Genomic DNA, 71,415 nt, shown 5'->3' with positions numbered 1-71,415 from the left:
TGTTCTTTTGTTCATTAAATCTTACCTATTGTTCTTAAGGGGCTTGAACTTGAGTGATGCTTGACATTGGCCATTCCTATGGAGGTCAGCTGGAGCTGTGGGTGTGCAGCTGCTCTTAGCAGAGGGCCCCAAGAACAGTGCCCACCTTTCATTTTCAGTCATTTGTTTTCTCAATTACATTTTTGCTGTTGAGTTCCAATCATCTCTAACAGCAAAATCTCAAATAAAATTTACACTCAAGTCCCTTTGGGGAGGTCCTGTGCAAATCCTAACTTACAGCTATGTGTGTTCTGTATTGATAGGAACATTCTGCAGTGGAATAAACACATGGAAGCAAAGGCAGCATCTTAACACACAAAACACAGAGTAGGCTATTATTAGGGTGACCAGATGCCCAGCTTTTATAGGGACAGTCCTGGTAATATGGGGCTTTGTCTTATATAGGTACCTATTACGCCTCAACCCCTATTTTTCACACTTTTTTCACATCCCGATTTTTCACGTTTGCTCTCTGGTCACCCTATGTGAGCTGCACCTAAAGACCTTTTAAAAATTTGGCCAGTCCTATTGCTAATTTCCCCATCCGCACATGGGGAATAGTGATATGACATTGGATGTTTTTCCAACCAGAAATTAAGGGCTTGATGCAGGAATCACTGGGTGAAATTCTATGGTAAATGTTTTGTAGGAGGTTAGACTAGATGATCATGCTGGTCCCTTCTGGTTTTAAAATCTATAAACCCTTGTGCCTTTGTAAAACACTGATATCTACAAATGAAAGGCACTATATACATGCTAGGGATTATTTCTAGGTGTTCTTTTATGCTGGGTGCTTCAATGTCACATTAAATTAGTTTAGAAAAGCCAGAGAACTTCAGGACTATTCCGCTTCCTTCTTCCACGTCAGGCTATGCCACCCCTTTCCCCCTCTCACTTCATTTTAAAATCATCATTGGGACCTCCCGATGAGCAGCCAGACAAATTACAATACAAATCAATTACATTGTAATTGAAAGAGAAACTTCACCCCAAACACAGGTCTTTGGAAATGGAAAATAGAAAGCTCAGAAGCAGGTCAGGTGGTGTCCCCTTGTGACAAAACAAAGCATTCGGGGCCACAGATGTCCCTGGTGTAATTTCATTGAAGTCCCTGGAGTTACAACGGGTGAATTTAGCCCTCTGAGGAAAAATCATAACCGAGATGGCAGGTGGATTCCACTTCGATGTGTTGTTATAAGACGTTTTATTGCAAAAGTTGTTGACAAAACCAGCTGGGGCTAATTACATGTCTGCAGTTTTAAGGGGTAATCAAATGCTGGGTTTTTATAAGAGATGAGGTGTGTGCCATATTGTTCAGCGTGAGGCTTTTTACATTTCTGATACAGACACACAGACAATATGATGGTGGTAATTAGGAAGACCACACTTGCTAGGGTCAAGACAGCAAAGACGGGTTTGTAGTTGTGCTTTGTTGTAAATTGGATGCATGAGATCTCACTTGTCATCTGGCTCAATCCTGCTTTGTTAGAAGCAATCACACACACCCAGTAGGTGGTGCCTGGTGAAAGTTTGTACAGCGTGTACTGCCTCGCAGTGGGATAGATCTCACCAACCAGGATCTGGCTCTTCTCACTGCCTTTGGCGTAGTATGCAAGCTGGTAGGTATGCACGACTGAATTGGGAGCGCACCAGTGGATCTGTGCTGATATATCTGTCATTTCAGATACTTCTCTCAGCCTCGGTGGATCCGGAACAATGTCTTCTCCAGACACTCCGGGGCACAGACACGGGGACAACCTCTGAAGTACAGAGCATGGTTTCTGAAGGTGTTGGCAAGGGTTATAGTCACAAGAGACTTCTATCGGTTGAGCTGGAGTTTCCTTTGGTGGATCATCATCGTAATAGTCATCTACGTAATAGACTGGTATTACAGCATGTGTAGGGTTTGGAATAGGATTTGCCTTTGTAAGGTTTTGCTGCAGTTGATCTGTCTGAGATGGACTTAATGTGCCAAGGAACAGAGGCGAGTTTGTTCCAGTTGGTCCTGCCGCTTCAGTGGAAGGGTTATTAGCAGACTGGTAAAAGATTCCCTCTTGGTGGAACGGAGCATTGGCCGTTGTGGCCTTTCTCTTCAATGGATCTGTTTTGCTTGTGCTCACAGTGCTTTGCTGAATATAGGAGTCACTATAAAGCTCTCCCCGAATTGCTGAAGAGATGGCTGCAGTTGTTTCAGTAGAGGGATCGTTAGTAGATTTGGAAAAAACGTCCTCATTTGCAGGCTTGTTCTTCGCTGGAACTGTTTGCGTCAGACTTACGTTTTGCAACATCAAGGAGCCGCTGTAAGGTTCTTTGGTGAATGGAGTAGAGTCCACCGTTGTGGCCACAGTAGTGGGATAGTCAGTTGGAAGGTTGGAAGCGTCTTCCTTGAGAAGGGGCATGTTTGATGTGGGGAGGGTGGTGTTTCTCCGAGCCTGGCATTCGTCATAGAGTTGTAACAGTGAAAGAGACGATGAGGACGAAGGCATCTCTCTGTCCTTCGGGGCTGTGTTGCAAATGGTGTCCGATGCCCTGCAGGATGAAGCAAAGGAGTTGTGTCTTTTCTAACAGTTATAGGAAGGCACCACCAGCATCTGTGAAACTTATCAGAGAGTGAGCTGCTAATGCCAGTCAGAAACCTGTTCTCTTCCATGAAATCTGAGGCCAAAACCAGGTAGAGTCTTGACTGCAGTTCTGCACTTTCAGGCTGATTTTCCTCCTCATATTACCCACTCGGCTGCATACATTTTGGAAGGTGCAGCAAATATCCCCTGCCTGGAGGGCCAAGGGATTGATTCGACAAGGTGCAGTGGGAGTTGAAGGCTCCAAAGCCAAGTTGAGTAATGCTTCTCCAAATCTGACAGCAGGAGGCAGTGTAGAATAATGTGTAATTACTTCCACTGTACTCTCAGTCCCTGCTGGCTCAGGAATCAGAAACCAAGCTCAGTATTTGACTGCTGATATCCTGTTTGACAATGCACAACATCATGAAGGCCACTGAGCTAGCTTACATTTGATCTGTACTCACAGGAAAGTACTAATGGGGGTGGGGGAAGGCAGAGACTAAATTATCTCAGTTGTAAATTGCAGTCTGTAGATGGCATCATTTTACAGTTCTGCTTGTGTTAACAGGATAGTGCAGCTTTCAAATATAATTAGCCCATTCTTAGTTCTTGAAGGAAACTTTATTTTAGATGTCTGTCCTTTGAGGAAGATTGGAACAGATGGGGATTGTGAATAATATTGATGGGGTATGTATTTCAACAGGAAGACTGCATCATCTGTGAACCACTTAAAGCAGAAATTGCAGTAAACAGGCTAAAGATAATCCTTATGCACACTCCTACATTCCTGTTGTGTGAATAATATGCAGCTAACAGGATATTTACCTTTGCAGTACAACTCTCTCAGGATCAGAAAGAAGCCAGGAAAGCTCACAATTGCACTCCAGAGGATTTCCATACAGGTTGATGAGGATGCTACCTGACGAGTTGATATTCCAAGGATTAAAGGAGCTCAGGTTACAGCTAGGAGATGAAACATACGTAAAGAGTCAGCAAAGGCCCAAGGGCTGGATCGTGCTTTAACAACCTGGTCTGTGTAAGGGGTGGCACACAGCCTTCTGTGCTCCATGGGGAGGCAGTAGTCTGCTCCCAGCCCATAGCCATAGCAGACTAGTAATGCCCCCCTCCCACGCTCTAGGAAAACCAAGTTCATTCCCATGTATCACCCTGGGGCTAATACATTCGCCCCAATTTAGATTCCCTCTCTGCTGTAAACACCTTAAAAGCATAACCAGAATGCAGTATGAATGGCAGCTGGAAAGGAAAAGGATCTGCACCCAACAGCTCTGCTCTGTTAAAGTTTGTCTTATCCTGCACCCCTGCATTCATCTTTGCTTACATTTAATCCTACACCCCTTCTCCTATGGTCCCCCTAGTTCACTCTCCAGCCTCCTTTTATCTCCCCCCATCCCCACAATCGGCACCTGCTGATAGGGGGTGGGGGCAGAGTGAGGGCAGCCGGCTTCAGCAGTGTTACTGAGCATGTTCAGTCCATGTGAGTCTGCTCAGTACAAGCCAAGCAGCAAATTGGGGGGGGCGGGGAAGTGGGGGGACCGATGACCCCGCATGCCACTCCCCCACTGGCCCACACACATCACCTCTGCTCACCCATGATTTGACTTCCTCATCAGTTACCAGTGTTACTAGCTATAATGATATTCAATCTTTTCTGAAAGTTCCAGTTCCTGGAGTCCAGGGAATAATTTGAGCATTTTCATCATAAATTACATCTTCAATGCACCTGGGAAAGGGGATGGTACACACTGGAATGGAAAGGAAAGGTTTGGATGACTTAAGCAAATGCAGTTTGGGGAGAAGATGTCACAGCCTAACAGCTGTCATGTTGGAGCTCTGGGAGCATCTGTCTGCAATGGATGGTGGAGAAGGGAAACAACGTGTCATACCCTTTCATTTCCGTTCCAGTCTCGACCATCACCTTTTCTGGTTACGGTAATCCTCCTGTTTTAGTCTTTGTAGTCAGTGAATTCTGAAGGCAGGTCTTTATTAACATCATCCTTTATTATTTGTGTTACTGTAATGCGTAGAAGTCCCCGTTGTAGACTAGGGCCCCCATTGTGCTAGGTGCTATACAGACAGAACAAAAAGACAGTCCCTGCCACAAAGAGCTTACAGTCTAAGCAGGTATTTCAAGTTCCTGGTTTAAGCATGTCTTAGTTATTGTTCCCATCTCTCTTCCTAGTGTCTACCCAGTAGAATGATTTACACACAACCTTTGAAAGCATAAAGTCAATGGAGCTGTGCCAATTTACACTAGCAGGGAACTTGACACCATAAAGCTCCAATCCATCAGTGTTATAACATCTGCTGAGAGCATGTAGGTTAAATACTCCAAAGGGAAGATAAGGGGGGGCATGTGGTGTTCCCCAAAAGCAGGCATGATTAAGCTGCAGGGCACTGATACTTTGGGCCAGATTCTGAAGCACAGTCCTGCATCTCCATGGAAGTCGGTGCCATTGAGAGGGAATTGTGGCCTTTGGAGTTCAGTGAAACAGACTTTTCTAAAACACCAGTCTGCCCAGGAAAGGAAGCTGTCTGGAAAGTGCTAACAACTGCCCCAGGCTCAGAAGTTCATTAAGGCAGCTTCTGCATTATGATGAGAGTTTGGCCCACTGGGCCAGATTCTCTGCTGCTCCCAGAATCCACCAGGGCAGCAAGGATGGGAACTTGTGAAGAAGTCAGTTGTGTCTCTGGTGCTGGGGCCAGTTCTGTGGCAACTCGAGTGAAATTTAGAGCAGCCATGAAGCTGCTCTAGTCTTCACTAGCTGGCTATGGCCCCCGAAGGGGCTCTCTGCCAACTGGAGCTCTCCGGAGTGCAGTGTGCTCCAGCAATACCTCCCTCACAGATGCCCAGCAGGACTTCTGTGCTAAAGGCTGCAGGGGGAGTAGCATAGGGTTTGGCTGTGCAGCTCCCTGCTAGCGGAGAATTCTCCACCACAATGGAGAGATGTGCCATCTTTCTGGCACCTGTGCACCAGCTGGAGCATGCTGGCCATGCAGCCTGGGAAATCCTACTCCTGCTGTGTCAGCAAGGCCTCACAGGAGTTCCACATGAGGTCAGGGTTTGACATGGCAGCTCCCCCATGCACTAATGACCCCAAGTCCTTCCTACTCAGGTGACCACCGGGGAAGTCTGGGGGCAGTGAGGGGAGCCAGCTGTGACTATGCACTTTCTGCAGACAGCAGCATTTTACACATGGGAGGAGCAAAGAAAACACCTACTTCTGGAAGTTGAGAAAGTTCAGGTGAGGAATATCATCAAACATCTCCGTCCTCACCCCACTCAGCGCATGGGAGTCTTGGCAATTCAGTTCTCTCAGCCTGGGCATGGACTTGAATAGATCCGTATCGAGACTCTTCAGCCAGGCCATCCTGGCTAGGTGGAGCGACCTAAGGCTGGCCAGGTCTTGGGCCCACTCCTGCTGAACTGAAGCAGAGAAGAGCTGGATGACTGGCTTTTAAGCAGAAGACCGTGCGGGATTTAGGACTGGCCAATAAAGCAGACAGCAGTGGGTTGCGTTTCCCTGACAAACCGAGGGTCCTGATGGCTATTTCTAGCACCCCGGGTTTTTTGCAAATGTGAAATAACATGAAATAAAACGGAAACACAACATTTAAAACAAATCGAATGAAAAACCACACCCTGCAGCAGTGGCTTCTGTGAGGTTGGGGCCAACTCCCTGGTGCACAGGGTCACAGCACTGCTCAGGTGGGGCCTGACCGTACCCTCAGTCATGATGAGGGGCAGCTGGGCCAAATTGGAGTGAGTGGCTCTGGGCGTAGCAACCTTGCCCATGGCATCGCAGTGCTGATCTCTCCAGTTTGGCCCGGCCACTCCTCTGTCATCGTAACGGAGGAGCAGCAGGGCCAAATGGGAATGGCGCTGTCACCCTGGGCACCAAGTCACGATGCCCGGAGCGGACAGCTAGACCCGGCCCCATGGGACAGACGCTGTCGCTGCATGCTGAGTACAGGGTGAACTCCAACCACCCTCCCATGCTCCCCCTCCCCAGGTCAGGACCCGACACCAGCCATGGATAAATTGAAGGAACCCAAAATTCCCCCGAAAGCAAAATGAAAAATTATAAAAAGTGAAAAGAAAGTCCCGAGGCTTTAGTTCTTTCCCCAGCCGCTCAGCAGCGCACGTGTAAGGTGAAGCTGCCCCACAGTGAGCTGGGTTGGTTAGCGATGGGGCTGGAACCTCCACTAGGGACTCTGCATCTGGCTGTCTGAGGACGGCAGGTGTATCCCCGCTCTTCACACGGCCACCGCTACTTTCCCATGTGTCCCTCGGAGGACTTGGGCCATTATCCAGTCAGTGAAACCTCACCCGGTGAGAATTATTTTACCCATTTGAGTGGATGAAATGTTGCAGGAGTCCAGGAGGGGGAGGAAACTGTCGCAGAGAGAAGAAATGATCCTGTGGTTAAGGGACTAGACGGGGACTAAGGAGATTAAGGTGCAACCCGAGGCTCTGCCACAGACTCACTTCCTCTTGCTGTGACTCAGCTCCTCCATTTATGCAATTGGGATGAGCATCCTCCCATTGGCCTATCTTCTCTATTTAGATTGTAACCTCTCTGGGGCAGGGGCTGCCTCTCACTCTGTGGACTGATAATGCCTAACACAACGAGGCTCTGATTTTGTTGTGGCCTCTTTGTGCTGTGCTCATAATAAGTGGAGAAAGCAAAGGGGTGAGGCAGGGTTTAGCTGTGACAGCGAGGAAGGAAAGGCAGGAGTTAGAAATGCCACTGAAGAACCAGAGATGGGCTTTGGTAAGACGCTGGAAATGAAAAGAGGAGGAAAGGGAGGAGCTAAAGATAGCCCAGGGCTGAGAGCTGGATGACAGGAGAGGATAGTGGGTGGGGATAGAGGAATTACAAGGACAGATGAGAAGTTCTGTTGTTAGGTTTGTGCTAATAGCTACAGCTCCACCTTCTCCTCTGAAGCGTTGTCTACACAAGAGAATTCCCACCACTGCTTATGGAACCAACCGGTGGGTGTGTTTTACAGGCTCCTCTGCTGGGCCTGATCAGTGGCTGTAATTGAATGAGTCTATTACAGCCTCAGCTCGTGAGGTGTAGCTCAAGCCACAGCAGCTCTTGCTTACCGCTCTGGAGGTGGCCCGTCCTACTGCTGGTGGCTGCGACACGACCACTGGCTCAGCTTCAGTGGGTTTGATCAGGCCCCACGTGTACCACAAAACCCTTAAAACTTACTTTGCTGGAGAAAGGTCCCGCTCAGGTCAAGCACGTCAATGGCATTTCTAGCTCTGCGCCTGGTGTCCCCCGGCAACGCGCTCATGGCAAAGGCCGACGCGCTAATCCCTCCGCCCCGCTGGCGCCCTAGCCAAGTAGCCGACAAGTTCAGGAACTGTAGCTGCGGATAACAGGAGAAAGCCAGAGGCTGGAGTTGAGTGATAGGGTTTCCGGCCAGTGACAGCCACCTCAGGTTGGGCAGGTGGGTGGGCCGGCATGATGGCACAGAGGACAAGTTGTTAGCGCTTAGGTCCAGGAACTGGAGACTAGTGAGGGCTCCAGTCCCCCACGTAACTTCTTGGATGTCATTATGCCTCAGCGAGAGGGTGCGTAGCTTTGGGAGGGTCGCTATCTCCACGCCATTCAGCGCAGGCAAGAGGTTGGTGCTGAGGTCTAAGGCCTCCAGTGCCCTCGGCAGGCAGGCAGGGAACGTTTGCAGGCCGTTGTCGTTCAGACGCAGGTGGAGCCACGTCTTGTTCCTCAGATCCTCACAGGACATGCTGGTGAGATTAACGTTCTTTTCCCAGTGGTCCTGCTGGGCCAGCTGGAAAAAAATTGTGACATTCCCCTGCGCAGCTGGAGCCGCTCCGTCTGTCAAGCCGGCCGCCGCCTCCCACGCCAGCAGAGAAAGAGCGAGCAGGAGGGAAAACATTCTTCGGCTTCTGATGGCTTCCAATTAAAATACCAAATCTGCTCTGCATGGAGGGGGAAACAAAACAGCAATATGGAGAACTAAATTAAAGCCCCTTCAGGCTGCCACGAGCTATGTGAAAGCAAAACACTGGTAAATGTTTTGCTTTTGCCTCCAGAAGGGCAGTGGTGATAATTAGCATGGTTGCTGTAATTAAATGGCCATAAAGATGAGGTGTTTGGGACAGAAGTCTCATCTGAGCAGATTTAGAGATATATGAAACCTTTCATCCCAGGGGCAACCCAAGTGTGTCTGAAACTGCACATTATTATTAGTTGTATTATGTGGCACCTTGTAACCCACCTCACGGAGCAGAGCCCATTGTGCTAGGTGCTGTACAAACACACATGCCACACTACCGGTTCTGCCTGCCTGTATCCTCAGCACTGAAGATCTGATGGGAGAGCAACAGCCAACTCAGAGCTGGTTGACCCAGCTACATCGCTGAGTGGTGTGAAAAATTCACACACACCTGCGATATGTAGTTAAGCTGACTAAGTCCCAGTTTAGACAATGCTAGGTTAATGGGAGAATTCTTCTGTCAACCTAGCTACAGCCTCTTGGAGAGGTGGAGACTGACGGAAGAACTCCTTCTATTGCTCTAGTAAGTGTCTACACTGCAGCTTTGCTGCTGTAGCTTTTAAACTCGTTGGGTCAGGGACCCTCTTTTTGTTCTTTGTACAGCACCTAGCACAATGAGGTCCTGGGCCATGACGGGGGCTCCTATGTGCTATGGTACTACAAATAAATCAACATGTACACTGCAAGCTGGAGGGGCTGGACCAATTTGTAGAGTGGGGGTGCTGCAAGCCATTGAACCAAACTGCAAACCCTACATATAATGAAAACCATTTCAAGCCAGGAGGTGCGGCCGCTTATCCAGCACCCCTAGTTCCAGCACATGTGCAGCAAGCTGCACAAGGGGGTAATTCTGGTAAAAAATAATGGGCAAATATCTCCAGTTCTTATGCAAAGTTCAATAGGCTCTTTAACTGCCATACAGAGCAGACAGGAGCTTGCTTCTAAAGGTTCAAAAGTAAATGGCCTGGTAATCAAGGTGTCTACCTTGCCAGGGCTTGGAAGGTCCGGCATGCCCATGGTGGGCGGCGCCACTTACCCAGTGGTCTGCAGAATGCAAGTGTGAGACTCCGTTACGGATTCCATAAGAACAATCTTGGGGAAGATTTTCAAAAGCCCCTACAGGATTTCGAAGCACGAGTACCATTGACTTGCATTTCAACGGGGCTGGTGGGGAAAGCATGAAAGTCAGGCTCCTTTGGCACGGTCTACACGAGACATGCTTTCACAGTGTTACAACACCAGTGTGCTATACTGGCAGAGCGCTAGTGTGGACGCAGCTTAGACCAGCACCGCTAGGTTTTTGCCAGTATAACTGGGTCTGCACTAGGGGCTTGTGCCCGCACAGCTACATCAGTCAGGGTTCAGACCTCGTCACATCCTTGATCAGCATTGCTATGCTGGCAGAGTTTTGTAGCGTCGTGGCCACTCTGGTGCAGTTGAAAACCTATGCTCCTAAATCCCCTGGGCACTTTTGAAACTCTCCCCTAGATCTGCTTCTAGCCCTTTGCCTTTTACACTGATGCCCCTTTGCCAAGCAGTGGCAGACATGCAGCAGGTGACTTCCTTGGCGCTAGGTGGTTCAGTGTCATAGACTCAGGGGATTTTTCCAGTGTCACTGACTTATTACAGTGTGTGCAGGGCTTCTCTTTGCCTTGTGCCACAATGGCCAAAACTCAAGCTGGGCCATTTCCCCCCTGCAGAAACAGGCCTGTCAGCAAGGAGTTGCTCCCTTGCCCTGTCTGAACTCGAGCTTTTTTCGTGGCAAAACCCCAGCCCCTGAATTGCTCACCCTGGACCCTGTGACCTAGCGAAGGGAGGCTGGGTGTTAGTTCTCCTTTTACCAACTCCTCACCAGTCCCCATCCAGGCAAAAGAGAAGGCTTCTCCCACGCCATCTCCTCTCAGTCAGAGCTGTGTGAGGGGTCTCTTAGCCCAGGCCAGGGACCCAGAGAATTTCCTGCAGAGTGCTTGCAGGTGGATGATTCGTAACATGCATCATGTTCACACGTGCGCGGCCTCGGGGTTCAAGCCCCTGCACCTCACCCAACCGTTCTGCATCAGAGCTGTAGGCAGCTCTCACCCGCACCCCACTGCATTTCTCCCCAGTGAGGCGCCCCCTCCATTCAGCCAGCGCTCGGGTAGCTGAGGGGACTGCACCTCAGACATGCTTCAGCTCCTCACAGGATCGGGCCTGTCATTAACATCGCCGGTTACCTGAGAAACATTTGCCTTCCCCATCCCTCTCCTCTGTAGTGCTTGACCTGGGTCAGAGCCGGCTGGGTGGGGAGGTGTGTGCTGCAGTCGTCCCCCCCGCTCAGCCCCCACAACAGCTCCCTGTCTCCTTTGCTGTGGCTGCCAGGCTGTTCAGTGAAGGGCAGCTGCTCTCCCTCAATTTCAGCCGCTGCCTTCCCAGAGCCCTCTCTGGAGCATGCACAACATGGCCTGTTCCACTGCCCCTCCGCGCAGCCTTCCCCTGGAACAAGGGGGAAGAACTGCACAAACCAACAGCTGTGATTGCACGCCCCGCTAGCTCTCTCTGGTACCTATATGGCCCCCCCACTGCCACAGTATCTGAGCAGCTCCGTCTTTAACGTTTGTATCCTCACAACCCCCTGGTGTGCTAGGGCTGTTATCCCCATTGCACACATGGGGAACTGAGGCACACAGAGACTAGGTGCCTTTTAAAAAAAAAAGGTATTCAGGTGCCTACTGGGATTTTCCAAAGGGCCTAAGCAGGTTAGGTGCCTAACTCCCATTGGAATTTTTTTAATCCAGGGGGAGTTAGGCAACTTTGAGAATCCCCCCAGATGCCCAAATCCCTTTGAAAAATCTCCCCCTAAGCAACTAGCCCCAGGCCACGCAGGAAGTTTGCAGTGGAGCAGGGAATAGAATGGAAGATTTTTGTGGCCTAGACTAGTGCCCTAACCATTACAAAACAAAGAAGAGGTCCTGGGTCTGGCTAGCAGTGGACTCTCCTTTTGCCTGAAACAGGCACAGGGGAAATGAGGCCTTTTGCCCCCTTTCTGCTCCCTGTTTGGGGCCCTTCAAGAGCCCGCTCGACCCTCAGCCCCACAGAGCAGCCTCGGAGTCCTCTGCTTCCAATCCAGTCCTGGGGCAGCAGAAACCGGACGAGCCCTTGCGGAGGCCAAGCCCAGGGGACGTGTGGAAAATGGACCTGTTAGACGCCCAGATGGGTCAGCGCCAGTCCCACCCACAGCGTCAGTTTGCACATACCTGTCCAGGCCTCCTGCTGCTGGCTGTGCTGCTCTGTGGCCTCGTGCTTGTTTTATACACGCCACTCACTCAGCTGCTGAGTGTGAGGTGCCGCTCTCCGCGCAGCTAGGGGAGAGATCTGGTCTGGCCTCACTCCCCCACCCGCCAACTTCCCCACCCTCTCTGGGGACGGGACAGGCCCATTCTCCTCCCCTCTCCACACATCCAGCTCCCTCGCCCTTACCAGCTAGGTGGTAGGAAGATTTCCCAACACCCCCTCCCCAAACAGGGCCAGTCCCTCCCCCCCCCAGTCTGCATGGGGGGGGAGGAGGGAGGGAAAACAATTTCTACACCCAGCTCCTCTTCCTCCACCCACACCGGGGTGGGGGTGTTATTATTCCGTCTCTTTGCTAAAGGGTCAAGGCAAAGAAAGGCTGGCGCACTGCTGACGCTTGTCTGCTGACACCAGCCCTGAGATTTCCCAAGCGGCAGATAAAGTCGCCCCCTCCTGCTTACATTAATCCACAGGGGCCTGGAGACTCAAAGTGCAAAGCCTGGAAACATCCACACAAGGCAAGTGGCTTTTCAAAGCGGCCTTACCTGGCAGGAGGCCCGTGTAAATGTTGACACCAAAGCTCTCACCTGAAGCACCAACTCCAGCAGGCTGAGGAACAGGGCGTTGCGTCCCCGCCCCCAGTGCATGGGCTGGAGAAGGGTATAACCTGTGTTCAGCAGACAAGACTTAGGAGGCCTTGTTCATTCATTACAAAGTGCCTGTGGGCTCACAGCTCTGAACTGGGGCAAGTCACTTCCCCCGTGTTTCCTCTCTCACCTTTTGTCTGTCTTATCTACCTAGCTTGTGAGCTATACATTTGTACAGGGCCTGGCCCGATGGGGCCCTGATCTCAGGCAGGGCCTCTGGGCACTCCCGTACCACAAATAATAACCGTTAGGAGGAGGAAGATGAAGCTCTTCTAGGAAAGGACAAGGACAGAAGGGACAGCGGCTGCACCGAAGTGAACGCGTAAAGAAAAGCACGGGACTCCCAGGTGCACAGCTCCGGGGAGCAAAGAATCCTCAAAGCCGGGGTTGTGTTCTCTCCGGAGCCTTTGCGCTCCTGGGACAACAACAGAGCCCTGCATGGCAGACCTGCACACCCCCAAGAGATGACTTAAATCCACGCACGGCTTTTCCTCCAGACCTTGACAGTATGTGCACAAGACTTATCTCGGGCCATGGCATTCACTATTGGGGAGGGAAAGGCGGGGGGAGGGGGCTTGAAAACTAGCAGAACAGCCAGAGAAACAAGACACGGGATTTCGAGGCGCCCTTGCGGTTCCCAGGAGACGTATGTGTTGCTCCCTTGGAGAATACGAAGGCGGCCGGCTGAGGTCTAAGGCAAGGTAAAGGGTTTGCTGGCCTAGTGCCTGATCCGGCCGCTTTACTCACCCAAGCAGCCCACCGAGGTCTGATTCACACTACAGACCTGTCTCGGTGTAATGGCATCGCTCAGGGGTGTGAAAAATCCACACCCTCCCATGTAGACAGCGCTGCATCAGCGGGAGAGCTTCTCCCATCGACATAGCTACCGCCGAGGAACGCGGCGGCAGGGAGTGCTCTCTCCTGGAGGCGTGGAGCATCATCAAGAGAGCGCTACAGGGGTGCTGCTGTAGCGTCGTAAGTGTAGACGCATCCTCTGGTCCGCTCACCTGACTGTGCGTGGCTATAGGGTAAAAAACGGTGGCTTCAGCTGTTCTGGAATGTGGACCTGCCCCCATTCGCTGATTAAATGAACACAAAGTGGAATTAGCCAACGTGCTCACTGTGGGCACGGAGTTAGGCCGGCGCTGAGAGCTCATGAAAACCCCACCCTCAAAGCCTTAAATGCTACTTTCCTTTGGACTCCCTTCATCTGCAGCCATCCTAAAGACAGAGAGCTGCGCTCTCTTTGCCCTGAGCCACGAAGTATCGCTGGAGCATTTGCTGTTAGCTTGGAATTTATGGGCAATGTGGCTTCATGAGAAACTGGACTCAATCATGTCACACTCTTAAAAGGCTGGCCAGCTGAACTCCGAGCCAAACTCTGTCCTCACGTTTAACTCAGTCAGCCCCCTTCTCCCCCAACTTCACCCCCGGACCTTACTCAGGCAGCCTCTTGAGAGCTGAAAAACAGCACACTAATTAGCAATAGGGCCCATTCTGTTCAACCCTGGTGGAAATCAACACAGAATCTTGCCCTTTGTGACTCCCACCAACACCAAGGGGTGCACCTTACCCAGGCTCTGTTTGGAAAGACACCGAGCATCTTCTATAAGGTGCTGAGCACTCTTGCAGGATCAGGCCCTGTGTTGTTCTTCCTCAGGATTCTCCCCAGCCTTTGCATTTTGGATTGTCAGCTCTCTAGGGCATGGACTGTGTCTTCCCATACGTTAGTACAGCACCTGGCACAATGGAAATTTGATCTGACTAGCAATAAATAACTCCAATCATACTGATGAAGGCTCCTATGGGTAGATAAAAAAAAAAACAAAAAAAAAAACAAGAATTCTGTGGCACCTTAAAAACTAACACATTTATTTGGGCATAAGTTTTGTGGGCAGAAACGCACTTCGTCTTCATGCATGAAGATGAAGTGGATTTCTGCCCATGAAAGCTTATGCCCAAATAAATTTGTTAGTCTCTGAGGTGCCACAGAACTCTCGTTGTTTTGCTGAAAATAGACTAACACGGCTACCCCTCTGCAACTCATCAATATGGGCAGATAGTATTTCCACCACCCTGTTTTGAATCAGACTCATTGCAATCTGCTGTAAATAGGCCATGAAATCTGCTGCATGTCAGTTTCATCCACCTACTCTCACGTCACCAACATCGGCTGTTTCTTTAACTTATTTATTTTCTCCTCCCTCCAACTCTGTACCAATGCTTCTAGCAACCAGGCAAAGGGAATGGCCAGGATCTCAGGATGGGCATGGATTCTTATTAGGCCATTTTGCAGAGTGTGTATGTCGGTTTGAAAGCTAAAACAGATCGCCCCTCTGCCTCTCCCTTAATCTGAGTCAGAGCTTCTGACTGCCTGAGCTGGAATGTTAAGGATGGGGCCTGCATTCCTTAGTGACATCCTGAGATAAGCAGAAGCTAGGAGGGAGCAGGAGAAAGAGGAGATGGTACCAGGTTGTAAAGGCTCGGAGATGAGCATTTCCCCACCAGGAAGCTAAAGAATTTTTAAATGAGCCAAACAATGAAAATATCCAAAAAACTAGAGAATTACATCAAAAGCCAATAAAAGAAGTAGTTTCATGAGAGGCCAATCAACCCTCGGAGCGAGCATTAGTGATACCTTCTCCTACAAGGAATATAAAAGCAAGTTATTTAGCTACCATCTAAACAAGCCAGTTCTAAACAAGGAGTTCTGGGCACTGCATGCTGTTTGCTGTACACATGCATTATAGGCCAGGAGTCCATTCTGAAGTCGGGGGTTAACCTCTTTTGGGGAATTCCTTGGGAATCAGAGCAGGCCCCCGCTATGCAAGACATGTGTAACATTTCACCCTGATCTGATTTTGCTTTGTGACATACAGAATAGGGTGGCAACACCGGAATAGTATTTAGAGCCAGTGTATTAATTTCATAAGGAATGTTGTTTTCATCTAGGCAATATACCTGTCTACATTCTGTCCGTGAATGCAAAACTCTTATTTCCATGGAGGGCACTCTTTAAATTCAGGGTAAGGACTTTGGAGACACCTGTGGCGCTATGTAAATAACTCGTCTAACTAGAAGGATTTGACCCTGCAGCTGTTACTTGCTTGAGTAAACCAGCTGGTAGCAGCAAGCAAACCCTGCCTTCAGTGGCAGTTTTGCATGAATCAGGTAAGCGGGCTGTCGCATATAGTCATTTAAATGCACACAATGGGCTGGTTCTTGGGGAATAGCAAAGCAGCACTTGGCGCAGCGTGGGTGGCAATGCAAAAGGTGACCCCGGACTGCGGCTGGCCCAATCCTGAGGCTGCTCATCACGGGGCATGAGTTAAGGCAGGCTAAACTCATGCAAGCTGCCAGCAGCTGTTATGACAGCCTGGAATCGTTTGTCATGCTCCCTTGTGCTGCTTGTGTGACAGACACTCTTTGATCCATGCACCAGGGATTGAATCGGGGATCTCTATGGGTAAAAATGAGCTTGTATAGCTTGAGCCAAGATACTCTAGCAGGGGGCTGTAACAGACTCATCCCCTCTATGGACTGGCACAGAGGGGATCTTTAACACAAACACCATCGCAGGAAGTCGAACGGAGGGGATTTTCCCCTGGGTCGCTAAGCCAGCTTTAGAGCAGCTTTTTTTCCTGGCACAGGAAAGCAAATCTCTCCCCAATGCACCCAAGTATTTGGGCCCTGCTGGGCAAAGCAACTTATCATCTGGGGAAAGCTCTGACTGACATACTAGAAACTAATGAACAGCCTCTCCTGCTGCTGAATTTGCTTTCGATGCAATGTGCCCCGCAAAGCGGCATTGCTTGAGGGGAGCGGAGAAGCAAGGAATCTTTCTGATAAAGATGTGAAATGGCTGTTTATGGCAGCAGGAAGCAGAACACTCCTTGCAGTTATGTGAGAATGGCACGGGTAAGACTGAGGAAAGTAATTCAAAAGCAACTGATCCCAATTTACCTGTGAATCAGGGACAGCGATGCCCCTTTGAAAGATCACCTGCTCTTCCATTTTCTAATTATGAAGTGAAAATGTTGAGCTTTGTCACTATTCGGACAGGACTTTGCAATATCCAAGGAAAGGAGAGGGTAGTGATATCTGGTATCCTTACGTCTCAGGACCATCCTTGCTTTGGCGTGTAACTGCACCAATGCAAATCCCTACTGTAGATGCATGAAGTTACTTGTGGCAATAAGATCCCAGAATAGACAAGGCCTGAGTCAGGCATGATCCAACACCCCAACAAGGGTGCCGTGCTGTCAGAAGTGCCAGCTTTTGGACAACAGAAAAAAAAGGAGTTCTGGACCACCTGTGGTCACTAAAGAGTGGATAGTGCTTTCGCTAACAGCCGGGGCAGCAAAAGGTTCGTCAAATCAGCTGGGTGGGCGTATAGAAAAAGATCTGCAATCTTACAAGTCCCCTGACAAATGGATCACAGATGTGGGGGACAATGTTTCATACAAGGGGATGAGACTCAAGCTGTCACAGCCCCAAGAGGTGGAAAATCTTGAGTGTGACCCTTCTGATTTAGGAGTGACATCGATGGTCCATGCAGGATATCATCTCCAGCACTTCTGGGGTGGGAGGCCGGTTGGCACACTGCTAGGCGTTTGAGAGTTCACAACAAGAAGGGAAAAACTAGGGGAGAGATGTCCTACGGGGGCCTGGATGAGACACGAACATCCTCCCTGCACAAACAGGATAGCATCGTTTGAAGGGTAGTGAAAGACAAGCATGAGAGTGAAACAAGGGAAGTTAAAGATACCTGCGTGTTCGATACAGAATCCCAGCGACAGCCTTCCTTGAATACAAAAGTGTGCATTTATTTAAGGGCTGGAACAGCAAAATGTGGAAAGTGCTTCCACAAAAATCTGGATAAGCTTGTAACCAGGCTAGAGTGGGGAAAGTTTCAAAAACTTACTGCACAAACATTCATATATACACAGAATATTATGCGGTTGCTTCCTGCTGCCGGCAGCTCTAACACACACTGGGGTGTATGCAGAACTTCCCACTGAATGAAGCGAAGATAGAGTTCTTCTGCAAAATCAACAGCTTAACACAGCCTGCACCTTGGATCACAAGATTTGTTCATTAACTGCACTGAGTGTGCAGGCATGCCTGCACTGCTGCCACCCTCTGATCTCAACACAGTGGTGCCTAGTGGCTAAAGCACTGGACAAGGACTGAAGTGACCAGAGATTTTTATTCCTGGCTCTGCCACGGTCCTGCTGGGCGACCTGGGGTAATTCACTTCGCTGCCTTGTGCCTCCATTTCCCCATCTGTAAAATGGGAATAGTGACACTGACCTACATTTTAAAGTGCTTTGAGATCTACTGATGAAAAGAGCTACTATTAGCAGCTCTCGTACAGGCATTAAGTAGCGTGGAAGGCCTTGTACGGTTTGCACTATGAGTGAATTTTACCAATAGAACACCACTGGGTCTAATTTTCCTCCCACAGAGGGCTAAAGAAAGGGGAGCAACGCTGCTAAAAGAAGAGGGAACACTCCCCTTCCTCGCCCTGGCTTTGGTACGCAATGATCCTCCACAGCTCCCCCTCCTGTTTCAATCCACTTGACCCCCCATGCGGGTACACTGATATATACCAGGAATAATTCCACTACAGCCAAGTGAGGGCACAGGAGTAAAACCAGACACAGTGAGAGAGGAATCAGGCCCAACGACAACCCAAACAAACAACACCTAGCAGTGATTTTGTCGCAACAAGTCCAACATCTTAGGATGCATGAAATCTTGGGGGTGTGGAAATAACCAATGTACGAGGTGCCATATTTCCTTAAGTGTATCCAGGTCATTTAACTTGTCAGAATTTTATGACTGCATCTGAATTAGCCTGTCCAGTGATCCAGTACTTTGCTGGTAGTTGAGCATTACAGGCCTAATCCAAAGCCCAATGAGAGTCTTGCCATTAACTCCATTGGACCTATCTATCCAACGAAGAGGGATTTTGTTTTGCGGTTATTGTGAATAGCATATCAAGTAATCTCTAGAAACACAAGTCCAAAGCGTTCAGTACCAACATGCCCACAGATAAGTCAGATAATGGCATGTAATAACTTTTGCCCAGAATTTAATGCCATGTCCATAAAATGGCAAGGTAGCACAGGTACAGGCCTTTGTAAAGTTTTAATAGTGGAGTAAGAGCCATTAAAATAATTATTTTAACATCAAAATTAAAATATTCTCCCAAAAGATTAATGTTTAGGTGCCAAGATTAATACCTGTGCTTAACTTTATGCGCAGGAGTTGTCCCTTTGACTTCAATGTGACTTTATGTATGTGAACAATCCAACAAAGGCATTAAGTATTTGCAGGATTGGTTCCTTAACTGATACTCAGGGCTTGATAGTTCCATGTGCAAGACAGATCACAGAGAACTGAAAGAACCATACTATGTACACAATAGGTAGTATTTTGTTCCAGTAATATAGGTTTCAAATATATAATTTATGTAGCCTTAACTCTATTAATCCTGAGATAGTCTAGAAAATGGGAAATCAATGGCAGTTGCACCAGTGTAACAGAGAACAGAACGTGTATCTCAATATCCTCAAATTCCTTGTTCAGGATGCTATAATAGGTGATCTAAATTAAACAGGAAAGAAATGGAAATGTCCGTCAACAATCAATATAAACACCTTCGGCAAAATCTTCACGTAGCATAAAAGCAACCAGCCAACCAACCAAGTCTAATTCTCTCATGTTGATCGAGAGTTGCCTTATTCCATCCCACTGACGTCAGTTTCGTTATTTAAGATACATGGTGGAAGTATTCCCTGCCCTGACACAGGAGAAGTACACAGTCTATGTTATTCCATCGGCCAACAAAAGCACCAGGGTAAGAGAGAAAACCTTATATATTTTCGGGTCCTTTTTGCCAGCACGAATAAACATGTTTCTTCACCTCATTCCTGGCCTCCAGTTAATTTATGGAACAGATCTTCATCCAATGTTTCATTTTGGTCTTTGGAACGTGTTGACAGGAAGATGTAGCCTCCAATGTATTCATGGACAATCTTGCAATCGGCACTCAGGCATGTGAAAGCAATAGACACATTCTGATCAAACTCAATTGCAACCTAAAAAGAGATAATGTAGAGCAAAAAAAAATAGTAATGGAAATAAACAAGATCACTTCTGTACCAACGATTGCATGAATCTTTAGAATAGACTGAGCACAATAAACACCGGCTGGACTATAAATACCTAAATAAATAAAATAGCTGATATTGCTAAGAGAAGTGGTGCGGGGAAAGGATTTCTGAATCTGCAGTAAAGCTTTTCTCCTCTGTTCAGTTAGGGCCCTCTTGTGGTCAAATCTTGCGTCAGTGTTTTTACAGCTTGAATAATAAGCCATTTAGCAGATCACTCTAACGGTAACTGGGGAAGTGTCCAGCTCTTAAATGCATCAGTGGGAATGTTGCAAAGCACAGGAATGACCCTACGTTGAGTCTGTACACAAACAAGTTAAAGAATGTTATTTAAACATTGCTCACAATGTCATGCGCTGCAGCTAAGTGTGATTTTGGGGCCAGAACTCTAGTGGCAAAGCCAAAAAATCCAGCTGAACTGACTACTTGGGGAGTCTGCTTCCTTGCATATGGGGAACCCTCCTGGTGGTCCTGGCACAGCCGCACCTCACCACACCCTCCCAGAGCCTGGCATAGAGCCCTGCAAATCCACAGATAGCCACTTTATATCCGCAGATGTGGTTGCATTGTGAACCATTTTTTGCAGATCACAGGTTGGATGCTGATCCAAATTTTTGTATCCATGCGGGGCTCTACCCTGGCACACAGGTGGCATTCTTGGGGGTACCTGGAGCATCTTGGACTTCTGTTATCTCTGGCTTCTGGAAAGGCCCTTTAGGCTGCTCTGACTTATGTCAGGGGTCAGGCTACTCTCTGGCCCCAGAATCTAGGATTTACAAAAGTCCTCCAAGTCCTACACTGAGCAAAGCTTGGCTGGACCAAGGATGCTGAGCCATGCTCAAAAGCATCTCTAAAAATGACACTGTAGAGCTCCATATTTATCTTCTCAGTGACTTGTGCACTGAAGTAGTAGAGCTTGGAAATCAGAAGATTTTTTCAGTGTCAGCCCTGCACACTCAGCCTGGCATCTGAGAGTCAAACTGGGTTCTTTTTGCCTCTCATATCATTCCCAGTAATAAAGATTTTTGTCTGTGGAATTTAGAGAATGATGGATGAGGCAGACTATAACCTCAGCTCACTCTGCTATCACTTTACTGGAAAAGCATTAAAAGCATGTTGGAGGCAGATTCTGTTCTTGATTTCACCTGTGCCATCCCAATGAAATCAGGGGCAGAATTTAACTGAGGTCTGAATTTGTCACTTTTCTAGTGCCTTACCATAAGCAGATCTGACTGAAAGATACACAGGAGCAGACATGTTAAGCAGGTGCCATTTTTATATTTTTCTGACTGTGCTTTAAATCTGAGTTTTTAGTCTCTGCTTGTTAAAAAACAGTATAATACCAAGTCACACAAATGGATGATAAGCCATGACATCAGACTAGTTTTTGACTTTAAAACTGATCTGGTGAAAGCATCTTCAGGTGATTGAAATGTAGGACTTGGACATGAAAAATTGTTCTGATTTTACCTGGCGAATTTCCCAGTTCACATTCCACTGTTTCATATTGGAGAATCTCCATGTTGTGATAGGGTCCCCAGTGGCTGCATCCATCCTGATCAGCCTGTTATAGGAAACTCCCAGCAGATCATCTTTCTTGCTTCCTTTAAACCTGGGGAAGGGAGGGAAAAAAAGGGCAGATTCATTCTACAAGCCGTGTGAGATATTTCACCTGCCCCTTATGCAAGTGTGGCAAAAAGTGGGAGGAGCCTTCCACTGCCTTTGCACAGGTCATCCACATTGCCCAGCACCCAGAGGCAGCATGAACAATGCGGGAGGTTGGAGCAGTGACAGGCTTGAATCAAACCTGCTGATCTTAATGTCTTGGAACTTGGGAAAGTTTGGATCCTGCTCTGCTGCACTGCGTGGTGCAAGGCAAGAATGTGGGCAAGTAAAATATGGCAGTGGATATGAAAATGCAGCAGACTGTACTCTCATGAGACTGTAGATAGTCAAACACCAACATTTGAGGGAAATAAAGGAGGCCTGTGTGAAAAAAGCTTATTTATAAAGGGACACATAAGAGTGCTAGTCTTGAAGCACAGTCATGGCCGCACACCTGTATTATTAGCTATTGTTAGTTATTATTATTCATATTATTATTTATATTGTGGTAGCACATTGGTGCCCCCACCATGGACCACGACCCCATTCTGCTAAGTGCTGTACAAACACAGAACAAAAAGACGATTCCTCTCCCAAAGACACTGATACAAGGACACAACTCCTTTAAGCCTGGGGTTGCTGGTAGTTGTAGTTTCCACACAAGTCATAAGATGGAGAGGGGTCTACTGACCATGTGTCATGTGACATCTGCAGGAGACTATATAAAGGAATGCTGCAGCCTCACTCTGGAGAGGAGGAGCATCTGAGGTGAGACCAAGGAAAGTCCTTGCAAGAGAATTTAGCAAGAGGCATAGGGGATAGCTAGGAAAAGCATTTCTTCCCCTCTGCCTCCTTGGTGAAAGCTGGCAAGGACTCTCTTGGCTGTTGGAAGCGTTTTGTGGTACTTTGATCCTGTTTCAGGATCTCTTCTAAGATAACAAAGCTGTCCCTGTGGGAAAGGACTTGAACCAGTCTAGAATTTTTGGGATTGTTTTAACTCTGCCTGATGTATCTGCCTATCAGTGTACAGGACATCATTGCACAATTGTTTTATCTATGCTACAAAATCATGCATTTGTATCACAGTTTAGGAGCTTTTGCAGAATTACTGATGAAATGTGGGACAAAGTGCATCTTAAATTGTCTTTATTCAGGACAGTAGGCACCAAATAAGGGACGTGCCTTAAAACAGAATTTTTTGGCTCTGCAAATTTTACTGTACTCTTTGGGCAGAAGAAGTGTGACTCCGTACTCTAACTTCTGACCTTAGGTGCACCTGTATATCCCCATCGAAACCTTAGGAAGACTCAGAGCAGTTTGAGATGGGTGCTTCAAGCAACAGCTAAAAGCAGAATTGGACCCTATTTGTTCAGACCCAGCTGGCAATTGAGAGGAGCTGACAGGTTTCTACCTGAATGTATATAGTATTTAAAATGCTAAAATAGGGGTGATGCTTAAAAGAAATGCAGTGTTGCACCTAGAGCTAATGGGAAAGAGGAGGAGTGATGATATGCAATGTAGACTTGAAAACACTGAGAAGGAAATGCTGTTTCATCTTTGAGAGCTTGTGTGACTAAATCTGCTTTACTCCTATGGGCACCTTACTTCAGTCAAAACTCATGTTTGTACCATGCCAAACACAATGGGGCATGACTAGCGCTCCTAAGTGCCACCAGATTATAGAAATATACTTACCATTTATTATTTGTATTACTGTCGCGCCTAGGAGTCTAGTCCTAGACCAGAACCCCAGTGTGCTAGGTGCTGTACAAACCCAGAACAAAGATGGTCCTAAAACAAAATGCAGGTTTCCAGAATTTAAGAGGTCCTTAAAAATGAGGGGGAAAAAAAGTAAGATCCAGTTCTTAGAACTGTGATTCAAAGGAGTCTCTGAAAATCACTGACCAGGAAAATAGCAGGGCAGTCTGACATTATTCCAATTATTACCTTACAATGTAGTATGCTAAGCCAAACTCAGGGAGGGACTGCCACGCTTGGATAAAGCGCAACTTGGCTTCCACTAGCGACATCTGTGCCACGTTTTGGTGGGCTTCCAGAATGCGGGCGGCCAACTGAGAGAGACAGGGAGAGCGGAGGATTTCAGCTGGGTTAATGATCGCCGTGCAAAAGTTTCATTTTCTTCCCATAAATAAAACAGTGTCTGCTCCGGGACCACGTTCAGACACAAACAGTTCAAGATGAAGTAGTCACTGTCCTAACTAGACAAGGTGCTGTGTTCACTCAGGGACAGATCCTGACCTTTGGCTCAGTGCAGCTCAGGAGAGAATGGGGCATAAAAGATAGCTGCCTGGCCCTGATCCTGGCCTCAGCTCCAGCATACAGCAGAGCAACCTCAGGGCTGCTCTACATCGTTTGCTACCCACAGCTCCTAGGGAACATTGCAAGCAGGAGACTGCTGGGATGTTAGGATGCCCTGCCCACTCCCCTTCCTCTTCGCCATGTCCCCTGTACTGCAGGGCACACATGGGGTGGTGCAGGAGCTCCTGTGGTGGCTCTATGCCACCCAAGGATTCCTCTAGATGTGCTCGTGAAGCCAGACCTGCTGGATTTATGGCAATTCTGCCTTGCTGGATCGGTGCAGAGCAGCTGGCTTGCACTGTGGGAATCTGGTCCTCTGTCGATTCACACCCTGAGCAATCCTGCTGGAGCCTTACATGTGCTGCCAGGGAGCCCTGCAGGGTGCTGGGGAAATGGCCCCTGATCCCCCCCCTGGGGTGGGCAGATCAGGTTTAAAGCCTGAACTGCGGGAAAGAGTGAGCAAGGGAAGCAGGATCCTTTATGGCACTGGGCTGTTGTTACTTTTGGTCCTTATTCATGCCTACTGCATGCACCAAGCTCTAGTCTAGGGCTTAATTCCCACTATTTGGTTCATCGTTTCTTGCATGTGGCCACCAGGGGTTTTTCTTCCAGCCACAGCCTCCTGGGTGGTGACTGGGGAGTGCGCGGGGGCAAAGTTCCAGCCGTGGGGCTTCGGTCGCGGGGTGGCGGGCTCCATCCCCCAGCTACAGGGCTTCGGGCTCCGGCCACGCACTCCATCCCCCAGTAGCCTCAAACCTGGGTCTCCTACACCCCAAGGGAGTGCCCTACCCAGGACTATTGGCTATTCTGGGAGGTGGCATTTGCATGTATATCCAAACGTATATTCTCGCTCTCCCTTGCCCCCTCCACCCCTGCCCACTCTGGGACCCAAGACACCTTCCTGAAAGCTTTGTCAAAATAGACCCTTTCCCATGGAAATTTTCTGTTTCAAAGCACAGACGTTTTGTAGGAAAAAACAGGTTAGCCAAGTAATTCCCGACCAGCTTTGCTAGTGGACAGGGCACCACAGGAGGTTCTTCTCTTCCTCTCCCAGCCTAGGGGCTGCTGGAGGACCCTCTCTGCCCAGGTCCAGAAAAACCCTTCTCCAGTGCCCACGCTGCATTCTGGAGCATCTCTCCAGGGTTCCATCACCACCAATGGGGAGATGGCTGCCGGCTTTGGAGGCAGACGGGTGGCCACAGGGGAATTCCTGGGGGAAAGCAAGTGCTGAGAAGCCTGTCTCCGTGCTTGTTTTAAAGAGACAGGCCTCCCATTAAAACACTAAGGAGAATTATTGTTGTGAGATATTCCTGGTTGTGGCCAGGAGCCCCTTGGGAAGTTTCCCAGTGCCTCTCTGAGCCAGTCTGGCCCTGGGCTTCACCTCACAATGCATCAGAAGCCTGTCACCTCTCCTTCCCCAGGGGCCAGCCTAACTCCCATTATGATAGCCGTACCTGTTTGGACTTGCATTTTTTGGCATATCGTGGTGAGACAAAACATTCTGGTTTCATGCCCCTGCTCTCTGGATTGGCGACCGCCTGCGGAGAGATGGTGCGGTTCTTCATCTTCAGGAAGGAAAGGATGTTATGCACCTCGGGACGGTAAGAGCTATCCGCCATCGTTTTGCCTTTGGCAGCTAAGACACAAGCGGCCATCCAGCGTGCATATTGATTCTCCTGCAACAAACACCCAGTCGTTGGACATTATTGGCTAAATAGCTTCTTGCTCACAAGCAGTTCGTTGTGATCATTCCACACCCAAGATTCAAGCTGTATCGATTAGTTTAGTTTGGACACATAGCTCACGTGGTATCGTTGCTACTCTCTGATTGGGCTAGTGTAACTCAGAATCAGTTTCCCAGTACACGGGTACCTTTGTGAGTTCCAAAGCTGCTTCCCTTGAATAGTCTTGGATGTTTATTTGAAATCAGCTGTTTGGTAATATTTTCCTGCTTGGCAGAACATTCCCATGGGGCCTGACTGAGAAATGCCTTGCATCTGTAGCTCCCATTGACTTTAGTAGCAATTGTGGGTGCTCAGCATATCTGACTCACGGCCATAAACAGAGCAGAAGCAAATTCAATATTTTATCCAAGTAAATATTTGTGGGAAACTGTTTGATACATTCTCCTGGCTCCCAGCGGTGGCTACTGAGCCTAGAGATTAAAAGAAAATGCTTTGGAAGAAAGCGGGGGGGATATTTTTCAAGGGACCTTTTTTGACCAGAATGAAAGTTTCACAAAGAATCATCATTCGAGTCGACGTGTTTTTAATGACCAATTTCTAGACAGTAACTTTCAAAAAGTGTGTGTGTGTGTGTGTGTGTGTGGAGAGGGGGGGGAAAAAAAAAAAACAACACCTCACTTATTTTTTGACTATTCTCCCCACTGCTTTTTTCTAGTGGAAAGAAGCAAGGGGGGGGGAGGGGGGAAGAGAAAAATCACAGAAAATTTCAAAAAAAACCCAAAACATTTTCATTTATTTTGAAACTTTTCATCATGCGCCTACTTGTTTCAAGTGGTTCTAGGTGAGAATAAATGAACGAACTCTGTTTTCTTGTTATTTTATCCTCCCTTCCCATCTGCCCACACCCCATTTGCCTGTTTTGTCCACTTGTGTTTTGTCCACTCAGATTGTGAGATCTTTGGGGCATCTTTATTTATCCATCCAGGGTCTAGCACAGGTGCTGTTCTATGACTTGCCTTCCTAGGAACTGTCATAATAAACATCCAGAATGAAGAATTTGCCTTTTGTCTCATTACTCACATTATCGCATCTCAAATACACTTCGTTCATGCCATCAGCAACAGGAATTAGTAATTTAATTCCAAATTTTCTCCCTGCTACATTTACATCTGGTACAACTTCACATCCTAAATCACAGAGGGACAAAAAGAAATGGATACATGTATTTAGTTACTGTACCTCTGATGTTAACTATTATAGCTGCGAAAGGGCTGTGTTTAATGGATGGTTTTGAGATCAGTGGCCAAGATTTTCAAACATCGGGCCCAAAGTGAGGCACTTAAATGACTGGTCTGATTTGCAGAAGTGCTGAGCACCTGTAGCTCTAAGAGCACCTCGTTTGACTTGCATCACAAGAACATGAACAGTGAGGTCTAAAAGATGCCTGAAATTCTCTACATGGCTCTTAACAACAGCTTAAAGTAGCATTATAATGGAGAGGTGTCTAGTAGAATAACGTAAAAATTTCCAAAAGCACTTAAGCAATTTAGGAGGCTACAGCCAATTTTCAAAAGTGACTAGTTTTGAAAATGGGTCTCTGGCACTTTTGGAAGTTGACCCCAAATCCCCTATTACCAGTTTACTTTTTCCAAGGACAAGGGTGAGAACTTGCCTTAAGCGTACGACATAAATATTTAGAAACAGGAGTGTTGCAAACAGAGGGTCTGATCTTCATAGCTGTAAATTCTCTCAACTTCCGCTGAGTTCAGTGGCCCTCAGCACTTGCAAGTCAGGCTAGAATAAACTAAGAACACCTCCTTTTGGGCTAACACAGTTAGGCTAGGCCTCTTTCTGCAGGTAAAGCCATAGATAGGCCAATATCTGTAAACAGCTACAGGATTAAGTGCTATCACATTTATACAACTTACAGTGAGTTCTTGATTAATTCTTCCACACGATGAATGAAATAGGGTAAAGGAAAAATAAATTCCTACCTTTCAGGTTTAGCTTCTCAATGGGTTCTCCATACCCCGCTTCCTTATTTTTAAAATAAGATACTGAAGTGTCTTTAAAGACAAACCAATATTGCTTGAAGGCTTTTAGTGTTAGCTTCTTGGGCCTACAATTAAAGAGGACGTGAATCAGTTTTATGGCTTATATTGCAACCTACAAATCACTGGGCTCATAGAGTGCTCTCAGATACACCAGCAGAGATCCAGAGTAGCTTCTATGAGGTCATTCATTCACTGACTTGAGAGGAGTTACTCTTGATTTGCACCTGTGTGAATTTCAGAACAAACTCCAACTTGCCCTGAAGTACAGGTATGTTTATACCCAGACTATTGATTAAGGTCCATCTCTGAGTTTTACATCAATAATAAAATATCAAACTCTTCTAAAAAGGCTAAATGAAGTTTTGTCAGATAAATATGCTATTGCTAATACAACATACACATTAATTCCGATGCTCCACCATGGTTTCTGAGGCCTTGTCTTTACTACAAAAGTTGCATCAATTTAACTAAATTAATCTATACTTAGATTGTAAGGTCTCTGGGGCAGGGACTGTCTTGTTATTCAACATTTGTACAGCACCTAGGGCAATGGGGTCCTGGTCCTTAACTAGGAATCCTGTGTGTTACAATAATAAATAATAATTTAAATCCATCTAGTTGAACTATAAACCCTGCACAGACACACACAAACAAGTTTAACACTTGCTTTAAATCAGTTTAATTTAATTCAGTACTTTGCCAATGCAAGCTAAACTTTTTAAACCAGTTTAAGTGCATCTGCATTAGGAAGGAGTTGCAATTATTTAATGAATTGACTAACATTTTCTCCAGGACTGTTCACAACTCAGCCTGATGGTCATCTCATTTATACTAGTCTAGATCATGAGTAATTCCACTGACAATAGATTAGCATAAACTAGTTAGAGTTTATGACAGAGGATCAGACCCAATATGTTTGAAGAAAAAGGATCACTATTTCAATTTAAAAACATAATCTACTTAAAATACTATAGATACTTAAAATAGAGTATTTTTCCATCTAGAAAATTTTGACTTTTTGTCGAATCCAAATCTTTCCAGCAATGTACAATATTTTGTTTTCATTTTTCTGATAGGGGGGAAAAAAAACCCCAAAACCAACAAACATTTTAGAGAAAAGCAGACACTGTTTGTGAAAACTTTTGTTTAATCGAAAGTAGGGATGTAAAAATTAGTTTAATCAAAGATCCGTTTAAATGTTCTCAAAATAGAACGTTTAAATGGTTAAACGCTGGAAGGGGTAGCCGCAGCTGGACAGCTCTTTCTGGTGGGGAAGCGTGGAGCCCAGCGTGGGGGCAAGAGTAGTCACAGCTGGGCTTGCCCCCCCACGTTTGGCTCTGCATCTTCCCCCCCCTTTGTGGGGAGCCAGCCCAGCTGCTGCTCCCCTCTGCCCACCAATTTAAATGGTAATCCGCTGTTTAAAATGTTTAACAGCGGATTACCGTTTAAATGTTTAACCTTTTACATCCCTAATCGAAAGCCCAATTTTCCATCGAAAAAGAAGTTTGGACAGAAAATTTTCAACCAGCCCTACTTATTACTCATTTAAAAAAATGGAGTTCTTGGGACAGACGGGATCTAATTACCCAATATTATCACCCATGTGATTGCAAATATTGTTTTCCTAATATGCTGCAATGACACACACTGTGATTCAACATGATGCATGTGAATGTATTTGTCAGTGCAAACATGTTCAGGATTGCAAAATTGTGTATTTAGCAGTGTAACAAAGCAAGTATTAGTAACAAAACACTACTAGCTTTTAAAAGGAATGTTTTACATCTAATCTGATTTCATGTATCCTTTAAATGCCTTTGGTTTACTGTGTGGATTGATAACATTCTTAATGGTTAAAAATAACCACTAAATGCTGTCTGAAGAAAACCCGCCCTTTTGTGTGTGTGTGTGTGTGTGTGTGTGTGGGTGGGTGGGGGGGGGGAAGACAAACAATCCGTTGCTAAAACTAAGGAACTGATAGAACTTAAAAGGGTTGAGTTCGCTTTCATCTTAACACACCCTGTAAGTGTAATGACTGTTGAATTGATTTCTTTACTGGAAATGACCTGGCAACTTTCAAATGTAAACATGATAGCTATATACTGTAGGTTTATCTGAGCCATTTAGCAAGTGAGGTGAGTTCAACATGATTTGTCAAGAGAACAAAACTGATAAATAATTCCACAATAGAAGGCTTTGTTTCTCTAAAAACTGGGTCTGTTTTGAAACAACAAATGGTACAGTCTTGCAGTCACTCTGAGGTAGCAATTCAGCACAACATTGTACTCATGACCATTTGTAATGTAATGATGGAATTGTATTTTTGGACTATTTGCTTGTGCAGGTTAGATGTTATTAAGTTTGACAGAATTCAATTTTTTAAAATAGAATTTCAACAGACAACAACTTAAATTTTCACAGTTGTGGGGAGCTATGGAGGTTCAGATGATGGGTAGGCCAGACATTAATTATTTAATGACTATAGACGTTGAGATTCAAAAAAATTAAGTTTTATAACCATTAACACACATTGTCCACATCGCATGTCGAAATATATGAAGTAAATAGCTTCAATTCAAACTCTAGGCTGTTCTCAAGTAACACATTTCTTACTTTGCCTATCAGTAAATTTTTATTAGTATCAATAGATATAATTGTTCACTCGTTTGTGTGTGTATGGTGAAATTGATCCTCTCTCAACATTTATCAATACAAATATAATGCTTCAAAGCCTAGATATTATAGACTTTATTTCACCATAGCATTACTCCAATTTCAAACTGGTGTAACTCCATTTGAAATAATTTAAATCTGGTCCCATGCTTGAGTTACCATTTCTAACCACCTGTAATATGTAAATATTTACTATTAAAAATATTAGAAAGAAATGAAGAGTTTTTAGGAGGATTTTCTCCCTAAGTTTTCAGTTTTTCGAGGCCAAAAAAAACAAAAAAAAACAAAAAAAAAACAAATTTAGTTTTGCATTGGAAAAAACAGAAAAATTTGAGAAAAACAGAAAAATTGTGAAACATTGTATTTAGGGAAAAAAGGGCAACTTTTTGTCCAAACAAGTTTTGATGGAAAATTTTCAGCTAGCTCTGTTATGTTTAGGGCCAGATCTTCAGTAGATGTAAATCTGTATAGCTCCCTTGACTGCAATGGAGGTACACTGTTTTGCCCCAGATGAGAATCTGGAAAAAATCATTAAGAAAAAGAATAAAAAAAAAGATAATATGCCAAAGCGTCAGTTACGTAATTTGTTATATAGACTTCTCAGATATCTTCACTGTTCATTGCTATCCTTAAAATCATTAATATTAGTTAGCGATCACTTGGACAGATTTAAAGGGCAATAAAACTAAAGGAATCTTCACATGCATAGCAGTGTTTTTTGTTTCATCTTCTTGTATTTACTCACCTAAATAGCCTGAGATTATCTGCAAGTTTCGGTATGTCTGTAATGTCCTCCTAAGGATAATCAAGAATAATTTCATTACCATACACTTCATAAATAGCTGTCACACCCGTCAGTTCCTGCTTCCTTACCAAAGTTCTCAGGATATAAAGCAAAGGTATTTGATTCAGTGACTTCAGTGGGAGCAGGCTTGGGACCACAAATGACATACCAAAATGTTATCCATTTTTCCACCTTCCAGCGTTACTTCCAGATTGGAAAGTGCAGCTTCCACTTCATCTACTTCACATTCATTTGTGAAATCTTGTGCTTCTGATGATAATGATAACTTGCTTAAGTGATACTGCAATAAAATATAGAGAGAATTGGATTGAAAGGGCTAGTTTATTCCAAACATACTTTAAATATCACAGGCTACCTGTAATGAAAGACTTGGAAAAGAGACCAATTGATTTTCTAGGGCCTGGTGTGGGCCTCCCTAGTGAGGAATTAGGGTGGAATTTCCAGTGACTGGAAACAATAGGTTAGATACAATAGGATTTCTAATGCAATTATTGCCAGAAAGCTTGCGTGGCAATTGCGAATGGGGCTATTTCACTCTTGGATAACTCTACCTTCCGTCAGGGTACCCCAGTTGCTAACAATCTTACCCTGGGCACAGCAAGTATTTCTTGAAAGAGATGTTCTGGTTCACACAGGAAATATGTTGGGGAAGTCCTATGTATGGCCTGTTGGGATGGGGTGTCCACCCCACACAAGGGCTGCAGTGGTTACGGGCGCCCTGGTGGCCCAATTAACTGCCTAAGCCACACCGGGAAGAGGACTCAGGGAGCAAGGAGGGCTAATTAAAAACGAGGCTTAGCTGGACAGGAGCAGGGGGGAGCCCACATAAAGCCCAATAGCTGAGAGCAGTTGGGGGTGAGGCAGGGGTGATGGATGATTCTGAATCCCAATGAAGTCACTCTGGAAACTGAAGGAGAGTCATTTAGGGAGGGAGAATGGATCCAAAGGGCTTGTCTACACTTACAGAGCTGCAGCTGTGCTGCTCTAGCACTTGAGACCCTGCTTACACTGAAGGGAGAACTTCTCTTGTTGTATAGGCACTCCACCTCCCCAGAGGCGGTAGCTACTTTGATGAGAGAAGTTGTCTACACTGGGGGTCAGGTTGGTATAACTACGTCACTCACGAGTGTGGATTTACCCCTGAGCGATGTAGTTATAGGGACATAGGTTTGTCGTGTAGACCAGGGCAAAGTAGGAAAAGAACAGAATAGAGGCAGATAATGATATCAGCAAAAAAGCAAAGCCGAGGAAGGAAATAAACCAAAATGTTATATTTGTAAGATCCCTAGCCAAAGAAATAAGGTTAGGTGATGTAACCCTGTGAAAGCAGCTGATTGGATTAAAAAAAAAGCATCAGGGATATTGTAGGAGCTAGGAGGCTGTGAGATGGTAATCTTCTAGTTGAATGTAAAAACAAAGAGCAAGCTGATACACTGCTAAAAGCGGAAAGGCTAGGAAAAGTTAAAATAGGTTGCCAGCTACCAAAAGTACTTGACTGAAATAAAGGGGGTAATAGATGGAGTGCCATTAGAGCTGACTCATGATGAGATAACCAAAGCATAGGAGAAGATAAAGTGTTAGTAAGTAAGTAAGTAAGTGACTAAATAGTAAATGAGGAGAAAGCAAGCCATCAACAGCTGTACTGATTACATTCAAGGGAGGGACTCTACCTTGGAAAGTCACACTAGGGTTTCAGATATTGAGAACTAACCCAGTGGTTCTCAACCTTTCCAGACTACTGTACCCCTTTCAGGAGCCTGATTTGTCTTGCATACCCCCAAGTTTCACCTCACTTAAAAACTGCTTGCTTACAAAATCGGACATAAAAATATAAAAGTGTCACAGCACACTAGTATTGAAAAATTGCCTACTTTCTCATTTTCACCATATAATTATAAAATAAATCAACTGGAATATAAACATTACTTACTTTTCAGTGTATAGAGTGGTATAAACAAGTCATTGTCTGTAAGAAATTTTAGTTTGTACTGACTTAGCGAGTGCTTTTTAAGTCGCCTGTTGTAAAACTAAGCAAGTATCTAGATGAGCTGATGTACCCCCTGGAAGACCTTTGCATACTCCCACGGGTACATGTACCCCTGATTGAGAAACTCTGAACTAAGTCATATATTCCACCCTTCCATAAGGTGTTAAAGTGCCAATGATATGGACACGTAGTGGCTGTTTGTAAAGGGAAAACAAGATATAGTAAATGTGGGGGAGAGCATTCAGAGGTCAAATGTAGTAACTGTGGTGGTAACCACAGTCTGGCATATAGAGCGTGTATTGCAGCAAGGCAAGCTAAAGAGATACAGAAGACAAAAATTGTAAATGACATACAGGTGAAACCTGTAAGGCAACTTTCAAAGCATCAGGTGGAGAAGAAAGAGACAATCAGCAAAGGAAAAGGGGAATTGCAGACACAGCCTTATTCTATAAAGAATATGATTAACACCATGTAAGGAATAAGCGATGATCTACTAGTAATGAAAAAAAGAAAGGTTTACTGCATTTATGCTAGAAGTGATAAACAGTACATCACAAACTGGGGGGAAAAAAATCAGAAAAAATGAAAATTATAACAAGGGCAGCAGAAAAATACTTGTATGTTAGCAGCTTGTCACTGGATCATAGTCATGAAATTTTGAATGAAATGAATGGTAAAATATGATTAGTAGGGGGATCTCAATCTTTTGTTGGAACGCGCACAGTTTGATAACACATGGTCAAGAACTAACAGAAAATATCCTGGAAATGAAAGCTAAACCAGATGTCATGTGTAGCCAGGAAACATGGTTGGTTGAAATGCTTGCATTTAAAATTCCAGGGTATATTGCCTTTAGGCAAGACTGAAAACAAGGCAGAAGAGATGGTGTTTTTACTTTCATAAGGGAAAGATTAGAGAATGAAGAAGTACAATATACAATATAATACTGTTGAGATCCCAGTGCAAGAGAGTAATATTTCTTTAAGCATTTATAATATCTATAACCCATGTGGCAAGTTAGAAAGTTCAGAGCTACAAGAGATAGTGAAAAATGCTAAAAGACCATATATTATATGCGGTGACCTAAATAGTCACAGTAAACTGTGATGAAGTCAGACAACTGGTAAACATGGTGCCTGCTTAAAAAAGTTCATTGATAGAAAAAATGTAGTGGTTTTAAATTATGAAATCCCAACTAGATTTAATGCAGCAGATGGTAGTTTTTCCCTATTTATACCTGAGAATTACAACAATGGATACTGCAAGTAAATGCAACTGGGAAGTATATAAGGAAGAAGGAATGGGGAGTGATCATTTCTCAGTATTTATTACTTCTGAAGGGCAAGGTAAGACTGAAAGTAATGGAAAATTACCCCTCTGGAATTTTAAGAAAACGAACTGGGAGCTATTTACAAGTAAATGTACTGAATTTGTGAATAATCATTGTGTGAGTGATGACAGAATTTCAATGAAATGTAACAAAGGGATTAATAGCAGCAGCTATTGTAGTCATACCTAGGATATTTAATTACCCCGAAATTAAAAACTCACTTCCATGGTGGAATGAGGTGTGCAAAATGGCAGTTAAAGAAAGGAACAAAGCCTGTAAAAAAAGCAAAAAACTACAATGAATAGTGAAGATTTAATGAAGTATAAAAGAAGTAAGGCAACAGCACAAAGAAATATAAAAAAGAAATCAAAGAAAGAGTCGGAGGAAGTTCTGAGGGCGGATAAACAAAGATACCAAGACATCAGAAATATGCAGGCAAATTAGAAGAATGAATGGAATTCAGACTAAGCTATATCTACACTACAGCATTCACAGTGGCACAGCTGCACTGGTGCAGCTGTGTGGCTGTAGCACTTCTGGTGAAGATGCTCTAAGCCAATGGAAGAGAGCTCTCCCATTGGTTTAATAACTCCTGTCTCCGTGAGAGGTGGTAACTATATCGGCAGGTGAAGCTCTCCCGTTGACATAGCGCTGTCTATACCAGCACTTAAATTGATATAATTTATGTCGGTCAGGAGTGTGGATTATTCACACCTCTGGATGACATAGACTATGTCTACACTACAAATTACTTCGATATAATTTAAGAGCCACATCCCAGGTCTTATTCAACATTGTTAGAAATTCTGATCATGAGAAAGAATAAGTTTTAGTAGAAACTTTCCAAGGGGTAATGACAAAAAACAAAGTGAAGTTTTTCACCAGATTAAAAGACAATTAATTGAAGAGAATCATGATCTATTCTATTGTTGGGGGTAAACATGAAGGTACTATATTGAATGAATGGTTTCGTATACATGAACTTGAGAAAGCTATTGATATCAGCAACAATATATCCGCAGGTAAAGGTAATATCTGTAACAACGTTTAAATCTCTCACTGAAAACAGTTTGAGGGTTATCTGGGAATTATTTAACACTATAAGGGAAAAAGGAGCAATACTGCTAGGGTACAAACAGGCAGTAGTAATTCCAATACAAAAAGTAGGCAAACTATCCAAAAAAGTGGAGGCTTACAGACAAACTGCCCTCACATCCTGTCTGGGTAAAATTTTGGAGAGAATGGTGAACCAATCAATGAACTGTAGGACTGGAAGGCACCTCAAGAGGGCTTCTAATCCAGTCCCCTTGCACTCAAGGAGGATCAAGCATTATCCTGATGATTGAAAGATTGGATGCCTATTTGGAAAATAATGGCATTATAGATAAGTTGCAGAGCGTTTTAGGAAAGGAAGATGCACCACTGATCACACTGCAAAACTGAAATACAAAATAGTATGAGACACAAGGTTCCATGCTATCTGTCTTTCTAGATATTGAAAAGCATATGACGTGCTATGGAGGGAAGGTTTATTGTACAAAGTAGGTGCACTAGGGAGAAAGGGAAGAATTTATGGGTGGATGAGAGACTTGTTGAGTAAATAACTCCTGGGGTAGTTGATTGTGCTCTGTGGATTAGGATCAGGAATGGGTGGCAGAAAAGAGACTCAACAAAGCGTTGAGACACCTCTGGCTGGGGAAATGCATGGGGTTTCAAGTTTTCCAGTGCTAAAACCAAAGAATTGATTTTTACAAAAAGGAAATTTATAAAGGAATGTAAACTATTTGTATGGAGAACAAATAGATGTAGTTAAAAGGTTCAAATTTTTAGGTGTAATATTTGATACTAAATTAGACTGGAAAAATCATATAGACTATGTTACAGATAAATATACAGGAAGGTTTAACCTGCTTAAAAGTCTGGCTGGGACTAACTGGAAGGCAGATAAGAAAACACTTCTGATGGTACACAGAGCCTTAATCAGACTAGTTCTATGGCTGCAAGTTTTTGGGTCAGCATCAAAATCAGATCTTAAAAAATTAGATTTAATACAAGCACAGACACTACAAATTGTGTGCGATGCATTCATTACAACACCTATATGTGCAATGCAGACAGCTTCTAGTGAAATGCCAGTTACACTATGAATGAAACTGCTGGACCTAACTTTCTGAGCCAAAGTTAATGGCAACTGCAACGATGAAAGTGCCAAACAAATTTATGAGGATCGTTGGGAATTTGATAGGCAACCCATAGCCTATAATGTTAGAACACCACATGCCATTTAAGTTGTAGTGTGGCTGCGGGAATTGAAAGACAAGGAAAAGCTGAGTGAAATGAAAACTTTCAGTCATGGGAAAATTTGTTATGGATGGAAAGTCACATGTCCAAACATGGATTTATATTTATTTTATAAACTTAAGGGTAAAAAAGAGGCAGTAGGGATTAAAAATGAAGTGTACCAGTATATAGATGAAAAATAGGAAGAGTAGGGACAGCATATTGTATACCAAAATTGGGAATCAGTACATCTAAAAGAATATCTGACTACATAGCTGTCATGACAGCAGAACTAGTAGCAATAAATTAGATCTGGGATGTATGCCCAGCAGCAGCGGTAATTTTTTCAGATTCAATCTCAGCCCTTATGGCAATAAAAAAGGAGTCTCAGTATGGAGAAGTGATTAAATTAACCAAGTTATATTTCTAATAACAGAGTTAGTACCAATGGGGATACATGTAGCTGTTCGAGGAATTCAAACATCTTAAGGTAAACAAATGACATTATGTGATTTAGTAAAAACACCGGGAAATGGAGTATTATTAAAAAGGTGCTGTTCCATTACCTGAATGACACAGGGCAGAGCGAGAGGCTATACACCACTAAGTATTGAGGAATTATAGTTGGTGGCAGATATAGACCGTTCAGTCAACTCTGCTTCACCATAACAAAGAGAGAAAGAAAAAAAAAAAAGAAGGGGGCTGTAAAGACAGGAACTGCAGTCACTCTGAGGGTGACAGGAGGTGAGGTAGGAAGTAGCCCAGAGATGCAGCAATGAGGTTCAGGACTGTGCAGACCTTGACTGCTTGTTGTAGGGTCTCTAAGCTGGAACCTGTGTAGAAGGCAGGCCTCGGTTCCTGTACTAGCCACTGAGCAGTGGCACTGTTAAGGGGGCAGTCAGAGGAAGGACTGCCTGGGACATTAGGTACTGAGACACTCTGATACCCCGGCAGGGAGGACTACAGTGACTTGGCCAGACGGCCAAGCCACGAAGCGGGAGCAGTCGATTCCCATGTGAGCAAGACAGGGAGAGTGACACAGTGAGCAAATGTTGGAGGGACATCGGACTGGCAGAGCTAATCCGCAGAGGCGGCCAGAAGGAGGTGCTCCGGCAGTGAGTAGAGCACTCTGGGAGGTCGGATTAGATGATCACAGTGGTCCCTCTTGGCCTTGGAATCTATGAACCCATAAAACCTGGCTTCAATCCATACTCTGGGGCAAACTGGATCTAAATTCTGCAGCAAGATTGCAGGACTTTGTGGCAGACTTAGAAATCCATTAAAGTTCCACTTTAAAATGAAGGGGTTTTATCATCGATTACCATTTATTATTAGTATTGCAGCCATCGTAATCATGGACCAGAACCCTAAAGTGCTGTAGGACCGAAACCCTACACCTTGTGCTATTTATCGTCCTGTTAAATTCAAATTCATTTTATGCCATCCCCACATTTTCAGTTTCCAATGTGCTGCAGATTTTTATATGGTCAAAACATAACTGCATTGTAGATGCCATCGGGGGTAAAGTGGGATTTTGACAGCTAGTAAATAAAGCAACACTTGTCTAAAAACTCCTTCTGAAAGAAGCCATTATTAAAAGGCTGTAGGCAGTTAACGCTGAAGAAATGCTTTCTGAAATGGAAAACAGATAGCTGTGATTGAATGTGGTTATAGTTGCTTTAGAAACCGTTACATAAGACATGTGTTGCATGTAAATAATGTACATTGCTTTAATCTGAGTATGAAACCTTTTTACACAATCCAACAATATGTTCCAGGAACAACTCTAAGCACAATTGCAAACAACTACTCAAGTAGACTAATTAGCTCATGCTCTTTCCATTATGGTCATGCCCTAGCTTGTGTCTATCCCTCTTGAGAAAACCGGTTTTGCAACTAAGATCAAGTACATGCCTGTAATGCAGCGAAGATCAACATTTCTTCCTCCGTGCAATCAATTTCTTCTAATAGGATGGCCCACCGGGCTTGTTCATACAGTTGGTTTATTCGCACTGCATCATACTGTAGGCAGAGGATAAAATGTTGCATTCGTTCACGTACGAACTCCTTGTCTAGAGGAGACAATGGGTGAAATGCTAGCCCCACTGAGGTCAATGGCAAACTTCCCAATGGCTTCAGTGGGGCCAGGATTTCACCCAACATGTTTTAATCAGACTAGAAAGCACATTGTTATTGTCTAAAATGCCTGAAGGAAAACAATTAGCTCACAAATGGCAAAAGAACCCAGATTCTCAGCTGGTATAAGCCGGTACAGCTACAATTTATAAGTGGAATTTTGCTAACTTACACCAACGAAGGATCTGGCTCTAATTAATTGTTGTTTAAAAAAAAACAACCACCCAGAACTCGACTCATTATAATTTTTATGTAAGTCCCAATCAATGGAAATGCAGAAAAATCACTGGGGGAAACTTACCAAAGCACTTAAGCAACTTTAGGAGCCTAAGTGTCAGTTTCAAAAGTGACCTGGGCACTTGAGAGTCTAAGTCCCATTAAAAGGCAATGAGACTTAGGTTCCCCAAGGAATTTCAGTGGGAGTTAGGCACCTAAATACCTTTAAAAATCTGGCCCAAGTCCCTTTTGAAAACGAGAATTAGGCTCCTAAGGGTTTTTGCAGATTTTACCCCGATTATTCGTTGCCCATGTGGAGAGCAATGCAGGAAATAAACAAGCTCTTTGGAAAGCCTGGCCACCTCTTTTGGTGGTCTTTGGACCAAGCCCATAAACCTCAGAGCCATATCTTGGCACTGCCACCTCAATGGCCTGGAGCCCGGTCAGGGCTATGCAGCCTGGCGTGACTCCCTGCTCTCAGAGCACTGCGTGTGTCCTGGATGAGTTCAATCCCTTTGATGGGATGCTTCTAAGGGGCTGGAATCTTTAGTGACTCCCTGGAGGGAGGCTGGGGGCAGGTCTCAGCTTTGGAGAGGCAGAAAGGGGACACAGAAAGGAACAGCCCACTGTGATGCAGAACCCTTCTGCCATGCAGTAAGAAAAGGAGGAGGAAACAGAACCCCCAGCGACAACCCCAACAGATAACAGGAATGCACTTGAAGGGGACAATACTAGGGACACAACTCTGGCCTCTCTCCCACTCTTGGGTCTCTTTGGACCCAACCCAACTTCCAGTGAAGCCTATGGGAGCCTTTCCACTGATTTCAATGAAGCAGGATCAGGCCTTCTGATAGGGGAGGGGACCTGGATGAGCGAACAGCCGCGTGGGGTTCAAATACTCAGGGAAGAGAGCAAACTCTTAGCTGAAAGATCCACGAGGAGCAGAATTCACTAAATATTAGACTTCTGAGCCACCCTTAATTGCAATCCTAGCTAAAATGCAAGAGACTTGTGCTGCAGCTCCAGACCACGAAAGCGGCAAACCGAGAGAAACGACAGAAACAAAGAGACTCTTACTTTTGGATTTAGATCAAAGAAAACGTAGTATTTAAAGCGTAAGAGAAGCTGATCGTCCTCCTGGATGCCTTGTTCCATAAGTGACCGTGATGAATCCAGCCAGCTGGAGAAAAAACAAAAAGTCAGTTGTGCCAGGAAAATAAGGTTGCATACAAAGCTACAGAGTAACTCTGTGATGAATGAACAGTCTTGGCTCCTACAAGCACAGGCAAAATTCACATCACCCAAGCACATTGCATTTTTGCATGGGTGCCTACTTATTAAAGTATTTGAACAGAAGAATGACCAGACTGGATCAGACCCCACATCCACCCAGTCCACTATGCTCTTCTCCAGCAGTGGCTAGGACCAGAAGAAGGTGCAAGAAACCCTGCAGTAGGCAGTTATGGGGTATCCTAGTCCCCAGGGAAGTTTCCTCCTGACCCCTATTAGCTAGATGTTGGCTTAAGCCTTGAAGTATGACGATTTTGATCTCTTCCAAAACTCTTGCTTATTATTTTAGCATTTGCTATTATAACTCCCTCCAGCTCCTCTTGTCATCCACAGAAATGTCTAATACCCTGTTGAATCCTGCAAAGTTAAAAAATCTCAACCCATGTTCAACTCTTGAAACACATAAAAAATGAGCCGTTACTGTTCTTGAAATGTAGACTAAGAAAATCTAGTACCTCTCTGCTCACTCATATTATACAGAGAGCAATGTGCTATGGCTTACTGACTTTAAGAACACGAGTAGCCCCACTGACTTCTAAGTGCTTTGCTGACCATCTCTCTAGATGTCTAAATGACTTAAAGTAAAGGCTAAAAACCAGGACCACCATCAGTGTGCACTAGGTCAGCTTTTGGGGTTACAAATCCTGATAGGCCCCATCTAACGAGAGCACCTTGGTGGTCATCTCATGCCAAAGCATGCACCAATATCATCCATCATACGTCAGCAGAGACCTAGGAGTAGTCTTTGTTAATGCTGAAGAGCCAGCAGAGGGAGCACAAGCATAATAATTTTTATAGATCTTATTGAGTAGAATTTGTCTGTTGCCTGCAGTAGTGCACTCTGTAGTCAAGGTGTATTCCTGGGAGGAATTCCTGACTTGCAATGATCCAGAGGAGGAGTGGAGCAGCTTATGTGACTGAAAGCTAAAAAATGCCATTTTCCTTTGTGGGAAGCGCTTGCAGGCTCAGTGATTTCTCCGCCAGTTTTTCTATCGTGGCTGAAGTCCAGGCTGACACGCAGAGAAACATGATCAATGCACGATCTACAGAGATGTGGATCTGTTACAGACTCCACTTATACTGCAACTGCCACTTTGGTCAATGCGCTAGGGATTGAAACTGGGTCTTCCAGAGCTGAAAATGAAAGTCTACAGCAGGGCTTATTGAAAAAATTCCATCAAAAATATTTTACTGTTACAGCCCGTGTTCCCAAGTCTGACTTTTTAGCTCAAGCTGCAGCAGCTCATACTTTTAGCACTGGAGGTCCCCAGTTCAATCCCTGCTGTGTCAGTGAAGATGGCGGCCACCACACATGCCCTCAGCACTTCATTTGAGGAGCCATCATTAATAGACACAGGGCCAAATTCTCCTCTCAGTAACACCAATGAAATCTTACTCACTTCAGTGGCTTTGCAGTGGTCTGATAAAGAAAAATTTAGTCCCAGAGCCTTTTAAAGTTATGTCGCTGATCACTTAAAACAAAATCACGCCCCCCCCAAATGTGGTATAAGGCAAAAAAGTAGAAAAGAGTCAACAAAGCATTTATGGGAAGTGAACCAGATCAAAGGACCCTTTTTAAGAAACCCCACGGCTAAATACAAGAGAGTTACATTTTTCAAATTCTGTTTCATTTCTTAAAAGGTTGAATTCTTTCCAATTCTGCTAAGCGAACTCACGTGCCAAAGAGAAGCCTCCTTACCCTGCATTAAGTTTGGCTTTGTCAGCTAAGGTCCGAGGCTGGTACTTTTCCGCCAGAGTTTCCGGAGAACAGCTGGGATGGCTGAAGGCAAGGATGCTGCAGTTCTGTGCAGTCAGAGGGCCGTCACTGAACCAAGTAACAGTAGAAGAGACTGGTGTTCCATTGACAGGATCATAAATGGGAGTCATGGTTTTACTATATAAACCAGGACTTGCTGCAAGTTAAAAACAGTAATGTATTACGATAAGGGGAGCTGGTCAGGCTCACCATCTTTAGGTTGCCTAACACTTTCCATTATACCAGGATTCTAAACCTTTTCTTTGAGAAGCTCTCACACCTCCATTGTTTGAAGCTGGCCTTTGATATTTGCCAGGGGAAATGTCCTTAGAGTACAGAAGTGCTTTTTCTTTGTCCCATGAAATTCCATTCAGATTTGGCTGAGATACAAAGTGTTAAAAATCAGCAGTTCCAGTCTCTCCCTTGCAGCCTGTCAGAAATCATTGAACACCGCCAAAGCCGGGCTCATGCTGCCGATCCAGCAGCAGCATATGCTGTTTGCACGGCTGAGGCCTTAGTCAGTTCCCCTTTTCATTTGTGTAGGTCTTTCAGAGTCGAGGAGAGGGAAACTTTTTTTAAAAGATAGGAAAATGTGACTGTAAAACCCCAAACAAAGGCATAGAGACTCAAGGGCTGGGATATGACCTGAAACTACTTTCAGATCATTTTTTAAAATTTGGCTAGACTTCAAATCAACACTGTCCCTTTAACTTCTGCTTCCCTGTACACCTCTGTGCCTCCTTCCGTTTTAGCTGCACAACATGAAGAATTGTTTCCCCTTCCTCCACCTTAAAATATTTCTTTTTTTAAAAAAGCCAGCTCAATAAAGTCATCTGGGTTACCTGGGGATCCTGAAATCACTGGAGAGTTGTACAGGTTTAAAATGTCTTCTATGACGGGTTCTTTGTTATTCTTGTCTTTTTTCTTTTTCTTTTTCAAAGTATCTTCCGACTGTTTCAAGAGAGAGAGTTCTTCTGACCGTCTAATATCTACAATGACAAGTGCTGAAGTTTAGGCTACAGAATCTTACAAGAAAATGGCCAATAAAGATCACACATGGCAATGTCACTTGGGACCCCTCCATATTCAGGGCTGTATCCTACAACACAGCTTCACAAAAGCTCGCACAATCCAGCTTCAAAGCCAAGTGAAGACCAGCAATGCAGTGATGCTGAGGACTTTGGAAGTGATAGACTTCAAATGATAGACCCAAAGACCTCAATATATTTACCTTAACAAAGAGACAGTTAAAGGGTGACTTGATTACTGTCTATAAGTACTTACATACATAACAAATATTTAATAATGGACACTTCAGTCTAACTGAGAAAGGTATAAGGTGATCCAATAGCTGGAAACTGTAGCTAGACAAATTTGGACTGGAAATAAAGCGTAAATTTGTAACAGTGCGTGTAATTAGCCATTGGAAAAATTTACCAAGGGTCGTAGTAGATTCTCCATTATGACAATTTTTAAATCAAGATTTAGAAGAACATCCAAAGATCTGCTCTAGGAATGATCCCTTCTGGTCTTGGAATCTATGGTGTGGGTTTTGCCAGGATTTAGCCCTCTTTTTGTAATAAGGTTGATTGCCAGAAGACCATGGTAGAGATACTGCTCTGACTAACACCCACACAACCACCTTTGACCACAGTGGAGGGGCTTCCACCGATAACGTAAAAAAAGAATTAGGCCAGATCTGAAATATACATTTCATTTCCCAATGTATAGCATTTCATTTTCATGTGCATGCTCTATCTTGATTATATGCTACTGATATGAGTGGAAAGTTGTGCTAAGCACATATGCTGTTAGGTACATTCCTGGTACATTGTTTATAAAAGCAAAGAAACTTTACATCATCGGATTCATTCATGCAAAAACCTTTCAAGCTAAATTAATACATGAATCCCATAAATCATTTTTGTGTGAAGGAATATTTAAGTACAGTCAAATGCTGGGTAAGCCATTATGATCTCATTGCATCATAGTTGCTAAGTGTAACAAAGACATTTCACCTCTTTTACAATCCGATGCTAAAAGACTGAACTAAAAATTCCGCTATGGTTAACATGGTTTGGGCTGATACATTTGTTTTACGGAGCTGGGTGTGTTGATCTTTGAATATCTAAGTTAAAATGGGGACTAGGTGTGCTCTCAAATTAGAAGAGCTTGGAGATTACTGGGGACTCCTATTGACTAAAGTTACCATAGATTTGGTATAATTTCAAAACCACTGCTAATCTCTGCTTGGGAGAGCTCCATCATTGGAATACCAGTGGTGCAGTGGCTCAGCTCTGTAGCATGTTGACAGGGCTGTCTGGGAAAGCAGAATGGATGTCCTGGTCTACAAGTTTCTCAAGCACTAAAATTCACTCAAGAATAGTAAAGAAATAAAAACAAATGGGCCTCATCAATTCTCATCTCATTTATGCTACTGTATATTGGGAGTAACTCCACCCACGCCACGGGATGACATTGGTGTAAGGCTGATGTGAGTGCAGCATGGGGCTCAAACTGTTCATTGGACAATGTGAAATGGGTTGGTGGCTTCGAGCACCTACAGCCACCCTCAGAACTCTCACTGGTCAGCGACCGCAGGGGTCACAGGAGAAGCTTCTGATAATATTGCCAGAGGATCGAGGGAAGTAATTATTCCCCTCTATTCGGCACCAGTGAGGCCACATTTGGAGTCCTGTGTCCAGTTTTGGGCCCCCCCTACAGAAAGGATGTGGACAAATTGGAAAGAGTCCAGCAGAGGATAACAAAAATGAGTAGGGGGCTGGAGCACATAACTTATGAGGAGAGGCTGGGGGAATTAGGCTTGTTTAGCCTGCAGAAGAGAAGAATGAGGGGGGATTTGACAGCAGCCTTCAACTACCTGAAAGGGGGTTCCAGGGAGGATGGAGCTAAGCTGTTTTCAGTGGTAGTAGATGACAGAACTAGGAGCAATGGTCTCAAGTTGCAGTGGGGGAGGTTTAGTTGGATATTAGGAAAAACTTCTTCACTAGGAGTGTGGTGAAGCACTGGAATGGGTTACCTAGGAAGGTGGTGGAATCTCCATCCTTTGAGGTTTTTAAGGTGCGGCTTGACAATGCCATGGCTGGGAAGGTTTAGTTGGGGTTGGTCCTGCTTTGAGCAGGGGGTTGGACTAGATGAGCTCCTGAGGTCCCTTCCAACCCTCATCTTCTATGATTCTATATTATGGATCAGGCATCTATAAGGGTGGAGACGCACCATGTGAGTTAGCCTCCACTGGGTACTGAAAATAAATGTCTGTGCTCTCTTCAGAAAGGGCCAGGCCTGCTGTCTGGAACTCGGGTCATAGAGTTTAGGCCAGAAGGGCCCATCAGATCATTTAGAGTGACCTCCTCAATAGCACCACCCAGCTCTGCCCCCTCTTGCTCTCCCCCCCCACCAAGCCCAACAACCGGAAGACTAAACTATTGTTATTTGCTTTAGTACACTGGAGGGAGAGGTGCCCCAACGCCCCGGGCCCTTGCAGCAGCAGGGAAATGATTAAGGGAGATACACCCAGATGATCTTAGCAAGCGACCCTCTCCCCATGCTACAGGGAAAGACGAAAAAAATCCACCACGGTGACTGGGGAGAAATTTCTTCCCCACCTCGAATAGGAGGGGTCCCTTTAAACTTGGCAGGAGTTTTGCGTGAGCAGGGATTGCAGCAGAACACCCAACCCAAAGGACTGTGGAAGCTGTGAAACAGCTGCAATCAGAGCTTAAGGATCCCTTACTGAGGCTTCTGCAGATGTCACCAACAGTCTTGAACACCACCGACGAGAAGCTGGCTTTCAGCCGCACCGTTTTCATGTTGGGCAAACGGAGGCGCAGCATCTTGTGCTGCGTTGTAAAGAGCAGCTTGGCGTCTGCCTGCACCCCGCACTTATCCAGCGTCCAGTGGGTCTTCAGAAGCCAGCACTTTTTTTGCTCCCACCAAAGAGCGTAGTCCGACCAATCGCGTGAGGTTTCTAGGGAAATGTAAAAGAAGGGAATACAAGCGGCGTGATCAGTAACGGACTCGGAAGCAGATTCCACTCAAAAGCCTGGCATCAAAACACGGAGCTCCAGAGCAGATGAACAATGAGAGTTTTATTAATATTTGTACTATGGCAACAACTAGAAACCCTAACTGAGATCAAGGCCCCATTGTGCTAGACATTGAAAGAACACCTAGTAGGAGAGAGTCCCTGGTTCAAGTTCCCTGAGGTGGGAAAGGGATTTAAACAGGGATCTACCATCTCCCAGGTCATTGGCCTAACCATGGGGCTATGGGATATTCCAGCATAGGGCTCCCTCAATCTCACCTATTGCTGCTGTTCCACTTTAATTTAATAATTAAGTATTAATTGGACCAGAGAAAGAGTGAGGGTGATTCTGCAGCCTGGCATTTAGCATGTTAGAGGTGGCAGATCCCTGTTCAAATCCCTTCTCCCCCTCAGGTGGAGGAGGGACTTGAACCGGGGGGGGGGTCTCCCACATGCGGGAAAGAGTACTCAATGTACTACAGATGGTGAGGGAAGTCCTCCTCCTCCCTGCCTGCAGCTCCAGCTGTTTTGTGTGAACTTGCCTGAGCTGGGAGGTGTGTGCTCAGAGGTTGCCTACCAGACTGAGCCCTTGCCCGCAACTTGGGCAGGTGAACACCTCTTCCCCAGTTTGTGACCTGCTCCAGAGCGTAAACAGGAAATAGGTATTCAGACGCCTGTTTTGAGGCAGTAGCTAGCGTGTCTGCTCAGGCAGGTGCCAGGCACTTAGGGTGAGGCTCTCGTACATGCCCAGAAGGAAAAACCTGAGATGCCAAGTGAGGTTAGACTCTACAACAGGGATAGATAGCAGCTGAGTGGGAGTTTTCTGGATTGTAGTGGTGCCCAGGAAGGCAACATAAGCACGTATGGTGGGATCCACAAAGATACCTAGGTGACTTATTTAAGGACAGGAACATAGTTCAGAAGATGTGGGTTCAATTCCCAGCTCTGCCATAGCCACCTTTGGAAAGTAACTTCATTTTTCTGAGCCTGAGTTCCCTGCTTTTCCCCTGGAACTCAGGCACAGAAAAATGAAGTTACTTTCCAAAGGTGGCTATGGCAGAGCTGGGAATTGAAATCACATCTTCTGAACTTTCTCCCACCCTTTGCCTCTCTTAGCTATTTGGTTTATAAGCTCTTCAAGGCAGGGAAGATCTCTCACTATGTGGTCGTACAGCACCTGGCACAATTGGGCCCTGATCTTGGTTTGGGCTTTAAGGTACTACTATAAGATGATATATATTTTTTTTAACTAGAGCAAATATGTAGCTGTCTAATTTAACAGTTTCCTTTAATCCAGAATTCTCTACATTATTGGAAGAACACACTTCTTACAAAAAGCATCTAAATAATGACCGTCCTCAGTATCATTTCCCCAAGCACATCATGAAAATTAACCAGAAATTTAAGATGTTCTTGGATAGATTATCTTTTAAATGAAGGCGTTGCTAGAAAGAGACAACATCTTGTGTTTTACAGCACAGCTTTATGACAGTGCTCTTCCATTGCTGGAAGCATAGCACTCTGGGAAAGACAGAGAATCATGTTTGTGGAGAGTGTGGTGGAAGAAATATCTATTTTATGTAAAATATAGAGACTGACATTTATAGTCAATATTTTTTTCAGGTACAGTTGTCTCTGTAAGCTTCCTCTTGGCCTGTATGGCTCTAACTGCAAGATCTGGGCCCTGGGAAAATTATTTTGGGATGCAGTTTACATTAGCGGCTGGGACACTGGATTGAGACTTGGGAAATCTGGATTCTATTCTTGCCTCTGCCACTGCCCCGCTGTGTGACTGAGGGCAAGTTACTTCACCTTGCTGCCCCTTTGTTTCCTCTCAAACTTTTTGTCTGCCTTGTCTATTGAACGAGTGGGGGAGGAGGGAAATCTACACATATAATTTCAACAACAGCATGCAAATTAAGTCTCTACTCACTGATTTGTTCTACTAATTTGAGCATCACTCCACCAATATGAAGGTCTCCCGAGACCCTAAGTGTAAATTCCTTTTGCTCTTCTTCATACTGATGATCGATGGTGACAAGGAGGTCCCAAGAACTGGATCCATATTCGTTGGAGGAAATCATCTTGACAACGTCTACAGTGAATTCTACGGCTTAAAAGAAATTACAAATCAACAGCTGTTAAAAACACAATGCATTTAAAAAAAAAAATAAAAAAAATCAAGAAATAGATTTAATTAAGGCCCAGATGCAGGCAACAGCTCATAGAGGGAAACAGCTGAAACTTGAGCAGAGGGGTGGCTTTTGCCTCCTCCAGAATCTGCTCAGTCTCATGGAGGCAGACTACGCCCACTGGATTTGAATGATTTTTAGCCTCAAAGTAAGGAGATAATTCTTCACAACCAGGGAGACTTGAACCAGCAAAAGAAAAGAAACAACTGTGCAAGCAAGCTTCCCACCCACCAAAGCAAACCTGCTGATCACGACTTTACAGATGCTATGGGGAAGGCAGTAAAGTTTTCTCACTTTGTCTATGTAAACTTATGAATTCCATTTGATTTTATGAACTCTGCTTATGACTCTGACCTTCAGCATGGACTGTAACTTCCATTTTATGACAGAAGATGTCTGAAAATCTGAAACCAGACCATCAGCCACTGCATAGCTTTACCCAGATGGTTCCACGGGGGTTGACAGGCTGAGTCATTAACTTTTAGCACCCGCTGAGTGAGGGAGAGGGAAACTGAGGGGAGCGATGGTCAATCAATGAGGTGGGTATGATTTCAGGATTACTCACCCCCATCCCAAACACCAGGTCCAAACTGGGACTCACTGCGAGTTGAACCAATGAAATCCTGGGCTATTTCAGAGGACTCATCGTCCATATGGATGTAAAACTGATCACTAACAGGATCCCCAGCTCTGGCATCTAGATACTCTCCCTTCTTCTCTTTACTTTGGGTGGTAGTAAAACCTGTTTGTGTTTAAAACTAGAAAGGCACATTAAAGGCCCCAATCCTGCAATTCTATTCTTGTGGATGGAACCTTGTATCTGGGTTGAGTGGCTTTGACAGATCCCTCTGTGCAGATCCAAGCACACCTGGGCTCTCTGTTGCTGCTCTGTAATCATTTAAGAATGCTGTCCGTGAGCTGGTTATTGGGATGTGCACTGTCTGACTACACTGGGTGAATAGTGGGATGTTCTCTGTCTGGCTACACTGGGTTAAATCAGCAGGGCTATTGGGAAATAAACAGGAAGGCTAAACAATGACTTGAGAGGACACCTCAAGGCACGCTTGGGGTTGTTACAAGGCAGGGGGAGAGCCACTGGCACTGAGGAGGCTGGTTTGACCTCCTACTAAACTGTGTTTGGACAGCAGGGCCCCAAAGCCCACAAAGGGAGAGAACAAAGAACGCTAAAAATGACTCTCCCTCTCTCGAGGTGGGGAGGCAGTTGTTGCTGAGAAGCTGTTCAGTCTCACACAGACACCTGCTGGGGATGTCTGAAGAAGTTAGGCCTTCCTGGGGGTGGTAAACCTTTAGGGAAGATAAAGCAACAGTCTATACGCATGTCAAAAACTTCCCCCTGACCCTCGTATGTTGTGCTGTATTATTACTGTTGAAATGAAGCAATGCTTTGGTTTAAGGCAGCCATCTGGTCATTCTGTCAGACCCATGAAGGGAAGAATTGCAGGTGCTGAATCCAGTTGGACGTGCTGGGAAAGCATGCTTGACACACAGTTTTGTAGCCCCACACCTGATCTAAGAGTGGGAGAATCCCATGATTTCACCCAGGAGAGGCATGACAACTGAGGGGGTGCACTCAGGGAGACTGGGGCAGCTAGCTCTGTAATTGTGACAGGTACCTTATTTGATTTATTTTCTCTAAAGCCTCTTCAAAATTTCCTTTTCAAGCCAAAGGTTTTGTTTGTGATAAAAACAAATGCTAATAGATAATCTAGCAGAGAAAGGCATAATGGGTACCAGTGGCTGGAAGTTAAAACTAAATCAAATTCAAATAAAAAAATAAATTTTAAAATTTTTAACATTGAGGGTGATTAACCATTGGCGAAAGCTACCAATGAAAATGGCAGATTCTCCATCTCTTGAAATCCTCAAATCAAGACTGGGTGCCTTTCTGGAAGATATAATTTAGTCACACACGTACTAGGCTCAATGCAAGGGTAAAGGGGTGAAATGTTATGGCCTGTGTCATACAGGAGGTCAGACTAGATGATCAAATGGGGCCTTCCATCCTTATATAGGAATGAGTTTATTAAAATCCATGGTTCTAAATAACATCATAGCAAGAATATAATAATAATCATCATCATTTAATTGCTGGGAAACACATGCACAGATAACAAATCTTAGCCCTTAGTGCTCCAAACTTTACTTCCTTTAATTAATTTCAGGGTAAACAAGCCAACATGAGGCCCAATGCTGTGTCCACTGATGCCAATGGGAATTTTGTTTGTTTTCCTACTAATAAAATAAAATAAAATTCGAAATAAATAAATAAATAAATAAAATAAAAAAATACTAACAACATTTTTTTTCCAATTACTAATCATTTTATTTCAAATCCTTTTGTCCCACTCCCAACCAGAAAACCCCATTGTTTGAAATGACAATAGAAATGGAGTTACAAACACAAAAGTCAGAGGTCTCCCTCACTGACAATTTACAAAAAAAAACCCTGAGAATTTTACACCATGAACTGTATCTACCTTAGGTATTTCTTAGGAACCTATTACCTTGGCATCTAAGAACCAACACCAAAATTTACAGCACCAATTTAAAAACGTGACATTTGTGTTAGGAAATCAGGACTCAGACACAAATCCCGTAGGACCCAGCTTGCTCCTACACCCGTTGAAGTCAAAACCAAAACTTCCACTGGCTTCCAGAGGTGCAGGCTCTGGCCGGAATGTCTTCAACAGCAAATACTTATGGGATACTCCAGCATGACACCGAAGAAATATAGGAGGCATGAATATCTCTTGATTTAAAAAGTATTGGTAGTTAAACAGTTTAAAGTCAGAAAATCTGGTTGCCCCACATTCCTCCTCCAATCCCTCCCTCCAAGGCTTTCCTTTCGTTAGGAACTCGGGACCAGTCTTTGTTCTAAAGCGGGTTTTTACACGCACCCGTCCCGATCCTCAAGCTGATGCAAATCAAGAAAGCTCCCTTATCTTCCACCACCTATTTGCAAAAGCCAAGGCTTGGCCCTGGGTATCCAGATCCCGTATTCCAAAGGACCCAGGAAGGTTTTTAGGCTTTAAAAAAACACCCTCCGATTAACACTTCTGCCCACAACAACCAGCTGCCACTTGCCCTGGGCTACAGGCACAACACGGACCAATCTCTCTCTACGGCCAACATAGCAGGAGCTTCCCGGAGAGCTGCAAACAGACTGAAGACCGATGTGGCTGGGCTGGGGGGAGCTGAGCTAACTGGGGTGGGAAAGGGATGTAGATCCACAGTCAGTAAATAATTCCTAGCAGCCGGGGCTGCCCCGCTCAGGATCGAGCGCCCCGTGCACACTCACGTGCTGCTCTGCCCCGGGTGATCGAACCCCCCAGTTCACACTCACGTGCTGCTTTGCCTCCGGGCAGCGCCTGCTCTTGCCTCCCTGACCAGCGGCTGCTCCCTCCCTCCGCCTCCACCTGGTGCTTAAAATCCCAGCCCTGCAGGGAGCGGCGCTGGGCCGGGGCTCTGCCCGCCTCCGTCCCGTCCCCTCCCCTTCCTGCCCCGCCCTGTCTGGCACCAGAGCGCGGGCAGGTCAGGACAGGCGGGGGTGTCGTGCCAAAAACTCTGTCCGGCAGACTGTCTCTGTTTCTGGCGCACAAGATGCCCAGTGTCGAAACCTGGGACTCCCCTTCCCTCCCAGTACGGCCACAGTTTCTGCAGATTCCTGTGAAAGGGGAAACAAAAAAGCCCCCCCCCCACTATGTTTGCAAACAGGGCAGCTCACAGGTGGCTCATCCCAGCAGGTCACTGTTCCTCCCTGGGCTGGGGTTTTGCCTCTGCCGCTGGGTGGCAGTGCCTGGCCCCTGGGCTAACTCCAGCTCACACCCCGCCCCCCGATTCTGCTCCTCAGCCCCTCTCCTACTGCCGCCGCCATCGGCTTCACCCCCCAGGCCAGTAGAATTCCGTCCCCTGATCGGATCCTGCCCATCCCCGCCTCCCAGTGGCCCCTTTTTAGCCCCTCTAAAGAGCGGGAAAGGGAGTCTGACTCCGAGTATGGGCAGGGTGAGGGCAGCGGCTGCAGCAAATGTTACTGAGCATGCTCAGTACAGCCTGAGTCGCAAACTCTATCTGGTCTCTGTTTTTGGCACTACACCCCCCCCCCCCCCGGCCCGAGTGTGCAAACACGACAGCGGCGGCTCTGTTGCTGCAGCACGCTGGGCTCTCCGCGCCCCGCTGCTCCATAAACACAACCGCGGGCGGGGTGGCTGGGGGGGAGATGCACGTTGCTCCCTCTGTGCTGCGGAGCTGCCCCCAGGGCCCCGGCCCTCCCGCTCACCCACCCTGGGGAGGCTCCCAGGCTGCCGAGTGGTTGGGCGTGTTGGATGATGATGGGTGCGGGAGTAGGGGCCAGGACACTCAGTCACAGCAGCCAGCTTCCCCGCTCCTCTTCGCACCCTCACAGGTGGAGGCAGGGGACTCAGGGCTGTCACACCCTTAAAAAAAAAGTCAATGGTGCTTCATGGCAATGTCAATGGGCCGGGTGAAAGAAGAAGAGAATACCCTGTATTTCAGTGTTTGGGGTGTTTTCTACCTTTTCAAGTGTATCGATTTTGATCACAGCACAGAACCCCCACAGTACAGGGCTCGCTTTATGTGATTGTCTTTTATGACAAATATTTGCCCTGTAAAAAGGATAATAAAGAGAAACGGCATTTTTCAGTTCACCTCACCCAAGCACTGCAGGTGCCATCTCTTTGTTGTGACAGAGCAACTTACCCATGGAAAATTTTTCCACATACCTGCACTCAAAAACAAAACAATGTTAAACTTCAGAAGCATGACTGACTCCGTCCTACTTCTTGTTCAGCTAATCGCTAAGACAAACAAGTTTGTTTACATTTACAGGAGATAATGCTGCCTGCTTCATATTTACACTATCACCTGAAACTGAGACTAGGCGACGTTGTAGCTGACATTGCAAGGTATTTATGTGCCAGATACACTAAACATTTGTATGCCCTTTCATGCTTCAACCACCATTCCAGAGGACATGCGCCCATGCTGGGGACGGGTTCTGCTCAATAATGATCCAAAACAATGTGGACTGATGCATGTTCATTTGCATCATCAAAGTCAGATGCCACCAACAGAAGGTTTATTTTCTTTTTTGGTTCTGTAGTTTTCCATAGCAGAGTGTTTCTCTTCTAAGACTTCTGACAGCATGTTCCACCCCTTGCCCCTCTCAGATTTTGGAAGGCATTTCAGATTCTTAAACCTTGGGTCCAGTGCTGTAGCTCTCTTTAGAAATCTCATATGGGTACCTTCTTTGCGTTTTGTCAAATCTGCAATGAAAGTGCTCTTAAAATTGAAAAACTTGCTGGATCGGCATCCAAGACTGCCATAACATGAAATATATGGTAGTATGGTGGAAAACCACAGAGCAGGAGACATAATTCTCTCCTAAAGAGTTCAGTCACAAATTTAATTAACACATTATTTTTTTTAACACACATTATATGAATGTTTAGCATAACTGGCACGTAAATACCTTGCAACGCCAGCTACAACAGTGTCATGCGAACGCCTAGTCTTACTTTCAGGTGACATTGTAAATAAGAAGTGGGCAGCATTATCTCCCATAAAGGTAAACAAACTTGTTTGTCCTAGTGATTGGTTGAACATGAAGTAGGACTGAGTGGACTTGTAGGCTCTTAAGATTTACATTGCTTTATTTTTGAGTGGTTATGTAAAAAAAATTATACATTTGTAAATTGCACTTTCACGACAAAGAGATTGCACTACAGTACTTGTGTGAGGTAAATTGAAAAATACTATTTCTTTTGTTTATCTTTTACAGTGCAAATATTTATAATAAAAATAATATAAAGTGAGCACTGTACACTTTGTATTCTGTGTTGTAATTGAAATCAATAGATTTGAAAATGTAGAAAAACATCCAAAAATATGCCTGCTGAAATTAAATTTGTTAGTCTTTAAAGTGCCACAGAACTCTTGTTGTTTTTAAAAATATTTATAATACATTTAAATTGGTATTCTATTCATGTTTAAGAATGCAATTAAAATTTCGATTAACTACAATCAATTTTTTTAATCGACTTAACTCAAAGCAAAGTAATTGCTTGAGTTAACTGTGTTTGACAGCCCTAATAAAAATTAGAGATCGATGGTGCTTCAGTGACTCCCATCACGATAACAACTGAGCACCTCACACACCTGATTGTATTTATCCTCAACATCCCTGGGCTATTATCCCCATCGTACAGATGGGGAAATGGAGGCACAGAGAGGCTAAGGCCAGATCTTCGAACTTATTTAGGTACCTAACTGCTGTTGATTTCAATGAGAGGCAGACACCTTTGAGGAGCTGGATCTAAATGACTTGCCCAAGGTCACCTAGGAGGTTGGTAGTGGAGTGGGGAACTTGAACTTTTTAAAAGTAGCTCTTCGCTCTTTGGACTCTACACACTATGCACTTTTCTCAGGGCTCTAGCAAAATGCAGGTCAGTTCCACGGATGCTTATTGACAGCTTTTTAGCCACTTGCCCTTTCAGGTTCTCGTGCATTAGTTCAGATAAGACTGGGCCACCAACAGGGGGATGAGGCTAGATTCTTTCTGGCAGAGAAGTCCTGGAATTTGTGAAACTTTGCTTAGGATGTCAGTGGCAGCCCTAGACAAAGAAGAACTGTCCATCTCCCACTCCTGCTCCCTGGGAAGCTGCAACAGAGGATAGGGATTTCCAGCCACTCCTGTAAAACTGGGAAAGCACTAGGTTGTTTTCACTAGCTATCAGTGTGGGTCATCACGCCTTAATGACTAGGTAGTTCCTAGCTTTTGCTGCAGGTTGCCATGTATGGCATGTCCTTCCTCCTTCCTGACCTTCCCCCAAAACAGAACATGGAGGGACAAGGAGGACAGCAGCCCCGAAGCGGAAGAGCAAGTAGGTGGGAAGGGCCCACCATTTCTTCCTTTCTAGCCCTGCTGCCTTCTGTTTTATAACGCCCGATGGTTCTTCAATGTGCACTTGTCCCAATTCACCCTGCTGCCACTACTGAAGTTAAACATGGTGATTTTCCCTGATGGGCATGGACTCGGTGTTTCTGAGCTAGGGAGATTTTTACCTGAAAGAGCAGCCTCCTCGCTCTACAGGGTCTTGATAGGCTGCCAAATCGTGGCAAGCATGGTCTCAGCCCCCCTCCTTTGGGCATGAAACTTCCCAAGTGTCATCAGGCCTAACAAACAAACACACACACATGAACAGTAGGGTGACCATACATCCCGTTTTGGCCGGGACAGTCCCTTTTTTAAACCCTGTCCCGGCTGTCCCAACTTTTTTTTTTTTTTTTTTTTTGGCAAAAGTGGGCATTTGTCCTGTTTTCTCTTGCCAACTCTAATAGGACAAATGCCCACTTCTGTCAAAAAGTGCACAGGAATATGGGGGGTGGGGGGAAGAGGGCAATGGGGATGCCAGCCCTGAGGCAGGGTGAGGCAGGGTTCGGACAAGGGTCAAGCAGGGCTTGGGTGAGCAGTGACTCCAGGTCCTGCCTTGTGGGGGTGAAGGAGGGAGAGGCAGGGTTTGAGAGAGCATTGTTCAGAAGGTGTATCTTGTGGAGTTGTACAAGAATTACAGGAGCAGCTGTGTCCTATTCACAGTCTTGGCAACTCCTCAAAATGCCTGAACATAAATGAAATAATCAGTTATTTACTTCTGATGAAAGCATTACAACCCAATTCTCATTCTTCTTCTAGCCTCAGCGAATTGGGCATAAGCCGAACAGGGCCCCAGTTGAAACAAAGTTCCTACAGGAGATTTATCTTCAAATCATCCTCAACAACTCTTATGTGTTGCATATGGATGGAAGCCTTTTTCTTTTCCCACCTTCCGTCATCACCATTTTGTTGAGTAATAGATTCCAAGGCCAGAACAAGGGACCAGGCTGATCATCTCGTCTGACCTCCTGTATGATAGAGTCCCTAGAACCTCCCCAAAACAATTCCTAGAGCAGATCTTCTAGAAAAACATTGAATCTTGATTTTAAAATGATCAGTGATGGAGAATCCATCCTGACCCTTGGTACATTGCTCCACTGGTTGATTACTCTCACACCTTGTGTCTAGTCTGAATTTGTCTAGCTTCAGCTACCAGTCACTAGATTGTGTTATACCTTCTCTGCAAGACTGAAGAGACTCTTTCATTCCCCATGTTGGTACTTGTAGACCGTAATCAAGTCACCTCTTAACGTTCTCTTTGTTAAAATAAGTAGGTTGAGCTCTTTGATTCTATCACTGTAAGGCAGGTTTTCTAATCCTTTATTCTTTCTCCTGGCTCTTCTCTGAATCCTCTCCAGTTTATCAACATCCTTCTTGAATTGTGGACACTGGAACTAGACATAGAATTCCAGCAGTGGTCACACCAGTGTAGGGGTGCTGGAACGAGGATGGTGGGGGTGCAGTAGCACCCCCTGGCTTGAAGTGATTTTCATCATATACAAGGTTACACCAGTGGTTCCCAACCTTTTTGGCTTGAGGGCCACAAATATAATTTTTACAACCCTGAAGGGCCACCAAACTCAACCAGTAAACCCTCCCCCCCTCCAATGCAGCCAGACAGAAGGAGTTCAGCGAGGGTGCTGCCTCCTCGCTGATCTCCCGTCCGCCTGGCTACAGCAGGGAAATCGCACATGTCCTGTAGCTCTGTGCACTCCACCTGGGTCCCTAAGCAGTGGCTCCCTTCTGCAGCCAGAGGGACAGAAGATCAGTGCTTGTCTCCCTCTGGCTCCAGCAGGGACCCCAGTGCCTAGGGACCCAGGCAGAGCGTTTTGCTGTGCTCCCTGCTACAGCCAGGGGGAGGGGAGCGCTGATCTCCTTTCCCTTTGGCTACAGCAAGGAGCCTGCACCGGTCTTGCAGCCCTGCAGCACAACGCACTCCACCTGGGTCCTTAGGCAGTGGCTCCCTTCTGCAGCCAGCGGGAGGGGAGCAGTGGGCCACTTTGAAAGACCCTGTGGGTCACTTTTGGCCTGTGGGCCAAGGGTAGGGAATCACTGGTTTTCAGTTTTGTTCAATGGCTTTCAGCACCCCCACCAGTGCCAGTTGTTAAATAACCTCTCTACTCCTGCTCGAGATTCCCCTGCCTAGGAGTGCATTAACCCTTTTGTCCACAGCGTCACACTCGGAGCTGATTATCCACTACCACCCCCAAATTTTTTCAGTCACTGCTTCCCAGAATAGCATCTCCCACCTTACAAGTCTGCCCAACAGTCTTTGTTCCCAGCTGCATACATTTACATTTAGTCATATTAAAATGCTATATTGATGTGATGTGCTCCCACGGTCTGTCTCCAGAATCAGGGGAGTACTGATGCTAGCTTTAGGGAAGGAGAAAATTCAGTTCGCTTTTCCTGTGCAATTTTTTTGATCAGAGTCGTGAACAGAGAAAGCTGAAGCAAACACACAGAATGATGCAGCTCCTGGATTATCTTGGATTCAGGACAGACACTGATGCCAGGGAATTCAGTCACTGGCCTGGGCCAAGGATGAATACTGTCAGATACAAAGTCACAGCTGATGAAGGTGAGCACAGTGGAAAACAAATGGTGTCCTAGAAACAAAAATCGAGTTCTTATTGGAGCCCATTGGGAATGTTGATCTCATACAGACATGTGTCAATGAGCCAGAGCTGATATGATATCTATCCAGTAATTCCTATTACCTCACCTAGCTCCCCTTGTATATGTCACGCTATCTAGAGATGCTCACGACTGTGAGGGCCAACCTAAGGGCAGATTGGGGTTTGTGTCCTGTTTCTTAACAAAGAGGTTTCTTAACAAACTGGTTGATAACTTGGCTCATGAAATCTAAGTGTGAACTCCTCAGTCACTACAACAGCATTAACATGGAGTCACAGACAGTCCCCTTGGGTACTCTGGTATCTCCTGCCACCTAGGTCAGCTTGCCTTTGTGATAAAAGATCCCTTACACCAAAAAAAAATCACAACATTCAGGTTAGTCCCAGTCCCACTTATCCCAGGTCAATTGTACCTTAGATCTCTCACCAAAGACAATGCCTGTAGCCAATCCTGTAATAAACTGATTACAGATTTATTAATTAAGAAAAAGAAATAAGTTATATACAAGGTTAAAGCAGGTAAACACACACACGTGAGTTACAGTCTTAGGTTCCTAAAGGTAATAGAAACTGCTGCAATATGCAAGCTTTCTGTGTCCTCTAGAGGAAATCCAAGCCAAGCAGCTTGGAGATCCCTTGCTTATGCTTAGAAATATTGCCCTTTCCAAAAGCCAAGCAGCAGAGTGATACAGATCCTTCTAGTCAGGGATTTTTATTCCCTTCCCCCAGAATTCAAACTGAAGGAACAAGTGTCAGCACCTGTCTCCTCTTCATGGGTGTGTGTGTGGGAGGCAATCAAAGTCCTTGTCCTTTGATGTTTCACAATGGCTCATTTGTTTCAGTGGGCTTTCTTCTGTGCCGAACAAGCACTTTACGCTAATTAATGCTTCTTTCCTGTTTGGCCAGTTACACAAGGTTTATAATACAAATACTCAATGTAACTTTATACTATGGGATACAGATGTGATAAGTGATATCAGTACAGGCAGCATCCTACAAGCATTTCATCACGTCTAAACACATTCGTATCAACTTAAGATCTATTTAATTATAACAATATTAACACACAGGGGATCCAGACTGGTTTCCAGCTGTGCATTTGTCAGTGTTCAGCGAGGCCGAGGGGCCTTGGTATGAGTTGGCACTTGCTCTGCCAGCGTCACATAATGCCAGCTTCTTGGAGAATGTTATTATCCCAATGCTCCAGGAATGACTGGCCAGAGGTGAGAGAATGCAGAAGTAAGTGTAAGAACAATGTGGTCATTAAGGGCCTGTGTCTACACTCATGCTTATACTGGCAAAACTTTTGTCACTCAGAGATGTGAAAAAAACACCCTGCTGAGTTTTACCGTAAGTTTTACCGGCATAAGCACTAGCGTAGCCATGTTATATCGGTGGGGCAGAGCTCTCCCACCAGCATAATAAAACCACCTGAATGAGGGGTGGTATCTATGGCAACGGGAGAGTGCTCTCCCACCAACATAAGGTGGCTACATTCATGCGTATGGCTGGCAAAACTTATGTTGCTCAGCGGTGCTATTTTTCACACCCCCGAGTGACAAAAGTTTTGCTGGCAAAAATGCGAGTGTAGACAAGGCCTAAGCTCTGGGTGCTGCGAAGAGAGTGATGGGCTGTGTGCCTCCAAAAGAGCTGGAGAAGTCCCATTGTAAGAACGAGTCAAATTCTCCGCAGGGAATGCCTCTCACCTCAGCTCCTCTACTCCTGCTTTCTCTGATCGTGGAGCAGTCAGGCAAACACTGAAGGCCCAGGAGAAAGGAAAGAGTGCACTGGATAAGCTTCCTTGCGTCTTCAAATTTGATTTGCCACAGAAATGTGTGTTGGGAGTCAGAAGGCAGCTGGTCAGTCAGCCAGTACGTGCAATATTTAGAAAAAAAAGCCACAGGTGTGAATCCCAGTTGTGGTTGCTGGTGCTGTGCTGGGAACTTTAGGCCTGTGGAGACAGCCTGCTTAGAGGTGAAGTTTGTGAGCCCTGACTTGCAGTCCTGTTCTTCTGTCCTCCTTCCGGCAGGACGTGGGATGGGGTGCAGGGTGGGGGCAGGGAGAGAAGTGAGTTGATCTTCAGAGCTCCCTAGGGAGATTGCAGGAAAGCCCCCCGACTTTCCTGGTCAATAAATATCCTAAAAAGGCTCCCTGAGTCAAGGATGAGACTCACTTGATGCCAGCACCATGTGACCTCATGCCCGGAACCAGTTAGTTAGCTGGGGCGCAGTCCTGACCTTCCCTCTACAGCGTGATTCCCCTGTTCGTTAAGTATCCCCCGAGGGCCTCCTGTGGAGATGGTCATAGTTACGGATCAGGCCGCTGTTCAGAGAAGAACACAGTTAATGCAATATGTCTCTGGAATTGGCCATCTCTAGGTCTCTTTAGAGGGGGGCTCCCTAGTTTCCACGCTTGTTAGGCCATGTGTTCCCGCCTCCGCTGCATATTTCTGCAGCTTCGCTATGTTCCTATAAATTGTTTTTCAAATTCATGTTGTTCGCCAAGTGGGCAGAGGGTGGCAAAGTCAGGCTTCATTCTTGGCACCAGGTTCTTCCCCTCTGACAGTCTCATTTTACGTGCTGTTACCCCGTGCTGTAGCAGGGGCATAGCAGGCTAGTCAGCAGAAAAGGAAAATTTCCCATCTCATGCTCTCTAGCTGTTGGGGAACTTGGAACTGTACTGGAAATTCCAGAATGCACATATTTAGTATAATAGCATATAGCCATAAATATACAGTGCTTAAAATGCAGAAAAGCCTCTTAACTATAGTCCTAAAGCTCTCACTTTATTATGCCCAGTATGGTTGATGTGTCCCAGAGGAAAACACCTAATGAGCTGCAGGGATGGAAGAAGTAGCTTTTACCTTGTAGGAATGGATTTTGAAGCCTCCCTTTCACACTGCTGCATCATCTCCCTGCTCAGAGGTGTCCCTCTGATCCTGTAGCTCCATAAGTGGTCTTTGAGGGAAAGGAGCAGCTGGATAGTTTAAGAAACAACATGTCTTTGTTAGCAACTTAGGGCATCAGGATCAGCAGGACTATTTGCGCTGAGTTGCAGGACGCTGATATTGTGAGGCTTGGCGGTAGGCAGGTGACTGCCCTATTATCTATGGGGAGGAATGGTCTGTGAGTGCTGGATTTGAACTCCTAGAGGATTGTGTCCCTGCTACGAGTTATTACGTAGGAAGATATCACCAAGGCTGGAGTGGGGGATTATAACAACAAGGATGCCAGAAGGGGAAGGAAAATATAAATAGACTCTCGGGGAAAGTAACTGTGTTTGAGTTCTCAGGCTGTGGAATAGTCTCCCAAGAATGGAGGCCCTAGGCCCACCCATGTCTTGGGATTTTAGAGCTAAACAGAAAATGCACCCAACATAGCAGCCCTGCAGAGCCCTGGGGATGGACTGGATGAGCTTCAAAGTCTTTGGAATCTCTAATAACCTCTGACTTTTTTTGCACACTTCACAGATCAGTGTTTGAGTAGGAGTTTTCCTTCACTTACTGTTCTAATGCAGATCCTCTGCATAATTTTGTCCCTCTTCTGTGGATAACTTAAGTGCTGCAACATCCGTGCCCCCACAACTGAGGGGGTGAGGGTACAGACTCTGAGGTTATATTCCAGGTCAATAGCCAAATTGGGTTCTTCTAAAATGGATATAGCAGGCTCGGGAAACATAGGTCGGGATTTTGGGAAAGTACTTCTCTAAGAAGCAAGTTCCCTGCCAGAAATCCTTCTAACCTCATTTCTACTTGCACATTATGTTATCCCTGGTCCAGGAGCAGTAAGACAATCAGACTATGGCCTGGCAGAGAGGAGAGAGAAAAAATAATGGAGAAAGGTTCCTTGACTTTCTTTCTAAATTCTTATCTGCAGTGATAGCCTCCTCCTGGGGAAATCCACAAAGAACCTGTTCTCTAAGCCAGTGACTGAACTTGTAAACTCAAATCCCCATGGACACCGCTCCAGCTGTGGTTTGCAATTCCAGAGATGGAAGGTGCGGGAACACCACTGAGACCTGCTGCTTGGTCCTGTGGTGAGGTGTATTGAGGAGGCACTTCAATCTGTAGTAAATTACATTGAGGAGTGAAGTTGTTCTACACACATGTATTATGAAGAACTTTCTTGTGACAAGACTGAAGAGGGATGTGAAATTTGGATGGCACTCCACTCTTGATGCTTGGCAAAGTAATTTAAACTCACTGAAATATTTTTGGAGGTCCAGGCTCTCTGTCACCTGTAACCCTCACTGACATATTGACATAAAGTAAACCAATTGCAGTAATTTTCACATTCACCCCTCCTGCTCCTTCTTCTAACTTCTCTCAAATACAAGGGAAGGTCTGTAGCTTCTCTGCCTATTTACAACCTTCACTGCCAGCTCAGTATAAACTCAGCTGGTTACCACCATTTACAGTTGAAAATACCAAGCAAAACCCTCCCAGGCAGAAGAATTGTTCCCACCTTCTTACAGAGTCTCTCTCCAGAAATGTTTGGCTCCCTCCTTCTCTTTGGGGAGAAGCCAGTCTGGTCACTGCTCAGTTCCATGTTGGATCCTTCCAAGTAAGTGCACATCTAAAGTCCTCCTGCTTGATCTGAAAGTAACTCCAGCTTCTAGCCGTGACTTCATAGTGGAATATCTTAGGGTTAGGATGGATGTGGCTCCTCCCTGCTAAAATCCCTTAACTAGGTCACAGGAAGAGCTCAAGGTCACCTTTTCAAAAGTGGTCAGTGATTTTGGGCATCCAAGTGAAGACCCTTGGATCTTGATTTCCAGAAGTGCTGAGCACCAGCAGCTCCCCTTGATTTATTTGGGTTTGTGGATTAATCCTTTCCTCCAACTTCCCACTGTGGAGTCCTTTCACACCTACCCCACCTCCAGATTCCCAGTGCAGAAATAATACTGAATGAGACACAGATTGAGAAAGACAATTATTGTATCCTGTTGTGCCTGACAGCTTCTGCAAAATCCATCTTTATATGCCTTTTAATAGGCAGTGACCTGGCCTTATGAAAGGACACGGTGTGGCAGAGGCTGTTCTTGATGAATTGGAAAGGATCTCCTCCCATATGTTTCTGTAGTCAGCTGGTGACTGGGAAACCTGTGTCTAACCTCCATGCGTGAATTACTGGCACCAGTCCCACCGACAGCAATTCCAGGCCCCAGGGCAGAACAGTCAATGGCCCCCCTAGAAAAGAATGGCTGAGGTCCAAGTGGGCTTCTGCCAAAAGTTTTTGCTTATTTATTATGTGCCATGCAGGTTGCTGGGTGGCTGAGGAAGAGTTATCTGCTATTTAGCTTCCCGCGTCCCTGGGACTCCCCAGGGAGATGACTAATGAACCTGGGAAGCTGAGTAGCAGATACCACGTCTTCAGCCTACCCGCAACCTACTTGGTGTATAATAAATAAGCTCGGCTCAGGGAAGGGGCAGAGAGCGTGGGCGATGGGGGCCTCGGGAGAAGCAGGGTTTGGAGGAGACAAGAATACGTATCTATCCTCCCATCTGTTTGGGCCCTTTTAAATTGCCAGGCCCCTGGGCAATTGCACACACCCTGTCAGTGGGCCCGCTGGCACCGTTGAAGATGATAGCAAAGCTACCACTGACTTTATTAGGGGCAGCATTTCCCCATCTTTCCCCCCCAGTGCCTTTTGTATTACTAGTAGTGGTTAGGCCACATTAGGTATTATGGGCCACATTCATTGGTGGTTCTGTGGTGACAAATTCCACATGAGGTGTGAGCATCTTGGTGGGGGTGTAAACATTTAGCCTTTCAGTGGCGGTGCAAAGCAAGTAAAAGTTATATGCTGGGGGCACAGCTAGTGGCTCAGTAGGAAAAACAGCTCACAGGAGTAATAAAGAACCTTCAGTCCTTCTGCCCCATGCACTTTGGGTCAGACTGATCCCAGTTGCACTGGGTCCATATATTCAGTTTTGCCCCCTTGCCCTCTCTAAAAGCAATATTCTTTTCTCCTGTGGAGTGCATCAGATTGCACCAAATAGATTAAAAAAAAAAATGAGGGGAGAATGACCCCACCCCCTGTTAGCAAAACTTCATTCGGGTTAACTTTTACATGCATCCAGTTGCATTTTGGATTGTAAGCAGGCAGCTGAGAGCTAAGGATAACAACTTATCCAGCTCTTATATACTGCACCATATTTTTTGTAGTGGATATTTATTTGTGTAGGTATTTTATGGTACGCTTCACTGCAGCATTTGAACCCTTTCAAACTCTTAACACATTAAGCCTCATCACACTCCTGTGAGGTAGGGAGCTATTGTTATCCCCATTTTACAGATGGGAAAACTGAGACAGAGGCTGAGTGACTTGACCAAGGCCAGAGTGAGCCTATGGCAGAGCTGGGAGTAAAGAACACAGGTCTCTCAACTGCCAGTCCTGCGGTTAGTCGCTGGGCTCTTTGCTATGCATGTCTCCAGTACTGTTACTGAAAAGGAGGCAGGGAGCTGCTACTGTGTATAATGTATCTCTCACCAGCCTGAGAGATGCTATTGGGCAGGTGGAGGATTCATTCCACTATTTAAAATAAGATTTTTAGGTTGCCTCAGGAAAAGTGGTTTGTTTTTTTTTGGTAATTACTGAGCAAAATATGAAAATCCAGGTGGAGGCCAGGGTGCAGTCACCAGAGCTACTGGGAAAAGCTGGTCTTCACAGGAGCAGTCCTGCAGGCCTCAGTTAAAATCTAAAGCACATGTCAACAGAAGTATGTGGTATGTTGCACTGAAGCAAAAATGATTGGCAGTCCCAGGCTGATGTCCTGAATCCAGGAGCACATGTTCAGCGCTGGAGCTGCATCACTGTAGCTGCTGTGGTGTAGATGCTGTCTTCCTTGATGGAAGGGGTTTTTCTGTTGATGAACATAATCCAGCTCTCTGCGAGGGAGTAGCTAGGTCCATGGAAGAATTCTTCCATTGGCCTAGATGCATCTACAGTGGGGGTTGGGTCAAGGTAACTACTTTGCACAGGGCATGGAAACTTTTCACAGCCCTAAGTGACATAGCTGGGTTGACAGGAGTTTTAGGTGGAGACTAGGTCTGAATGAGAACCAGATACCATGTCCCCTGCTTTCAGTGAAAGGTGGTGGCCCAAGAGCCAGGATCTGAACACACCAAACTCTGGCGAAGTCCAGCTTCAAACCCAGCTCTGAACTCTGCAGCTGGTACCTGTCTATAAAGAACCAAAAATCCCAGATCTCAGCTCCTCATTTAGGAAAGTTCTGATTTAAACAAGCATCCAGACTCAGGATTACTCTGACGTTCAGTGAGTCACCGGTTTGTGTGTGGTATATATACAACATTAACAGCTAGGAATAAAAACAACTTCACCTGTCCGATGGGAGAGCAGTTGACACTGAATCCAGTCCTGGCGTGGTGATCGCTGCAATAAGGGCAGGTCTTGGATGCGATTACCTCACTGCAAGGCGTGTAACAAGATTAGTATAAAAGATACCTTCTAAAACTGTGGCCAATGACGTTGCTAGACACTATAGCAGATAGCAGCTACCAGCATAACTCCTCCCCAGCTAACATCCCATATGCAAATAGATAAGGGAAAGCATAGACAAGAAGGGTTATCCCTTTACAAAGCAGGGCACAAGAAGTACTCGGCAGAATTGGGAATAGAACCCAGATGTCCTGAGTACCCACTCCTTTACTTTGGTGTGTGCTGGGCTCCCTGAGGGCCTTAGCATCAAGGTACAGAATACCCTCACTGCCCTTCTCTTCAGGGGAGTTTCACGACAGGCAGCTCTTCTCAGGAAGCCTTTTTTTCCTCACAGGCTTGGGAGTTTTGCCCGCCATCTTACCCATCCTCATCTGCTATGCACCCACCTGTGATCTCTTCTTTCCTCTCCACTGACCATCACTTCCAAGCTCTTCCCTATTGTCTCACTCATTCTGTCTTTCACACCTGTACCCTCCTTTTTCACTGTAAACAGCATCCTGGCTAGTAAGCCCTCCTGGGGATTAAACAGCATATGTGCTCTACCACTTCACCAAGTATCTGTGTGTGTGTATGTGTGTGTTTGTGTATATATATATGTGTGTGTGTATATATATATATATATATATATATATATATATATATATATATATATATACCTTATGCTCCAGGTACAACACACTGTCATAGCAGATAGAAAGGGCCCCAGGCTGCTCCCTTGGGCAGCCTTTTATACTGCTTGCTTTCTTCTCTGAGCTATCCATCTGGTGAGCTAATGACCTTATTAGATCCTTAGACTCCCCACAAATATAAATGATCCTAACTAAGCTTCTGAACCCAATCAAACTATTAAGTACCCCCCTACTCTAATTACATCCATTACCCTGTATGTTCAAAATGATTAGGGCTGGTTCCCAAACTGGTCTCTGGTCATTGTAGCTAACAGCGCCCTATCACAGTCCATCTCATTTTCTCCCCTCTTCTTAGAGCTGGGCAAATTGTGGGTTTCTGTGATTCACAGGCAGTTCCAAAAGCCGGATTCATTTCAGGATGAGCCAAAACCAATTTCTCAAAAGTGTCAATGACTTGAAAAATCAAAAGCAAATCTGTGTTGGGCCAACCAACTGCTTCATTTGAGGTGAAATGAAACATGCCATTTTGAGTTTAAACACGTAAAAAACATTTTTTTTTAAAAAATAAAATCGGAAGATTTCTCAACTTTTTTGAACTAAAAAATTGACAAGTTTTTTTTTTTGGAAATATCCAAATTAAATGGTTTGACACGTTCACATTTTTGTTTTTTTTAATGAACAATCCTGAAAGCTGACATGAATTCAGAAAACACTTTGGGGTGACCAAATCTGTATTTTTACACAAAAAATATTTTGGCTGAAAAATTTTGTCGTGGAAAAGAATCACACAGCTACATTTTAGAGTTGGATCGGGTGCAGCTTTAATTGTGACACACACAATCACATAACCATAGCTATGGGGAATACTATAGCCATAGGGAAAACCCAGGTGCCTATAGGGAAGTCAAGCAGCATGTCTGGATGCTGGGCAAATGTATTTCACCTGGCTACCAGATACAAAAGACTTATATAGGGGTTGCTTAGGTTCATTTACATGTTGATCGTATAGTGGAATTTGATTAACAATTTATACTTAACAGGAAAGACAATCACAATGCACAGTGGGGCACACCACATGCCCTCACAGTAACGCCCAATGAGTCACTTGATTATACAATCAGGTTTTCAGGGACCCTGGTTAACTCCCGAAGATGGGTGGTGACACAATATTTGTTCAAATGCTAATTTGTATGGAGTGAGTTTCTATGGGGCTGGTAAGACAAAGGGGGCAGGTACTGGTACTTATCAAAACAGTTGAAGTCTGTTCAGACTTCAATAAGGCTTAAGGCTCATAACAGAGACTTGCCTCTTGGGTGTGGTTCAGAGACCTCTTGTGGGATTTTAACATCTTTATCCTAATTTTAGTTGAGGCATTCTGTTAATGGTTTAGCCTGGGGCTTCTATTTCAGTTTCAGGCTACAACTTCAGGCCAGGCCTTCTATGACCAGTTTCAGACCAGGCATTCTATTAATCAATTTTATGATTAATTCTTTGATTCCACAATTTCATCCAGTTACACATCTGTCTTCTCTCACATACCACTACATGAGGGAGGGTCTGTGGTTTCTCTGTACATTTGGAACGAGGATTGCCAATTTTGGTTGGACGTATTCCTGGAGATTTCATCACATGACATAATCTTTAATTAAAGATTAAATCTTTAATTCCCAGAAACTCTGGGACAATCCTGGAGGATTGGCAACCATGTCTGGAACCCACTCTGCCATTTCAGTACAAAATAAACCACTCACTACCATTTAGTCAAAAGTAAAAAAAAGTAAAAACCAAATCTTCTTATTAGTCACCTAGTTCCCCACTTCTCTTTGGCGAGAATCCTCCCTGGAACTTCAAAGGAAGTGCATGTCTAATGTCTCCTTGCTTGATTTGAAAGTAACTCAAGACTCTAGCAATGACACCACAGTGGAATAGCTGTGATCTTTAGGCTAGATGTGGCTGCCTCTTTCTCAGATTCCTTAACAAAGGGCTTGTCTACACTTGAAACACTAGAGTGGCACAGCTGCAAAGCTGCAGCTGTAATGCTTCAGTGTATGCTGACAGGAGGGGTTATCTTGGCCTGGTCTATACTTACCGGCAAATTTGGCGGCAGTCGACAGAAGATATGTAAGATACATACAGTAGCTTGCATATCTTTCGTCAACTTTTCCTAAATTCTGTTTAGTGCGCCGTCCCCACTACGCTGCACAGACGGGAAATGCCTTCCCGTCAATGCAGTGTTACTCTTTTTCCGGGGGTTGATTTATTTTGTTGACTTGCTAATCGATTGAGCAGGTCTTTACTTCCCCTCCATCAATCCCGAAGAATTGATCTGATGGTGGCTAATTTGCCACCATCAGTGAAGACACACGTCCTGTCACTGTGGTTAATCCCCGAGAGCTGGTAGCTAGATCAACAGAGGAATTCTTCCATCCACCTACACTGGAGCTTATGTCGTCTTAACTACATCGCTCAGGGGTGTGGATTTTTCAACCCACTGAGCAACATAGCTGGGTTGATCTAACCAGTCCTTTCTCAGTGCAGAAGATTAATGTCAACATTTCCAAACATGTTGAGGACTTTTGGGTGCCCAAGTGGAGATGCTTGAAATCTGATTTCCAGAATTGCTGAGCACTAGCTGCTTTGATTCCCCATAATGCAATGCCGCAATGTGTAGGTTGCAGACTCCCGCAGGGAATGTTTACTGGGTTAAAAGTTTCTTTTGGAATTCTTTCTGTTGGCCTAAGGCTTTATGAACTCTTCTCTTTACAAAACCTAGACTGGACCCAAGAGTGCGGGGAAAAACTCCTCTATATCCCATTTTCTAAAGCAATTTAGATACTTAGGTTCCTAAGTCGCATAGAAAAATCAATGTGACTTAGGCTTTACAGTTTTTTTATCCAGTTATTTAGCAGCCTGAAGATCCTAGAGATAAAATTCCACCCCCCTGTGCTTTTTTTTTTTTTTTAATAGACTGCTTCTGCATTTTCTCCTAGCTGGATCAGTCCCTGCCTGTTCAGAGTCTTAAAGCCTTTTTAATTATGATTAATTACATTGATATAAGATCCAAGATATATTGATGCCGGGGAGGGTGGGAAATTTAGGTGTGGACACAAGGCAGTTCTCCCACAAGAAGGAAAATGATGCCTGTGCAAATTTGGTGCATAGAAAAGACTTGAGGAGTCAGAGCGGAGTCCTGGGGAAATCCTGCCAGCAATGATCCTGTGTGATTCATGCCTGTGAACATGTCACCCCTCAAGGGCTGGATTCTTCATGGAGGATTTCAAAAGTCTGCCTTGCCTTTAGAGCAGGCTGTCATGCTTGAAAAGCAGAATGAGGAAGTGGTAACATGACCAATGTGAAATCTGAGACACTTGAAAAGCATTCTAGAAAACCCCTGGAGTGTGAGTAACAAGAAGAAACAAGCAGAGGGGGATTCATTACTCAGAACAGAGCCAGGGGGACACGCGTCACAACAATATGTCTTTTCCCCAGACGTCTGATGTAATGACTCTAACCTTTGTCATGTTGTTTTTGACTTGAGTCCTGCAGGCCTGGACAGTGTTAGTTGCAACCAGAATCATTTGTCATATCTGTGGATTAGCTAATCCATTAAACCAACCACTCCCGCCTTCCCCCCTTGATTCAGTACAACAGTGATTCCAACACAAAAAACAGGGGGGTTGGAACAACTTGCAAGATTGATGAAAATGACGAATGGGCCAGTGTTCAGGGGATTGAGACAAGGAGGGTGAGATTATGTAGTGCTCAGGATTGGTTTTCCATTTCATTCCACTGAACTCAAGTCTAAAGGAGAGGCAGAGTTAGACCAATTTGCAAATCCCACCTTTAAATCCATAGTTAGGCACCCAAACAGGAGTTGCCTCTTCTTCAAAGATGCCGAACTCCCACAGCTTCCTAGCAGGTGCCATGAGTGCTCAGCACCTTTGAAACCCTTGCCACATTTATTTAGGTGCCTAAATGTGGACATCGGTGCTTGTCTTAGGAGCCTGAGTTTGCGAACATTAGCCAATAGTAATAAATTAACTGAAATGCGGGGCTTTTCTATAGCGCTCTGCATTTGTGGCCTTCCAATCACTTTTAAAACGTTCAGGAATTTTCATAGCACCTTTATGAGGTATGTTCTTACTTTGCAAATGGAGAAACTGAGGCAGAGGGGCTTTTGTCCAGGGTGGCATGATTGTCGAGGACAGGGTCAGAAATAGAATCCCAATGTACTGACAATTAGTCCATTGCTTTAGTCACTCGACACGCCCCCTAAATCGGCATGCTTTGTGTTGCCTGTATCAAACGCTTCATGTAAGGTCTTCTGTTTCTAATGTTCATACAATACAACTATTTCCCATTTGATAATAGGAGGGCACCTGTGACCTAAAAGATTGTGCATGGGAGTGTGACTCCTGGCTCCTGTTCCCAATTCTGGCAAGTCACTGAACAACTCTGTGCCTCAGTATCCCCACCTGTAAACTGCTAATAATGTACTTCCATCGTTGTGTGCTGTGAGATCTAAGGATGAGCAACACTATGTGCTGTTTTGTTATACGTCAGTCGGTCTGTATTATGACTGCAGTTTATTGGGCATCTTCACCTGGTGCTGATGTACTGTAGGGCTGTACCGTGTAATCAGAGAAATGGAAGGTGAAGAAATCCCATGGGGGTAACCTAGCACCTGATCTCCTTAAAGTCAAACCGAGTAGGTTTGGGTCCAAATCAACCAGTTGTTCCTGCCATTGCTTTATCCATCCTAGTTTTAAATGACACAGACAATGGGGATCCCACTGTCTCCCTTGCAAGACTATTCCATCAGCTAAAAGAGCTCACGGTGTGAAGCTTTGTGAGACAGTCCATATCCAGGGCTTCATGCTATGCGGATGGGAACCTTGGAAAAATCTGTGGTAGATAGATCCTCCTTTTCTTGATTTTCTTTCCCCTATTGCTCCTATTAATATTGCCTAGAATAAGTCCTACTCCCTAGAGGATATCTAGAAATAGTACTTTTGTTTATTTTATATTATAATAGTACCTACAGAACCCACCTGAGATTAAGGCCCCATTGTGCTAGGCATGCACAGACACATAATAAAAAACAGTCCCTGCCCCAAATAATTTACAATCCAAATAGGCATGACAGAGCAAGGGTGAGAAGGAAAACAGAACTGGAAAGTGACTTTCCTGAGATTACACAGCAGGTCTGTGGTAAAACCAGAAATAACACCCAGGTCTTTTGAGTCCCAGGACAATATTCTAGCCACTACCATCTTGCCTCTCCCTGGAGAGCTGTGCACTAGTGATGTGCTGCAGGCAGCTATGAAACGAAACATTTTTCCAGATTTTTAATTAATTTTCTTTAACTGTTACTTTTCCAGATCTCTGCGCTATCTGTGGCAGACACAGGTCAGCACCGAAGCTTTCAAGTTCAGCCATTTTTCAGTTACATAGGCTCAAAAGAAGGCTGGGTAACTTGTTCTCCGAAAGGGAGGAGCATACTTTCTTGAGCATGTCTAATTTAGGGAGTGGATTCCGCCTCAAAAGTGTGTTAAATCAGCTCTGAGTTGAGACCAAGGGTGGAAAACTTCCGCCTTGAAGGATAA

At 45.1% G+C, this 71,415-nt stretch overlaps 2 protein-coding genes across 4 annotated transcripts in view; both read right to left on the bottom strand.

Moving 5' to 3' along the window:
• Positions 1 to 8,553, bottom strand: part of LRRN4 (leucine rich repeat neuronal 4) — a 9,907-nt gene extending 1,354 nt beyond the window's left edge. Inside the window, exons 1-4 of the mRNA XM_067564683.1 lie at positions 7,838 to 8,553; positions 5,841 to 6,045; positions 3,426 to 3,563; positions 1 to 2,568 (exon numbers count right to left, since the gene is read on the bottom strand). The exon at positions 1 to 2,568 is cut by the window's left edge and continues 1,354 nt beyond it. Of these exons, the coding sequence (XP_067420784.1) occupies positions 1,278 to 2,568; positions 3,426 to 3,563; positions 5,841 to 6,045; positions 7,838 to 8,528 (2,325 nt within the window). The 5' untranslated portion in view covers positions 8,529 to 8,553 and the 3' untranslated portion in view covers positions 1 to 1,277. The remainder of the gene's footprint in view (positions 2,569 to 3,425; positions 3,564 to 5,840; positions 6,046 to 7,837) is intronic.
• Positions 8,554 to 14,213: 5,660 nt separating this feature from the next.
• FERMT1 (FERM domain containing kindlin 1) lies at positions 14,214 to 48,115 on the bottom strand. Of its 3 annotated transcripts, none has more exons than XM_067564682.1 (15): positions 47,855 to 48,115; positions 45,631 to 45,864; positions 42,719 to 42,865; positions 41,820 to 42,033; positions 39,908 to 40,010; positions 38,393 to 38,500; positions 31,030 to 31,161; positions 30,822 to 30,871; positions 27,344 to 27,468; positions 26,430 to 26,536; positions 25,119 to 25,340; positions 23,293 to 23,417; positions 21,211 to 21,352; positions 19,494 to 19,668; positions 14,214 to 14,301 (listed from the first exon to the last, which is right to left on the bottom strand). In XM_067564682.1, exons 1-14 carry the CDS (start codon positions 48,003 to 48,005, stop codon positions 19,495 to 19,497), a joined length of 2,034 nt encoding a protein of 677 aa, XP_067420783.1. In that variant the 5' UTR covers positions 48,006 to 48,115; the 3' UTR covers positions 14,214 to 14,301; position 19,494. The 3 variants fall into 3 exon arrangements, with proteins under 3 accessions (XP_067420783.1, XP_067420782.1, XP_067420781.1); XM_067564681.1 differs by lacking the exon at positions 14,214 to 14,301 and adding an exon at positions 17,306 to 19,174; XM_067564680.1 differs by lacking the exon at positions 14,214 to 14,301 and having other exon boundaries at positions 19,429 to 19,668.
• Positions 48,116 to 71,415: the final 23,300 nt, after the last annotated feature.

This window comes from Emydura macquarii, unplaced genomic scaffold (assembly GCF_026122565.2).
Source record: "Emydura macquarii macquarii isolate MOO-44397 ecotype Brisbane River unplaced genomic scaffold, CSIRO-AGI_Emac_v2 contig_2676, whole genome shotgun sequence".
Classification (NCBI taxonomy): Eukaryota; Metazoa; Chordata; order Testudines; family Chelidae; genus Emydura; species Emydura macquarii.
Note: the sequence above shows the minus strand (reverse complement) of the source record. Positions and strands in the feature narration are given on the sequence as shown.

Excerpts from the sequence above, each read along its gene's own strand:
- FERMT1 (XM_067564682.1), bottom strand. The coding sequence starts at position 48,005 with ATGATTTCCTCCAACGAATATGGATCCAGTTCTTGGGACCTCCTTGTC. Across the intron at positions 42,034-42,718 it reads AGTGATTTCAGGATCCCCAG|CAAGTCCTGGTTTATATAGT; the intron begins GTAACCCAGATG and ends TTTAACTTGCAG. Across the intron at positions 23,418-25,118 it reads AAAAATGCAAGTCCAAACAG|TTGGCCGCCCGCATTCTGGA; the intron begins GTACGGCTATCA and ends TGTCTCTCTCAG.